Source organism: Impatiens glandulifera, chromosome 2 (genome assembly GCF_907164915.1).
Source record: "Impatiens glandulifera chromosome 2, dImpGla2.1, whole genome shotgun sequence".
In the NCBI taxonomy this organism is placed as follows: Eukaryota; Viridiplantae; Streptophyta; class Magnoliopsida; order Ericales; family Balsaminaceae; genus Impatiens; species Impatiens glandulifera.
The window spans coordinates 40,005,343-40,077,431 of record NC_061863.1 but is presented as its reverse complement, the minus strand read 5'-3'; the positions used below and the strand labels follow the sequence as shown (position 1 = coordinate 40,077,431).

The window sequence follows — 72,089 nt, the reverse complement described above, 5'->3', positions numbered from 1 at the left end:
TTTGCTGAAGTGAGTGTAAATATAATGTAAAGCACGTCTAACATTATTTTAGATAAGAGAAAAATGTATGACACAACTTTAAGTAAAAGTTTTGGATAAATAGTGTAATTGACTTGATTCTTACTAAAAACAAATTTACAATTCTTTTAATTGTTTTTCAAACTCATAAATTAATTTTTGTTTTTTTAAATATATAATGAATTTTAAAATACATGTTAACATTAAAATTTTGAATTAAACTTAATTTTTACAAATTAAATTAAATTTTAAATTAATTAAATTTAAATTATATTAATTTATTTATTTTGTTTATATTATTAATATGCATGGAATTAATGCTAGTTTGAATAAAGTCTTCTTACGCTTTTTTATTTGATTTTATGTTAATTTTTTAAAGAAAAAAAAAAGGTTATGAAATTACAAAAATTATTAATGAATGAAGTTGATTATATAAGTGAAATTATTAAAACATTTTATTAAATTAAATATATATATATATATATATATATATATAAAAGAAAATATTTTATTTAATAAACAAAGTCAGCTCAATAATAAAATATGAAATGTATTAGAGTTACAGTTTCAATAAGACAAATTCAAAGAGTATCATTTCACTGTAAATCTTTTCTTTTACTAAATTCGGTAACCATATCAAATTATTTATTATTTATTATTATATATTAATACATTTAAATTTTTATCTAAAATATTTATGTCTCCTTGAAATCACCACAAATTATTAGAGGTGGTTTGAAATAAGTTTATTTTAATAACATGAAAGAAAGAAAAAAATATTAATTATTTATAATTTTTAAAAAATAATAATTATTTTTAATAAAAAGATTTAAAGTGTATTAATATATAAATAAAATAAAAAAATAATAATTTAAAATAAAAAATATTTTAATATTTTGATTAATAAATTAAGTGATATAATAATAAAAAATTATTTTGTCAATAATACAAAATTATCTGATTTTATTTTTTTAAATAATTAAAAATTTTCAAAAACAATTATTGGAACAAGGAGGTTAAATAACAAGATGAAACAAACTCCAAACATTATTATTATTATTATTAAATAATTCAATATCAAACAACCTCGATCTTTTGAAATTTGCAGCTTTTCAAAGTCAACAATTTCCCAACATTTCTTTATTTACCATTAGACTTCTTCGATCAATTCCTTTATAAAATAAGAAAAAATTATCATTTTTATTTAATTTTATCAAATAATATCAAATATTAATACTCTTAACTTTTAAAAATTCACATTTTAATTTTTTATAAATAATTTTATAACTTGATCAATTATTTAAATAATTCAATCTAATTAAACATTGAAAACATCGTTCAATTCAATAATATAATTATTCTTTATTTAAAATTATTATTTTTATTTAATTATTATGTTAATATTTTTTAAGTATTTTTTTAAATAAAAAATATTATTCCTCTTCAAAATCATTAAAAAAAATCCTCAATTAACATCTCCTTAAACTCAATTTGAACCATCCTAAATATAGTACAAAATTTCAACAAAAATGATGAAGACCAAAAATTAGGAACATTAAACAAAATTATCATCACAACAATAAAGAAAAATCAGTTGGTTGAATATTGCACTACATTGTCTGTTGTTATTAAAACCAATCCTTATCCACATTTGATTTGACATAAGGCACCTTAAAATTTTTCTTTTTTAAAACAAAAATTTAAGAAAAAAAGTTGTTATTGGTCACTCATTGTCACACAACTCAGAAGATGACTATGAATTTTAAAATAAATTTTGCTTTATTTAAAATATGTTGATGACTTTGATTTTGAGAAGAAATGTAATTTTTAAAAATTATTTAAAATATATTAATATATAAAAATAAAATAATATTATATATATAATATATTTTATTATTTTTATTAATAAATTAAATGATATAATTATAGAAGAAAGACATCTAATAATGTTTTATTACGATTGTACAGAACAAACAAGCTCTAACATAATTATAAAGGCAATATTGCATTCACACACAATTGGGAACATGCGCATATGTAAGTAATTAAAGTATTGCCTATCTTATCTTATAATAAGTAAACCTAGAACATTTGGTTTTTTTTTTTTTTACTTTTATTCAATATTTAAGTATTGGCACATGGTGGTGGGTGCTATAATAATTTTATTTATCTTGGATTTTCCATGGAAAATGCATGATGGAGGTATATCACCCTGCTCAAGTATACAATTTAATTTATTTTTAGAATTATATGATTAAACTAATAATAAAGTCCAACAAAATAAGCTAATATTCAAAATAAATAAACCAAATAAAAAGAAAATTAATTTACATTAGGTGAATTAGTTAAAATTTTCATTCTTTGAAAATTGTTTGGTATAAGTTGAATATAAAATTGTTTTGTTATTTGAATATTATCAATAAAGACAAAAATAAAAATCACTTTTAGATAAGTATTTTTATTGTAAATTTACAACATTTTCGATTCAATTCAAAGTATTTTTTTGATGTTATATTCTTTTAAATATTTTTATAAAGAAGATAATAATTATATTTGCATGAATATATGTACCAATTGGCAATAACAATGCTTTAGTTTTAATCTCTTGTTTGTTCAAATGATGGTGTCAAATAAGATCTGCCAAACAAACTGATATCATTACCTATTCAAATAGATGATATTTTTGTAAATTTTCAAACTCAATATCATGAAGTGACACATGAATACACCTTTTCATTTATTGTTACAAATCACATATTTAAAAAAAAAAAAAAAAAAAAAAAAAACATGAATGAAACACTCGTTCAAAAGAAAAGAAAAAAAAATCAACTATGAACTGTCCACTAATTATAGCAATAAGAGAAATATAAATAGAGTTAAAGAAAGAAACCATCCTCCCACTACCCACGATAAGGATGAAAAAACATATATATATATATATATATATATATATATATATATATATATATATATATATATATATATATATATATATATATATATATATATATATATATATATATATATATATATATATTAGGAATGAGAGGATATATACAAATTAAGAGAGAGACAATTGGAGATGTCATCAATAGACATGTACTTGTAATGAGTATGAGAAAAAAATTGAATTAATATGTTGTTATCTCTACATGATGCATACAAAGAGATGCGTGCACATATATATATATATATTAAATGACTGAATAAAAATTCGAATCCATGATAGTGAGGACAGAGTTCATGTGCCATGAAATTGCATGATAAATTGTAAAATTGTTGTTCATTAATTTCAATAATTCTTTTAAATGAATGCAATTAAATTGCATGTTGGCTAATGCAAACACCTTATTGTTGAAAAGAGGAGTAGTTAGACTTATTTGAGGTGATAGCACATGGTAGGCCACATACAAAGGATATAACATACATATTTATCTAATTTACATTTCAAATAGAGACAGAGTCATGAGTTTAAGTTAGGAAACTTGAACTTAATATAAAATTAAAGTTAAGAAGACTTTAAAAAATATTTAAAAAATTATGCACTTAATAAGAATCAAACCTGGACAGAATATATATAATTTATATTAAAAATGACTATATAACTTTTATAAATACAATTATTATTTTTTAAAATTGAAATGCATAAAAATATGTTAGGTAATAAATTTTTTTTATGGGCTTAACGTTGTGAGTTTAAGCATGGAATAAATTAAAAGTTGTTGGTTTTAATTGTCTTTTATATAATTAAGGCTTATTTAATTATTAATAGGCTTGAGCTTTTATGTATAAGTAATTTAGAGTTTTTAGGCTAATTACTCATTTATAAAGTTATTTGTAAATGTTGATATACAACACTTAAGACTCTGACTTTTCCTATTTAACAAATATTATTGTATTTCCTAGTATTTTTCAGAGTTTTATTTCTTTATAACTGTTTTTAGAAGATCCAAAAATCAGAACCAACATTTGGTATCAGAGCCTACATAAAGAACATGTCGTCTAAATCAATTAGAGATGCAGCGACAATGAAGATTGGAAGAGAAGGGAACGTGACGCTCTCCTATCTGTTACTCACGAAGAGTAACTACTCGGTGTGGACATTGAAGATGCGGGTAAACTTACAAGCACAAGGATTATGGGAAACCGTGATGCTTGACGAGGTCGACGAACGGAAGGGTAGAATGGATCTTGCCTCCATCTATCAAGCGCTCTCCGAGGACATCGTTCTCATGGTGACCAAGAAGGATTCTGCTAAGCTAGCATGGGAGACGTTAAAGAAAATGCATGTTGGAGTGGAGAGAGTCAAGGAGGAAAAAATGTAAACCTTGAAGCCACAATTCGAGGTGATTCGCATGAAGAATGAGGAATCAGTGGATGATTTCACCATGAAATTGACATCCATCGTGACTGGTATCCGCTCGTTGGGAGAGAAGATGGAGGAGATCTCCGTCGTCAAGAAGTTCCTTAGAGCCGTACCACAAACATACATGAAGATCATTACAACGATCGAGCAATTCGATGACCTCAAGAATATGACTGTCGAGGAGATCGTCGATCGTCTCAAAGTTCACGAAGAGAGACTTCGCGACTACAAAGACCAAAAGGAGGAGCACCTATTTCTCACGCATAATGAATGGAATAAAGAAGAATGGAGAATTCAATTTTTCTTCTAGATCGTTGATTCGCAGCGGCAACAATGGAGACGTCATGGTAAAGGGCGAGGTGGAGGGCGAGGTCATGGAGAAAGTTCACCTCGACAAGAAGGCACTAAGCCCCGTAAAGACAGGAGCATAGTGAAGTATTACGCTTGTCAAAAGTATGGGCATTACGTGTCTTAGTGCCCTAACAAAAGGTCTAACGATGAGGCAAACCTCACTAGCTTTTATGACGAGGAGTCAACATTAATGTTTAATGAGGTAGTGACGAATGCTTTGCACGAAGACGATGATGCAAACCTCACTAGCTTCTTTGACAAGGAGACATTATTAATGTTTGTTGAGGGAGTGATAAATACTTTTCATGGAGACAAACTTTGAAGAGTTCGTACAAGAACCGTCCAAGGAGGAACCATATGTGGTGTTTCTCAATAAAGAGAAAGTCATGGAGAAACTCCTCGCAAGTGGCGATGAGTATAATCACACTGATGTATGGTACCTTGACAATGGAGAAAAAAACCATATGACGGGCCATCGAGAGAAGCTTAATGAGCTCGATAAGAATATTACCAAAAATATGAAGTTTGAAGACGGAATCAAGGCACACAAGTTTCTTGATCCAACTTATGAGAAAATATGTGTGAGTAGAAATGCCGTGTTCGAGTAGGAGAAGAAGTGAGAGTGGTGCAACAACAACAATAAGCTCGTACAAAATTCCGTGGAGGTTGGAATCCTACAAGATGTCTATGTAGATGCACCACTAGTAGAGATGGATCGTGATGAATTGTTGTTGCTCACCATCGACGAGTTAACAACATATCACGAGGCAGTAGTCAAAGAGCCATGGTATAAGGCAATGAAGAAAGATCTCGAGTCCATCAGAAAGAACATGACATGGGAGTTCACCGACTTACCACCCAATCACAAGAGCATCGGGTTAAAGTGAGTTTTCAAGTTGAAAAAAGACAGCGAATGCAACATTCTCAAGCACAAATAGAGATTGGTAGCGAAAGTCTATGTGTAGAAGCAATGTATTGATTTTGAGGTGACCTTTGCACCGATGGTGAAACTTGACATAGTCAGGCTAATTCTTGTCATCGCAGCTCACCGTGGATGGGAGATTCACCACTTGGATGTCAAATCAGTATCTATCAATGGTGACATCGAAGAAGAAGTCTATGTCGCTCAACCTAAAGACTTCATCATCAAGAATAAAGAACACAAGGTGTACAAGTTAAACAAGGCTCCTTACGGACTATGTCAAGCACCAAGGGCGTAGAACACTTACCTCAACAAGAGAATGATAAGTCTCGGCTTCGTGAAATGTTCTCAAAAGTAGGCATCTTATGCGAAGAAGGTGTTGAAACATTTTTCAATGGAGGACTGCAACTCGAGCAATTATCTGATGGAAGTAAAGTTGCAGCTCAAAAAGGATGTGGAAGGAAGCATAGTGGATCTGAAGGAGTATAGGCATATCATCGGGTGTCTCAAGTACTTGACGCACACTCGACTTGAGATCTCTTATGCAATTGGCTTAGTGAGTCGATATATGGAGCAGTCTACCACTCTACACCAATAGGCAGTAAAACACATTATTCGTTACGTGAAGGGAACGACGAGCTATGGGATTCAGTTAAGAAGAGGACGAGAAGTTGAAGAACTCGTTGGTTTTACTGATAGTGACTTAGAGGGTGACACTAACGACATAAAAATACCTGAGGGGTGGTATTTTATCTTAACGGGAATCTAATCACCTGACAATCTTCGAAGAATCAAATTGTTGCTTTATCTTCATCTGAGGCGGAGTTTATGACAACTACTGTAGCGTTGTGCCAAGGACTTTGGCTGAGAAAGTTGTTAAGCGAGGTTCTTAGATACGAGTCGAGGCCGATAACCCTCTATGTTGACAACAAGTTCATAATAGCATTAAAGAAGAACCCAGTGTTTCATGGACGCAGGAAACACATCGATACTTGGTTCCATTTTATTCGTGAATGTGTCGAGAACCAATAGATCGTTATAGAGTTTGTAAGTACTAGAGAGTAGCGTGCATACATTCTCACCAAGGAGCCATCAAGAGTAAAATTTGCGGAGATGCGAGAGCTGTTCGACGTGAAGAATCTCGAACCAAATCAAGCTTACGGGGGAGATTGTGAGTTTAAGCATGGATTGTTAGTAAATTAAAAATTGTTGGTCATAATTATATTTTATACAATTAGGACTTATTTAATTATTAATAAGCTTGGGTCTATATGTATAAGTAATTTAGGATTTTTAGACTAATTACTCCTTTATAAAGGTTATTTATAAAGGTTGATATACAACACTTAAGACTCTTAAAACTTTTCCTCTTTAAAAAATATTATTCTTCTTCCCAGTATTTTCTAAAGTTTAATTTATTCATAATTGTTCATAGAAGATCCAATGATGATAACCAACAAATGTCACAGGTAGAAACTCGATCACCAAATAACTCCTCGTCCCGTGTAGCACTAGTCTAAATTACTTCAATACCTACTAGTCAGCATCTTAAAAGATAAAAGAAGAAGGAACACTTTGAGAGATAAAGAGCTTAGAGAATATGAAGTTGTATTGCTTGTGTATTACAAGTGTGAGGTGTTTGGTTTATGACCAATATTTGCTTATATACAAGTGGATGGATTTTTCTAGATCCTCCTTATCATAGGGTTTTTTAGAGACTTCTATTATCTACCTAAACCTAGAAAATCCTATAGAATTCTATAGAGTTTTATCATCTACCTATAATTAGGAACTCTTAGATAATTTTAGAGAGTTCTATCATCTATGCCTAGTTTTAAGAACTCCTAAAGAATTCTAGAGAGTTCCATGTAATCAAAAAGACTAGTAGAATCTAGAACATTCTAGGATGTTCATCAAGGGTCTCTCATCTTTGAGGGTTTTGATCACTAAATTGAATGAGCCATGACATTCTCATCCACCTAAGTCATGTTCGTCCTCGGGTCGACTTTGGACCGATATTCTCCCATTTTCTCCCTGAACTGCCATAAATGATGTTAGATAAAATTAGACCGGTTCACAGAACTTAACACATAAACCTTTCATGCAAGAACAAGGAACCGGACCGGTCAAACAAATGAACCGGCTAAGAAGATTAACCGGTCAAGATAGTAAACCGACCAGGAACATTCGGAACATGACCGCACAAAGAAAGGATCGGCCAGAACTAAAAACCGGAAACACCAGACAACCGATCAGCCACAAGGCAAAGGAATAACCGGAAGCTGTCCGGTTAAACCAATCACACCGGCAGCCATTTGGTTAAGTCAAATGACCGACCAGCATAAGAAGACACTTCGGGTATCTGTTGAGAATGATACCAAAGGAACAGACTGAACATTTCCATATTCATACAAGTCTGAGGACAGTCTGCAGGCTGCAGAAAACCGTCCTACAGGATCTTTCTACTTCGGGATAAATCAGAAAGGAGATCTTCCAAGTACAGACAACTGTCTAACCAACAGTTACCACATTGAGTAAAAGACAAACCTAGCAGGTTTGTCTTACACACCGGAAGAACAGACTGCCAAGTCTGTGAAATTGACCGCCAGGTCTGAACAATTGACCGTCGGGTCTGAATCACTGAACCTCTGCTAAGCCAATCAGATTCAAGGAAGTGAAATATGACCGTTGGCATATTTCACCTATAAAAGGAGCAGCTGAAGAAGAGTAAATGTGGGACACAACGTGGGACAAGTGAGATACAGTGAGACACAAGTGACACAGCGAGCAATTAATTTACAAGTGATAAGATTGTGTTCTATCTCTAGAGAAAGCCTAAGTGCTAAAGTTGAAGTGTGTATTTTACAATTTCGGTGAAAATTGTAAGGGTATTATCGAGCATGAAATAAGTCTCGATCGGATTGTACTTGTATTCCTTAGTGAATATCCTTCTAGCAGTTTCGAGAGGAAGGGGTGACGTAGGAGTTTTATCTCCGAACATCCATAAAATCTGTCTTGTTATTTACTTTCTGTCAGTTCTATTTTCTAACCGACCTGTACTAACTTACCTACACCGCTCTAATCTACTTAACTCTATCCAAACCGAATCACCAGGTTACAAAAACCGACCCATCAATCTTCAAACCTATATCATCCTAAACCGGTTCTGCCTATCTCGTGAGTGTGCTACTTCAACCTGAAACAAACCTCTTCCGCGCTTGAACCTAGTTCAAGGGTTTGTGACAGTTTGTGTAGTATTGAAACCCCGATGTTAATCTCTAACCGGATTAATCACCACCCTTTGAGTGAGACACGCTAACCGGCCCAACCCCGGTCCTCCAGCCGCGATCTAGATCCTAACAATTGGTATCAGAGCCGATTTGGGCATTGCTCAGAAATTTTGGGCTGAGTCTATCAACACTGCATGTTATACACAAAACCGGTCTTTAATTAACAAGTTTTACAACAAAACACCGTATGAGGTTTATTTTAACAGGGTTCCCAACCTTAAATACCTCAAGATTTTCGGTTGTAAATGCTATATACATATAAATGGTAAAACCCATCTCTCTACTTTTGATGCAAAAACCGATACTGGGATCATGTTAGGTTACTCAGCAGTGAGTAAAGCATATAGAGTGTACAACAATAGAACTTTAACCATGGAGGAAACACTTCACGTTGTTTTCGATGAATCGGTTGAAAGTAACACTGCATCATGCTTTGATCTACACAACAGATTGGAAAATAACAATATCCATTCTGACAGTGAAGATGAGAATCCGGTCTTCAGGCGGTTTGTCCATGACCAAATGGGTAATATTGAAACCCAACCGGATCAAGCTGTCCCACGACAGGAAGCTGACACCTCGGTTCAAACCGAGGAAATCGGTCAGTCTGACAATCTTGTTCAGCCTACCGATATGTCTAGCCTTGATCAAGTAAACGGTAATTTGGTAGACATCCCTGAACCGAATTTCAAAAGGAATACTAAACATCCTCCTGAGCAAATTATAGGTGACCCTTCAGAACCTGTTCGAACTAGGCGTCAAATTCTGGAGGAATATTTCAATTCCGCCTTTATATCCCAGATTGAACCGAAAAGAATAGATGAAGCATTGTCAGATCCGGATTGGATCTTGGGAATGCAAGAAGAGCTAAACCATTTTGAGAGTAATAAAGTCTGGTACCTAGTCCCTAGACCGAAAGATCAACCGATCATAGGAACAAGATGGGTATTTAGAAACAAACTCAATGAAGACGGTTTGGTCACGAGGAACAAAACCAGATTAGTGGCGTAAGGTTACAAACAGGAAGAAGGCATTGATTTTGAAGAATCATTTGCCCCTGTAGCTAGGATTGAAGCTATTAGAATTTTTCTAGCTTTTGCTGCATTCAAAAACTTTAAGGTTTTCCAAATGCATGTTAAAAGTGCATTTTTTAATGGTGACCTACGTGAAGAGGTGTATGTTGAACAAGCACCCGGTTTCAAAAGTGCTGAGTTTCCAAACCATGTATACCGGTTAAACAAATCTTTATACGGTCTAAAGCAAGCACCTAGAGCCTGGTATGACACACTAACCGCATTCTTGTTAAAACATGACTTCACCATCGGTTCGGTGGATAAAACGTTGTTTAAATTTGAAAAGAAGGAACATATCCTCCTTGTTCAAATCTATGTAGATGATATCATCTTCGGTTCAACCGATCCTAAGTTATGTGATAAATTTTCAACCCTGATGACTAACAAGTTTGAAATGAGTATGATGGGAGAATTAAGTTTCTTCCTAGGCCTTCAGGTTAAACAACTCGAAGAAGGAACGTTCATAAGCCAACCCAAGTACACCAAGGAGCTTCTAAAGAAATTTGGGAAGGACACATGCTCCTCAGCGGCTACTCCAATGAGCTCATCGGTTAAATTGGACAAGGATGATGAGGGTCAATCAGTAGACCAAATCGCTTACCGGGGCATCATCGGTTCTCTCCTATACCTGACAGCAAGTAGACCGGATATTCTTTTTGCAGTCGGTGTATGTGGAAGATTCCAAGCAAATCCAAAACAATCCCACTACACAGCCGCAAAGCGAATACTGAAATACCTAAAGGGAACACCTGATGTCGGCCTGTGGTATCCAAAGGACTCGTCCTTTAACCTAACGAGTTATTCAGATGCAGACTATGCAGGTTGTAAGATTGACAGAAAAAGCACCAGCGGTACATGCCAATTCCTAGGTGACCGACTTGTTTCATGGCATAGCAAGAAACAAACATCGGTGGCCACATCAACCGCAGAAGCTGAATACCTTGCGGCCGGAAGCTGTTGTTCACAACTACTTTGGATCCAACAACAACTGAAGGATTTCGGTGTCACAGCCGAAGAGTCTCCGATCTTCTGTGACAACACAAGTGCCATAGCAATCACCTAAAATCTGGTTCTCCACTCTAGAACCAAGCACATAGACATAAGGCACCACTTCATTCGGGAACATGTCATGCTGAAGCATATCCGGCTGATCAACAAGTATCCGATATCTTCACCAAGCCTCTACAGGAAGCTAAGTTCTCTCAATTCAGACTTACTCTCGGTTTAACCGACATTAGTCAAATCATCCCTAAGGATGCCTAAAGGAATTCGGTTCGGACAGACAAAACCGGTAATTCCTCCTAAACTGTTGAACTTCAAATTTTCAGGGTATCTGTGGAAGAACCGCCCGATTTATCAGATAGAGTAAGCCGACCGGTTACTTGGTGCATGCACCAAATAACCGCATCGGGATGAACAATTGATAACTGACCGGTTCGGAAATAGGTTATCTTAAATCATTTGAAATTCAAACAAAAGTGGAATAACTATCAGTGTTTAAATTTATCTGTTCTGAAACATTGCCTTTTCAAAGTAAAATGGTCGCACCTAAAAAGACGTGAAGATCTGATATCTTTCATGGTCCAGGTCTATGACCAACACCCTAGGCTGCAGACATGCCTATTTCATGCAATACTTTTTATCCTGTAGTTAATAAGAATTATCACATGTTATACCTGGATAATAGGATACTCCCCCAACTAGTATTTAAGTCAAGCAAACATTAACCAAAACAATCACAAGACAAAGATCATTCTCTCACTAAGACAAAATGTCTCAGTTTCCTAACATCTTTCAAGTTGATTTCCAATCTGCCTTGAGCACTGCACACTATGATGTGTACAAAGTGATCAAATCCCTTGAAGACACCGGTCTTCAGTACTTCCTGGATGACAAGCATACTATATACTCTGAATCAGTCTTGGAATTTCTTTATAATGCCAGGGTGTTCAGAGGAACTCCTCACTTCGATACTCATATCCAATCGAAAGTGGGAGGTATAGTCTTTGACTTCACCGAGAATGACTTTGCGAGGTGTTTCAGCCTACCAAAGCAAGGGTTAACGGATCTCAATGTTCCGGCCGACTTAAAGGCCGAGATTTCTCTCACCTTTGCACGGTCTAACCAACCGGTCGATGATCATGGTACTAAATCACTTTTGAGAGCTGAATATCAGCTCCTCAATGACGTGATAGGTCGAAGCATCTTAAGGAGAGATGTGACAAACACCTACTGTACCGCGACATTCAACATGATGGCTGCTATCACCACCGGTACACCGGTTAATTGGTCAAGGGTACTGTTCGATGTCCTAATCTGGATGATTGGCGTGCAAACAGTCGGCCTCGTTCCCCAACTGAGCTGCCTGCTTGTTGAGCTTGGAGTTCCGACCTGTCCAGGCGAAGGTCTGAACCAGGCTCAAGTGCTAACCAAAGAAATAACCGACTCCTTCTATGAGCGGTTTGAAAGGGCTTGGAGGAGGAGGTACTGCCGCAACAACCCCAACGGTGTCGTCAACTCCAACGGACACTAAGTTACTCCTTCCTACACCCGGTCATTTTGCTTCACGCACCGGGTGTATCTTTTTTCAACATCCCTATGATCAGTTCGGTTTTATTTATGCTTTCCTCGGTTTTATCTATGTTTACCTCAGTTTCCTTTGGTTACTTTCCGGTGTGTTGGTGCATTAATCTTTAATGAAAAAGTAATATTTAATTAATGAGGTATCCCCCAACTACATAAGTAATCAATACCCAACTAACTTGGTTACTTTTCAACTAACACCTACCTCGAGCTCCGCAATCAGCCTCTTCCCAATGAACTTTGGAAACATAAAGATTCTCTTCTCCAATGAGACAAAACTGACATTCAATGCTAATACTTTCCCTCCAGAACCGGATCTATATAAAAAGACCTTTCTTAATCAAATTAAAACATCTCAAACTCTCTCTCTCTCTAGTAGCAAAGTTAGAATCATGCCGAGCAGAACTCTAGGAAATTTCTTGAGCATCAAATTCGATTCATGTATGGAACATTGGGACGGAGAAACAAAGGAGATCATGTTTGAATCTCTCATTGACACCGACCTTCGAACCTTTCTCGAAGAATCCGGTCCCATACTTATTGAGGGTGTCAAGACGTTCTTCAGAAGCGCTTGCATCAGAGGTAACTACATCGTCTCTACGGTAAGAGACCACACCTTCTGGCTGGATGAAGCCGAATTTGCCCACATGTTCAACTTGCTCACAGAAGGGTTTTCTAACTTTCCAACCCAGGTGGGAAGTGCGGCAGCCGATCACGCACTGTTCTTCTCTGGAACCGATGTTCCGGTGGAAAACTATGGGTTAAAAACCCGCCTTGCTCATCACATCCAACTCCTTCTTGAGATTGTGACCCGCTCTATCACCTGTCAATCCCCAAACCAGCGTTACTCCAAGAAAACATACGACATGATGACCCATATTATTAGCAACACGACCATCAACTGGTCAACGGTCATTTTTCAGAACCTGAAAAACATGGTGCTAACCAAGAAAGGTCTTAGTACATAAGTTATATCTTTCCATCTTATGTATGTCTATCTACTCTTCGGTTTCTATTCTGTAATGTTTCTTCAATATAATTCTATTTCAGTCTAAATAACCGGGTCATCTTAAAAATCTGAATATCCATCTAAGTAACCGGTTAACACTGTCAAATAACCGCGCTCTTATCCGATCTCAAGGAAAACCGTTTAAACTCAAAAGATTGCAAAAATTCTGCTGATTTAAATAACCGGTTAACTCTCGACAACCAAACTCTCCGGTTAAATCAAGAAAACCGCAGCATCAAACGGTTTCAAAGGAGGGATTACGTCATCAAAGTCAAAATCAAAAATGTTGGAGGGAAATTTCCCGCCCAAAGAGCTTTCGTTCAAAATTACCGCTCATTGATTTGGCGCCCATAGTTTGCCGCCTTTTGGCTTCCCGCCCCTTGATTCACGCCTCTTGATTTACCGCCCTTTGGTTTGCCGCCTCTTAATTTACCGCCTTTTTGGCTTCCCGCCCACGGTTTGCCGCCTCTTTGGCTTGGAGGAAAAACTCCCGCCAAGAGTTGATGGGACGGTTGGGTTTCCAAACCGCGCCTATATAAGGAGTCCTTGGATATTTCATTTCACTCTTACGCGAAACAGCTTTCTCTCTTTAAGCTTTCAAACTCTCTCAGCGGTTATTCTCTAGTTTTCCCAAATCCCCTCAATCATCTAAGATGGGTCGTGGCTCAGCCTTGTTCAAACACATCGTTCAGGTGGATTTCGAGGAAATCCGACAAAAGGGCACGCCTGCGGCAAAGGAAGTTATTAAGCGGATAACCGAAGCCGGACTTGAGTATTTTCTGGGCAGTCCCTTTGTTATATACAGAGAAGCGGTTGAAGAATTCTTCAAAACCGCAACTCTATCTGGTGACAAGATAACCGCAACTGTTAGCGGTACTGAATTCGAGATAACCAAAGAATCGGTTGCGGAGATCCTACGTCTTCCAACAAGTGGCCGCAATGCCTTGTTGGATTTAGAACCAACAACATTCGAGGCGGCCTGCCAAATTCTCTCTGCAAATACGGAACCGGTGAAGGTATCCGGTAAGAAAACAACACTACGACCGGAGTACATACCGCTTTGTGACATCTTCACAAAGTCGGTTCAGGCGAGAGGTGGAAATTACGACAGCCTTACCAAGGCCAAGATCGAGATGCTTGTCGGTTTGCTGGAAGGTACGAAAGTCAACTGGGCGAAGGAAATATTCCACAACCTGAAAGACATGGTGAAACCGGACTCCACACGGTCATGGGGATATGCCATTCCCCTTGGAAAAATCATGCTTCACCACAACATCAACACCGGTCCTGGTGTTATTCTCCCATCGAGAAGGTTAATAAAATCCAAACAATTCCTGGAGAGGAAGCAGCCAGCCCCCGGTTCCACAGGTGGCCAAAAGAAGAAATCCACCAAGAAACCGGCCCCGGCAAAAGAAAAGTCCGGAAGCAAGGGCAAGGAGAAGATAGTATTCTCGGAACCGCCCTCGCAAACAAGAGATGAGGAAGAATCGACTTCCACGTCTGATCAAACCGATTCACAGAAAACCGATGAAGAAGGACCGAATGATGAAGAACATTCGGGTACAAGTCCCAACAATACCGGTGCGGCCGGTAGCCCTGAGAACACTGATGGCGGTGCAGTCGATCAAGAGGAGGAGGAGGAGGCTACTCCTGACAATGACCAAAGGATAGCCGCGACCATTGTCCGAAATATCTTTTAGGAAATCGAACTGCGAGTTCAAGCGGTTGGCGCATTATACCGGGAATGGCACGGGTACCGATACGACAAACTTTTCAAACACATGCTACCGGGCCTAACCGACGAACAATGTTTCAGAAGGCTAAAGGAGATAGAGGAAACCGTTCTAAGCCTCACAAACGCCGAAACTCTTCACGAAGCCATGGACCGATGCGCCATTGTGAGACCGCATGCTCGGCTACAAAAGCTAACCGTACGCATCCGGAAGCTAAAAGAAATGTACGTTGAGGGAACACCGAAGGCTAACTTACAGCTCTTGGTGTTAGAAAAGCTTGAGATAGCAAAAGGAGAATTCGCTGAAAAAATTGATCGGCTTGAAGCGGTGTTCAAACAGCGAGAAAAACCGCACTCTCCAGCTCCTGAGACCAGTAACGGTCAGAACCGAAGTGCAACACCTCCTCTGGCGGATCCGGTGATAAATGAAACCGATGAAAGGACGAGGAATCCTCTCACCGGACAACTTGAGACTGAACAACCTGGGGTTTCCGAACCGGGCGTCACAGAAGAAAGGGTCAAGACCCTTATTCAAGAGTTTGCAGACTCAACGGTTCACCCATTGGAGACGAAAGTCAAGACAGCCATGCGACAGGCACTCCTGTTCGCCGAAAAGACAAGGAATGATCTCGTAAAGGCAGAAGACCGGATCACAGCCATCGAAGCTGACTACCGGGACGAAACGGTTTTACGCAACGATCATCTTCGGCGAACCAAGACCTTGGAAGAAAAGACCTCAGGGATAGTGGATGACTTAGATCGGCTTGAAAGGGAAACCGAGCAACGTTTAACAGAGGTCACTGAGGACCTAGTCGGCTCGACACTTGACAGGGTCTCATATCTGGAAAAGAAGAATGCAAGCCTTGAAGACCGCAACGACAAACTTGAAGCCGATCTTAAGGCGCTAACTGAACATGTTAATGAGCTGATAAAAGCCAAGATCAATGCTGACACAGCGGTTGAGGAAGCAAACGTCCGAGCGGCTAAGGAAGTCCAAGATGCGCTGGATGAAGAAACGCGGAGAGCAAAGGAGGCACCGCGACTATCTGAAGAGGAAATAGCCGAGCGCGAACGAATGACACTAGCTAAGTATCCGGGACTTGCAAAGTCCATAGCCGCTCAAGCACGAGAGGATGCAGAGCGGTTAAATAATGAAAGACAAAGACTTGATGAATTTGCAACCGCTCACAAGAAGAAAAAGGAAGCTTCCTCCTCTTCGGTTCCGGCAAAACGAAAACGGAAACCATCAAAGAAGGCTCAGGTAGCCGGGCTGCTGGAGAGGATCACCGAAACAAATGTCGATACTCCACCAGACCCACCGCAATCCGAGGATGAAGATGAAGAGCATTTGGCGGAGCGCTCTACAAGACAGCGAGTCTCCGATACGGCCGGTCAACCGCAAGCTGGGGGTTCATCCTCAAGACCGGATCAACCGGATAAGGAAAAACCAACCAAGGATATGATGGACGACTTCAGATTCTCTGACTCAGAATAAGGGCTCACTTTTCTTAAACTATGTTTATTTCATTGTCTACTTTCGGTTATTTCTCTCTATATATATAAAGCTATTTTTGAAACCGGCCTATACTTGCATCTCTACATAGTTTTGATAATTTTAAATAAAATAATCAAAAAGGGAGAAATTGATAAGATAAAAGATAATAAATCTTCCAAAAATTTTCTCAAAATTTTTCCAAATTTTTCGAATAATTCTCCCAAGTCAGTTTCAAAAATCCGGTCAAATAAAGAACCGGCCTACGTTTGCAAACTTACATGGTTTTGATAATTTTAAATAAAATAATAAAAAGGGAGAAATTGTTAGATAAAATTAGACCGGTTCACAGAACTTAACACATAAACCTTTCATGCAGGAACAAGGAACCGGACCGGTCAAACAAATGAACCGGCTAAGAAGATTAACCGGTGAAGATAGTAAACCGACCAGGAACATTCGGAACATGACCGCACAAAGAAAGGATCGGCCAGAACTAAAAACCGGAAACACCAGACAACCGATCAGCCACAAGGCAAAGGAATAACCGGAAGCTGTCCGGTTAAACCAATCACACCGGCAGCCATTCGGTTAAGTCAAATGACCGACCAGCATAAGAAGACACTTTGGGTATCTATTGAGAATGATACCAAAGGAACAGACTGAACATTTCCATATTCATACAAGTCTGAGGACAGTCTGCAGGCTGCAGAAAACCGTCTTACAGGATCTTTCTACTTCGGGATAAATCAGAAAGGAGATCTTCCAAGTACAGACAACTGTCTAACCAACAGTTACCACATTGAGTAAAAGACAAACCTAGCAGGTTTGTCTTACACACCGGAAGAACAGACTGCCAAGTCTGTGAAATTGACCGCCAGGTTTGAACAATTGACCGCCAGGCCTGAATCACTGAACCTCTGCTCAGCCAATCAGATTCAAGGAAGTGAAATATGACCGTTGGCATATTTCACCTATAAAAGGAGCAGCTGAAGAAGAGTAAATGCGGGACACAATGTGGGACAAGTGAGATACAGTGAGACACAAGTGACACAGCGAGCAATTAATTTACAAGTGATAAGATTGTGTTCTATCTCTAGAGAAAGCCTAAGTGCTAAAGTTGAAGTGTGTATTGTACAATTTCGGTGAAAATTGTAAGGGTATTATCGAGCAGGAAATAAGTCTCGATCGGATTGTACTTGTATTCCTTAGTGAATATCCTTCTCGCGGTTTCGAGAGGAAGGGGTGACATAGGAGTTTTATCTCTGAACATCCATAAAATCTGTTTTGTTATTTACTTTCTGTCGGTTCTATTTTCTAACCGACCTGTACTAACTTACCTACACCGCTCTAATCTACTTAACTCTATCCAAACCGAATCACCAGGTTACAAAAACCGACCCATCAATCTTCAAACCTATATCATCCAAAACCAGTTCTGCCTATCTCGTGAGTGTGCTGCTTCAACCTGAAACAAACCTCTTCTGCGCTTGAACCTAGTTCAAGGGTTTGTGACAGTTTGTGTAGTATTGAAACCCCAGTGTTAATCTCTAACCGGATTAATCACCACCCTTTGAGTGAGACGCGTTAACCGGCCCAACCCCGGTCCTCCAGCCGTGATCTAGATCCTAACAAATGATCTTTTTTCCCATACTATTCTTGGCATTGGGTAGACTTATGGTGGCCAACTCCAATCGATATGAGACATTTCTCACACGTCTCTCGATTTTAAACGGTCCCTCGTATATGTGCACAATCCCCTTGAGCACAGATCACAGAGACTTAAAGTGTTAAGGGAGTAATTTCCCCCATTACTCTACCCCTCCTTAAACTCGACTACACGCCTCTTCAGATCTTCCCATTTCTTCATCGTCTTGGTGGCTTTGTCCAAAAATGCCCAAGCAAGATCTGCTTCCTCTCCTAATGATTTGGCGAGAGTGAAGGAGGACTGACTTTGACCAACATAACATGTGGTCAAACTTTGTGGAGTTTATGATTGTTTGGTGTCTTTGGTCTTGAGCCCCTCAAAGGCCACCACACACGCTATCTAGACTTCCTTCGGTACTTCCCCTTTTCTCTTGGAATCGTCCCTATCATCCATCATAGCAAAAGTGGTAAATGTCTCTTTACCATGTTTGCAACCTCGGCTGAATCGCATTGATGAGAACATGCTCATTCCCTCTAATTCTCTTCTTTTTGGTATCACATTAGTCTTTCCGTGATCCAAAATAATTATGAAATAAGGAACTATGCAAGTGTGTACATGATCGAACCATCGTAGTCCCAACACTACATCGTAGTCATCCATAAGGACTAACATACACGAGAATGTTTCCTTATAGTCTCCGATCTGTGTTTGCACTCCCTTAGCCTCCCTGGCCACCTACTTGGTCATTGTATTGACAGACTTGACTGTCCCTCTCGTTAAGTTGATACAAAGAACCAATGCCTTATCCACTCCTTTACGCATGAAGTTGTTAGTAGCTCTAGTATTCACTAGTATTTTGACGCACCTTCCCCCGATCAAGGCTTCCACGAACATCAAGCCCTCTTTGTTCCCTTGATCGGATTTATAACACTAGCCTTTACCGCATTGAGTAGTCTTAGGGATCCCACATAAGTCCCTTCCTCTTCCTCGGAAGACTTGATTTCTTTAACCGTTGCAACCTTTTCCCCTTTAAACGGGCACATAAATTTTATGTGATTAGTAACACAACAAATATGACAAACTCTTAGTTTACCCGATTCATCATCTTACCTTATTGAGTTGTTGTTTGGATGCCATTTTTTAGGTGGGAGGTCTTTCCCACCTTTCTCCTCATCATCTTTGTTGAGCTTTGGCCTGTCCACGAACACCTTGAGGTCGACCAGCCTCTTAGTGACCGCAATTGCCTTAAAAATGTTCTACACCTTGGCCCTGTGTAACTCTAAATGTGCCCAAGTTTTTAGGTTGTTCACAAACGCGAACTAAGCCTCTTGTTCTGTTAGACTAGGTAACTCGAACATCAGTTCCTATAACTGCATGACATACTCATTGATGGACTTGTCATGCGCAAGTTGACTTAACTACTTCCGAGCCTCGAAGTCGGCGTTCTTTGAGAAGAATTGGCACTTGAACTCGGTATTGAAGTGTTTCCATGTTTCTATCATCAACGTACCTCGTTCAATATCTACTTCACGCCTTCTCCACCACAATAGCGCCATTTCAATCAAGAAGAACGAGATCGTTTACAACTTAGTGCGATCATCAAGTATGTTTGATGTTCGAAATTACCGTTTCATGCTCCATAGGAAGTCCTCAACTTCCATTACATTCATCGAGCCTTTGAACAGATTTGGTTTGGGAACTTCTATCTAATGAGGTGTCGCACCTCTAAGTTCCCCTCCATTCCACCCAATTCGATCTTCCATCGATTCGAGCCTCCCCATCATCTCCCTCTAGAGGGCGTTGACCATCGCATGGACTTCTCCTCGGATTGTCTCGATCACTTCCTTTTGGACATCATTAACCTCACCTTGAACCGATCTAAGTACTTCGTCAAGAATGCTACGATTCGAATTATTAATGATCCCTATGACATCATTCTCCAACTTTTCACTTGCCTCATCCAAAGTTGTTACCTTATAGGCCACTATGTTAAACACCTCGAGAGCCTCCTAGTGCTCGCACATGCCTTCCTCAAGTCGGGTCACCCCCACTTCTATGTCAGCACACCTCTCAACGGACTTACTCCTCTTGGGCCCCTTGTCCTTCTGTTGGTCGATCGAAACCTTCGTGACTTTGGATCATGAATCCATCTCTTCTTAGCACAATCTTCTCTTGAATGTGGAAGCACAAATGTGGATACAATACCACTTTTGCTTTGATACCACTTATCAGGGCAAAAACTCGATCACCGAATAACTCCTCATCACGTGCGACCCTGTCTAGATTGCCTCAATACTAGCTAGTTAGCCTCTTAAAAGATATAAGAAGAAGGAGCAGATTGAGAGAGAAAGAGCTTGAAGAATATGAAGTTGTATTGCTTATGTATTACAAGTGTGAGGTGCTTGGTTTATGACCAAAACTTGTTTATATACAAGTGGATGGATCTTTCTAGATTCCCCTTGTTCTAGAATTTTTTTAGAGACTTCTATTATCTACATAGACTTAGGAACTACTAGAGAATTCTAGAGAGTTATCATCTATCTATAATTAGCTGTAATATTATTTGCATGAGTGAAGTAAAAATTAAGATGTATTATGGTATGGTTAGAACTCTTTATAATGTTAGACATATACCTACAGTGAAGAAGAATCCGATCTCGTTAAGTACTTTACATAAAAATGTGTATTCTCATAAAACATATAAGGATCGGAAAACCATTAGAATTCGTAAATGTGCATTGATTATTATGAAAAAAAGTGAACCAAAGAGAATATCTACACATTGTTGGGGAGTACAATTGTAGGTGGAGTCCATTCTGTTGAGTCAAGTGATGATACCACAAAATTATGACATATGCGTCTTGGGCATATGAGCGAGTGTGGAATGGTTGAATTACATAAAAAAGATCTATTAAATGATGTTAAGAGATGTAAGTTAGACTTTTGTAAATTCCTTATTCTTAGAAAACAAACTAAAGTTAGTTTTGCGACTAGTAAGCACGATAAAGAAGGAATTCTTGATTATGCATATTCCGACGTATGAGGTCCTACAAGAGAATCATCATTGGGTGGAGCTTTGTACTACGTGATTTTTATTGATGATTATCCTAAAAAGGTATGGATTATATATTGAAATAGAAATTAGAAGTTTTTACCAAATTCAAGCTATGGAAAGCAGAGGTAGAGAACCAGACATGTAGAAAAATCAAGTATATGAGGTATGATAATGGTAAAGAGTATAGAAATATGCAGTTCAATAAATTTTGTGATGAGCATAATATTTAGAGGTATTTTACATTACGTAAGACACCGTAATAAAATAGTGTGGCGAAAATGATGAACATATCAATTGTTGAGAAAACAAGGTGCTTGAGATTGAATATGAGGCTTCTTAAAAGTTTTTGAATATAAGTTATGAATATGACGGGTTATCTCATCAATAGATCACCATGGGCATCTTTGAGATATAAAGTTGTTAAAGAAGGTGTGGACAAGTAATGTAATTGTTTGGTTGGTGCTACCAATGGAGACTAGGGTCTAACTATTGTCAACAACTTATGATAAACTCTTCAATAATTATCATGTGAGGGATTAGTATCTGTTTCTATTCTACACAAATCCTTCAAACTCTTGAAACGGATTCAAGTGCGGAAGTGTTTGTCGGATTTGAATCTTTGAAATGTAAAAGGTAGAAAGTAAAGAACACAGGGAGTTTTATGGATGATCGGAGATAAAACTCCTACGTCACCCCTTCTTCCACAACCAGAAGATTATCCACTTAATACTTTGAATCGAATACAACTCACTGAGCTAGCTAACTTTCTGTTGAACAGAACAACCTTTGTTCAACTTACAATGTTCTCAAGGCTAGATAGTAATTGAATTTATCTCTTGATCTCGAAGGATGTAAGAAGTTAGTAAGAGCAAGAGCAAGATTGTAAGTAAGGCAGTGCATTAGATGACCGAGAGAGAGAGAGCGCAATTCGTCTGTTGTCCTTGAGAATCTATTTATAGTAGAAGGACACTAACAGTCGAATCTTCTTTATGGACATGTGGCATGTGTCCGTTGGAAGGCCGCCCATAGCACTAGAGTATAGTAAATCTGAGCAATTGGAACGTGGCCATACCGAACTGGTAGTGCGCCGAATATCCTCTGATATTGTCTTGTATTGGACATACAGTTGGAAGGATATTTGTGTACGTGGCGTTTATTCATTTGATACAATTAGTTGGCTTGTCAGATTACACAGAAGTGAGTGGAGCAGGAGTAGTAGACATCTAGTTGATCGTGATTATACGTATACTTTCTTTAGACGGCTGCTAAAACAAAGCATTAGACGTGCTCCTTTAGACCTCTTCTAAAGGAGTTAAACGTCCTCGTCTAACTATGCTTCCCTTTAGACTTCGTCTAAAGGAGTTAGACGTCCTCGTCTAACTACGCATCCCTTTAGACCTCGTCTAAAGGAGTTAGACGACCTCGTCTAACTATGCTTTCCTTTAGACCTCGTCTAAATGAGTTAGACGACCTTGTCTAACTACGCTTTCCTTTAGACCTCGTCTAAAAGAGTTAGACGACTTCGTCTAACTACGTATCCCTTTAGACATCGTCTAAAGAAGTTAGACTACCACGCTTAACTATATTTCTCTTTAGACCTCGTCTAAAGTTAGACTACCATGTATAACTAAATTTCCCTTTAGACCGCGTCTAAAGGAGTTAGACTACCACGTCTAATTACGTTTACCTTTAGACCGCGTTTAAAGGAGTTAGACTACCACGTCTAACTACGTTTCCCTTTAGACCTCGTCTAAAAGAGTTAGACTACCACGTCTAACTACGTTTCCCTTTAGACCTCGTCTAAAGGAGTTAAACTACCACGTCTAAAGTGGCATAGTCTTATATAAACACCTGCACAAAACAAATAGACAACTTAACTTTATTCACAACTAAGTTTTAACAAAGATCATCAATATAAAGTCAATATAAGATAAGCTTATTCTCTAGTTTATTTTAGTCAAAATAATTTGACCCAACAGTAATTGACTTTAATAATTTAAAAATGTTTGGATGTCCATCTTATGTACTTGTATTGGGTGATGAAAGATCAAAACTTAATCCAAAGTCCAAACAATGCATGTTTTTAGGTTACAAGAAATGTGTTAAATTATACAAGTTTTGGGATCCAACTACAAAGAAAACAGTGATAGTAGAGATGCGGTATTTGATGAGAAGTCTATGTTGCATCATAGTAAAAACCACATGGTAAAAAATTGCTCTATCTCAGATACAATATAAATGGATTCAGAAAAACCTTTGATTGCATCCGATAGGGTTGAGATGAATTTAGAACAATCTTCAATGGTATCTGGTAGGGGTGAGAATGAGAAGAATGTCAATTTTATCTACAAAGTTGGAGGAATGTGTCAAATTTATTATTAAAGTCGTAAAATTCTATATATGTATATAAACATGACAAAAAATGTCAAATTTATTCTTCTTAACAGGATTATTTAATGACGTTAAAATTGGTTGACATGGCATTGCCATGTCATATTCACATATTTTTTATATATTTATTTTTTATAATCTAATTTTATCATTTCAAACCAAATCACCAAGTTTTTGATGTATTCTAAAAAAGAAGAGATTGTGCTTAATAAGGAGAAAGTCCAAAATATAACAATTTAACTTAATATTCATTGTCTTCAGGACTAGAATTTGTTGAAGAAGAAAGAATATGAAGAGATAGTAAATTGGTTAGTAGCTATAATGAGGGAGTTGATGAAGGCCCCTAAATCGAAGACCTATACTATCAGGAGTAACTCTACCTGAAAAGTAAATGAGGTATGGAATAAAAATGCAAGAAAGAAAGATGAAGACCATGCCTATAAAGGGAAAATCTTCTCAGAGGATGTTAAAACAAAAGTGGAGGTACTTAATTCTCCTTTTAAATTTAAACTTTCCAATGAATTAGAAGAAAAGTGCATAAAGGAATGGGAAAAGGTGGTGGTAGAGAATTATATTGGAAAAAACAGAGTATCATTCTCAATCACTAAAGAGACTTTAATGAAATAGTGGAAGGAAAATGAGCTGGAGAAGATCTCTGCAAATATTCATGATCTCTATTTTCTTCAATTTAAGAATGGGTCGAATCTGGATGACATTCTGAATAATGGGCATACATATATTGGATCCAACTGTATGAAGTTGGAAAGATGGTCTGAAAATTTGAACCTATTAAGTAAATCTAAAAAAACAACACAAATATGGTTCAAGCATTGGAATATCCCTACACACATGTACAGAGTAGAAGCCATGAGTCATTTGCAGGGTTATTGGGAAAACCATTATACATTGACCCCAATAACAGAAGGAGAAGAACATTTATCCTTTGCTAAAATTAGCATAGATGTGAATCCTCGTAGCACATTGTTGAATAATATGACAATGATCGACAGGAAAGGAAAATCTAATGTCATGGGAATCACTTATGAATGGAGACTGGACAGGTGTGCATTCTGCAATACTTTCCAGCATGCCAGCATAAAATGTGCTCAAGATATGGAAGAGGAGTAGAAGATATTGAAAGGCCAAGAAGAAAAAAATTAGGAAAAATAAACAAGGGAGTTTGAAAGAAAAGAGCAAAATGTGGAGGAAGAGAAAGAATCAGAAACCAAGGAAGACTTTGAAAATGAAGAAAGAAATAAAATTGAAGAAAAGATATTAAGGGGGTTTTGTTGAAGAAGAGAATAAAGGTAGCAATGAAACAGAGAATGAAGAAGATAAAGGAAGTTAATTCTCAAACAAGTCAAGCTGTAATACAGGAAACTATAGAGGAGGATACTCAGAATAATCAAGTTGAAGTAGATGTTACCAAGGCTATTGTAGAGGATACCATAGATGAAGCTGAAGGAAGCAAATACAAGAATCCTGAGACTGATCTAGAAATTTAAGTTGAGAACAACAAGGTGAAGAGCCCGAAAATCCTGGAAAATAAATTTTCTATCAAATTAGAACGGGTTCATATAAAGAAAAAATCAAAATGAGAATATGCAGTATTCATCAAACTCTTCAGTTCACCCTCCTTTCATTGTAAGATGAAGGGGAAGAGGAAGAACTAAGGGAAGAGGAAGACAATATGTTGATACAACAAGTTGATATGGAAATAAAAATTCTAATTGGGATAATTAGGATTTGATACAGTTTATAATATTTGTTTGTATGTTTGATTGCTACTAATCATTTTCTTTAGGATCGTTTGATTGTCATCCTTAAATAATAGCTAAGGTTTGTCTAGCTTTGATCCTTGACCCTCCCATTTTTGGGATTTTAATGAAATGGTTTTAACCATTCCCCCCCCCCCCCCCCTCCTCCCCCAAAAAAAAGATTCACTAATGTGAAACCTTCTAGTAGATTTAGTTATGAAACAAGGTCTCATTCACACTACTTATTAATGTTGATGATCTGATAAGCTTTTAGGAAGCTATTACGAGTCAGGTGAAAGATAAATGGATAGATGCGATGATTAAGAAGATTAAGTCTTTGTAGAAGACTTAGACATGGGAGATAATTGAGCTTCTTGAGGGTAAGAAGGCGACTGAGTGAAAATTGGTATATAAGAAGAAACCAACAGTATCAGAAAAAGGGGAAAAGTTCAAGTCTCGACTTGTTGCAAAAGGGTTTTTCGCAGTAGAAAGGGATAAATTATGATTAAAAAAATCTTTGGTGGTTAGACATACTTCAATCAGGACATGTTTGCATTAGTATCCAGTTATGATTTGTCTTTAGATCAAATGAATTAAGACTAATTTTTTACATGGTGATTTAGAGGAGTAAATTTACATGACGCAACTAAAAGGTTTTGAACATGAACATCTGGTGCAAGTTAAATAAATCCTTATACATATTAAAACAGTCTTGATGACGAGTCGACAAACGGTGGTAAAAATGGTTTGACTACTACATGATTAAATTGGTTATAAGCAATGCGAGTATGATTGTTTGTTTATAAAAAGTCTTGATGGCAGGTCTTTTACTTTTCTGCCACTTTATGTGGATGATATCTTGATTGTTGCGCAACATATGCACGATATTGTTAATTTGAAAGCCTTATTGGACCATGATTTTGATATGAAAGACTTAGGTGTTGCAAAGCAAATTCTTGTAATGGAAATTCACAGGAATAGAAGCTCAAGAAAACTATGGTTATCGCAACGGGACTATTTTGAGAAAGTACTAGACATATTTGGGATGAGAAATTAGAAGTTAGTGTCCACTCCTTTTGCAAATCATTTTAAGTTTTTTCTGAACGATGTCCAAAGACGGACAAGGATATTGAAGAAATGAAAAATGTTCCATATGCAAGTGTAGTTGGTTATTTGAAGTATGCGATGATTTATACACGACCATATTTAGCTCAAGTTGTGATTCAAGTTAGTAAGTTTATGGAAAAACTAGGTTAGCAACATTATGAAGCAATCAAATGGATTTTCATGTATCTAAAGGGAACTTCAAGTTATGGTATTATTTTTTGGTGGTCAACAAGTTGATCATGTAGTTGTTGGATATGTGGATTCAAACTATGTTGGTGATATGAATGATATAATGTCTATAAGGGTTTGTGTTTACTCTTTGTGGAGGACCTATATGTTGGAAATCAATATTTCAGTTTACTTTGGCACTATCAACAACTGAAACAAAATATATGGCAGTAGTTGAAGATGCTAAAGAAGTGTTGTTGCTTAATGAACTAGTAAACAAACTAAGTATTGAGCTAGGTGGAGTTTAATTACTTTGCGATAGTCATAGCGCCATTTATTTGGAAAAGATGGTGTACCATTCTAGAATGAAGAATATTGATATGAGATTTCACAAGATCAGAGAGTTAATTGCATCTAGTGAGATACTATTACAGAAGGTTCATACTAGTGAAAATGCAGTTGATATGTTGACAAAGCTAGTTAATATCGACAAGTTCATACATTTTTTGGGCTTGTTGAATGTCTCAAGTTGCTAAAGAAGGATGGTAGGTCAGTCCACTTGGAGTGTCTGAAACTCTATACTATTATCTTCTAAGAATGCTTGAATTTTGAAGGTAGAGGGATGTGTTATATCTTGTGTTCTTTCTTTTACTTTCTTTATTTTTATTAATTTACCTGGTTACGCAAATGATTTTAAAGAGTGTGTTATCTTCCCCAAGTTATATGTTACCTCTAAAGCGAAATTTAAGCTTCTACCTAGTTGAACTCTTAAAGATAAGATACTAGACACAATTTTGAAATCAATCCTAGCACAATGTTGGAGATGTCAGAAAACTTGAACCAAATGCTTAAAATCCAGATGATAGTTTAAATTAATATTTGAACAAAATTTGTTGTGATGATTTTAGTATAAAATAACCCATTGATTACATTATATCCTTTAAAAATTGATAAGCCTTTTTGAAAAATAATATCAAACAAAATACTAATAATTGATTTTACTATCAAGCCAATATCTATATCTCAATATGATAAAACAATGTTATCAATTCAAATCAAAATCCACCCACAATTTTGATGCTATATAACTATATTGTAAACAAACATCAAATGGACGATCACACACTACATCATTGCATAATTTCAAACATTCTTAATTTCAAATAAATTAAAGATATATATTTAACATGTACTTTCTTTATGTTCACACTAGTGGATGTACCACACACTTTCTCCCTACCATGATGACAATATATCAATTGCTGGTTGTTAAGTTGCCAAAGATTCATTCCAAGATAGTTTACTCAAAGGATTCACCTTTTAGTATTTATTATTTATATATCCTTAATTTAGTGCACATGATTCCATCTTGAAGCTTGTTTGATCTTGGTTATTATTTTTTTAAGATATAGATGAAAAAATAGTTATTTGAGTTTTTTAATTGGTTTAATTACTAAAATATTTTTTGTATTTAAAATTAAAATTTAATAAATATAAAGTAAAGATATTTTATTTGATGAAATGAGTATATAGTGATGTAATATAAAAATAAGTTATAAAAAATGTTATAAAGAAAACAGATCAAACAAAATCTTAGATGAGCTGATATTAGAAGAGAGGTAATGTTTTAAGTATACAAATCAATACTTTTAAGAAAATACAATTGGGAGATAGTTTGATTGTTAATTGGTTACTCTAATTATTTATATAGGTAGAATGTGCATGATAAATTAATTTAAACTTTCAAAATAGAATGAGGTCAAATATTATTATACCTTAAATTAACATATTCAAATAAAACCCAAAATGTAACCTATTGAGAATCATGTTAATTCATCTCCCTATTTCATCATCATTTTGAATTCACTCTTCTAAAAACATTACCTCAATATGAACAAATTACAAAGAGCACCCACAAGTAAAAAATAAGGCACTTTTATCTTGGCAAAGTATATCTATTGTGGATAAATAATTACCATTGTAATTAGGAATTAGGGAACCTCAAAATGAGCATGGCAAATAGGTAATGCTCATATTCATCGTTACCGATAGTCATGTTCAACGATTGATAATACTTAGAGAACGTCGATAAGTGTTTTCTTTAAATAAAAAATAAAACCAGTTGTATTTTTTTTTTTTTGCCTTTTGTACAAAAGTTACATTAAATGATATTATTATTATTATTTAGTTGAAATTAGCATGACATATATTACACTAAAGATATTATCAAATTTAAATTTTATATAAAATGATTAATTATTACAAAATCTACTATTTTGTACTTAAATACCAAACAACAAATTCTACCAATCTTATTATAAAAAAAACTTCAAAACATTATAAATATGTTTGACTTTGAAATAAAACTACAAACTAAAACAAATCAACATAACCAATTGTTTTATCGCAAAGTAATATTAAAAACAACCAACCAAACAATAAAATCGACAAACTTATAAATAATGTACATTTCTTAATACCAGCTAATTTTTAACACAAAAGTAATAACCAAATACCAACCTACCAAAAACAACTATTAATAATAACAGCAAAACTAAACATACATTTTAATACCAACTTTGATATACAAAATAATATCAAGAAAACTGTGCAACTAACTAATATTAAAGACAAAACAAAACATACATATTAAACATACATTTTCTCTCTTTAACTTAGAGCTGGGTTTGATCTATGTTTTGTTTTATAAAATAAATAAATAAAACTCATAATAATTTAATTCAAAAATCAAAATATCTTTATTTTATTTTTATAAAATTTAAATCTTAAATACAAAATAACATATAATAATTTAACTAATTTAAGACTCAAATAACTCTTTTTTATCCAACAAGATCTTTTTTTTTAAACCCAACTTTAAATAAGCTCTAATAGTAAAAATAAAACTTGTAATACTGATTTTTTAAACTTTTTCAGCTCATAGATGAAACGGACAGGATTCAACTGCCGCATAGAAACCAAAATCTAGAGAATTTCCAAAATCCTAGTCCAACTTAATTGGGTCAACATGTGGACAAAAGAAAACACATAAAGTGTAGGGTTCAAAAGTGGATGTGCTTACAAACAAGTAAAGCATCATTATATATATAATCCACTTTATTGATACTTTATGTCTAAATCCTAATACATGTATTATAAGTTTATGTTAAAATTTTAAATTATAATATAGTCAAGTTGACAACTACTAATTATTGCAATTTTAGCCTAGTAAATATCGAATGACTTATTATTATTTAAATTTTAATACTATATCATTTGTTTTTTTCCTTTTGTCCCATTAGTTCTTTGGGAATTTCCTTTTATTTTGATATTGCATTTTTTTATAGGATCATTTTATTTAAAATTAATGTACTTTGTCATTTTGTTTTGGGTTCAAACAATCCACTATTTATCTTAATAATTGTTAAAAATTATTTTTATAATTTATTATTTATTTATAGTTTGAAAAGTTAGTACAACTCACCTCAATTTAAAGTGTTCTAAGTATGTATATATCAACATTTGATCTCCAAAACACTGATTTTTATCACTTAAGTTACTCTTATGGATTTTATAATTTGTTAAATTTTAAAAACAATTATATATATTTTTGTTAGAATATAAAATAATATATCGGTAAGATATTATCCTAATATTATAAATTGTGTTAATATTAATATTATATTAGTTTCCTTTATAATGTCTATATAATAGACATAACCTATGTAACAATTAATAACAATTCAAAATAATTTTTCTCTCTTTATTTTAACATGATATCAAAGCTTTATCATTCTTGAGTCAATCAAGTGTTAGTCTTCCGCTGCCTCTATCAATGGTTACCTTAGCCATTAATAAAGGACTCTAATAATTTATTATTAATATTATTTTTTGTCGGTGGTCTTAAACAACTTATCTTAGGTTTTGAATATCATTTGAGTGGATTTATTTTCGTCAAGTTGGATTGAGGATTTTGGTAGCTTAATGGAAATGAGTTTGGTTGTTTTTGTTCTTAATTAAGTGAGTTGGGTAATTTGAACGAATTGAAAGTTAATTTAGTTGAATTAGCGGGTTTAGAATAATGCTGATTTTTTTTTAATTAGATGGTTTAGAAGAATGTTGATTTTATTATTAGTTTTGGAGGAGAAGAAATCAGAAGTGAGTTTTTGAAGCTTGATTTGATTGGTTTTGGTTGTTGTTGTTGAGAATATGGAGTTGAGGTTTGGTTTTTCCCTATGTTTGTGAAACTTCGTTTGACTGGTCTTGATCTTGGTTGTTGTTTAGAATAGAGAGTTAAATTTGCTTTGGTTTTCCCTATGTTTGTGAAGTTTGTTTAATTGGTTTTGGTTTGGTTGTTGTGGGACGTAGTTGAATTTGATTTGGTTTTTGAGAAGTTTGTGAAACTTGGTTTAATTTGTTTGATTTTTGTGGATTGTTAATTTTGGTTGTTCTAAATTGAAGAAGAGTTGCTTTTTGGGTGGATGGTTAATAGATTTGGTAGAAGAGAAGGAAGAGAAGAAGATTAAGAATGATGAGTATCTTCTTGTTGTTCGCGCTTTCGTTTTTTGACTAAGAAACTCTCAATGATTATTATTGTTACATCGTGAGTTTGAGAGGTGATGTTAGAATATAAAATAATATATTTGTAAGATATTATCATAATATTATAAATTATGATAATATCAATATTATATTATTATATTATATTAGTTTTATTATTTGTTAATTATAATGTCTATATAATAGACCTAACCTATGTAACAATGAATAACGATTCAATGTAATATTTTTCTCTTAATTCTAACATATTTATACTAGCATATGGGTCAAATTGTAATTCAAAATTACAAAATAGAATAGAAATAGAAACTACAAACGAGAAAACATTTAAATTATTGTAATATTCCCCGAATAACATGTATTATAACCCCGTGAGCTCTTGAAAAAATAATGAGAATTATCATTTACAATGACAGAAAAATTAATCATCGAGAGACAAAATTTGTCCGACCAATCTATTTCACCTCATTCCCTTTCTGTTAACATTAAACAAAAGCTCCTAATTGACTTGATCATAATAAGTCTTTTTGTTTTTTAACTCGATAAAAACACATTTGTCGTCTCTTAAATTAGTTGAGTCAATGCACATTCATTGTTTATTAAAACCACATTATATAGTTGACGACATTTGATGAATATCATCTAATTATTAGAGATGACCGTCTCCGACACCTTTCACAAATTGTTAGCCAAACATTTTGAGACGACCTTATCCAAATTTCTCCAACATCCTAGCTAGACTTTCCCTCTGTTTTATGAGGTTTCACTAATACGTAGATTTCACAAGATGCTAACAAAAGTAACTACTCAAACTGAGTTGACATTGATATCAGCCTAGCTCACCCATGTCTAAAAGTTACTAGAAAATGACACAATGAAAGGATTGAGATATCTAGGTCAACACCTCCAACTAAAATCCAAAGATTTATATTAATAGTCCTGCAGGTCTAGCCCACAATACAATGGTAAGTTCACTACCCCTTAAGGGCTGCAACCTTGACATATCAATACTTGCCAGATGTAAACTCTTTGTACTATTCTCAAGATTAATCTTGATATATTGAAATTCCTTAATTTTATACATGATTTACATTCCTATTTGATTCATTCTATTTTGGATATAGATGGTTCAATTTGAGCTTATAATAACCGGAGACATTCCTAAAATTTGAAATAGTTATGCGCGGTTTATCTCCCGCCTATAGTTTGAGTTAGACAAAAAAAAAAAAAAAAAAAACTAGACTCCAAAAGAAATTTTGGATTATGTAAATATGGAACTACATGTGCTGCCATTATACATTACCTCCCTTATTAACACAAAAAAAAAAAAGTTAAATCAATATATATTTAGCCGAAATAAGAATTTTGAAAATAAAAATTTATGAACTCTATAATAAAATATAGAGTACTCTATAATTATGTATCAACAACTCAAAGTCACAATTCCAAATTTGTTTTAGTGTCTTAAAATTCTGTAAACAATGTACGCAATCGTAGTTTTTACAAGATACTAACAAAAACCGTCGCTCAAAAAAATTTGTCACCGTTAATCGTGCCAAATTTGCCCATATTTATAAGAGAGTAGAAAATGACAAATGTAAGCATTGAGATCTCTTAGTCACCAGCTACAACTAAATTCCAAATATAAATTTTCTTGGTCTAGCCCACAAAATAATGGTTCTATATAAGCTCACTACAACATGCTTATAGCAATATATATAAATATATATAATATTTAATAGTTGCAACCTTGATAATTAATACTTGCCATATGTAAACTTTCTATTCTTAAGATTAATCTTGATATTATGATTTACATTCCAATTTGGGATGATTCTAGTTTGTATATAAATGGCTCAATTTGAACCTATCCTTGATAAATTAATACTTGCTAAATCAATGTAAACTTCCTATTCATCTTGATATCATGATTTGCTACATAATTTACATTCTCATTTGGTTCATTTTATTTTAGATATAAATGATACGTCTAAATTTTGAAATACTTATGCGCGGTTTATTTCCCGCCTATAGCTTGAATTAGACACGAAAAGAAATAATTAATAAAGTGTGGAAATATAAGTGTCGTCATTATATATATATATAATATATATAGTTTCTCTTTATAGTAAAAAAAAACATTAAATATATAAATTTGGCTTGTTTGACACATGGTTATTTGTATTAAATAATTAATATAATTTCATTAGATGAAAAATTAAATTAATTATAGAATTAATAATCTTCCAAAAACTACTAAAATTTTCTTATAAATTATAAGTTAAAATATCAAAATAAATTCTTTTTTTGTTATTGATAAAAGTATTAAATTCTAATAATATTTTAATAATTTAACATAAATAAATAAATAAATAAATAAAAACTATTTATTTAATTAAAAAAATTATATCAAACAATCTACATTCTCAATTTAGAAATGAAAAATAGTCTCTAATATATTTTTTTCTGAGTAAAAGGATAAATTTTGCTCGTTTATTACAAGAAACTACTACCGAGATTCACCTATATTGTTGTAATATCATTCGTCAACGCATGCTCGATCATTTAAGTTTCGCAAAATTATGATTTGCAACATTCTATTATACTTTAGTGTCACACACTTTTTCCTTAATAATTCTATTGAGGTGTAACAAAATATCAAAACAAATTTTTCATTGCTTAATCTAGCCAAGTTCATCATCCTTCAAAATACTATGAAAAAAAAACACTCAAAAATTATTACATACAAACATTCAAAACAAACACATAATTCAATTTAATAAAAATTATTAACGCTACATAATTTATATTCCTATTAATTTCATTCTATTTTAGATAATAATCAATTTCCCAATCGAACTTATCTCTAAATTTTTATAATATATATGCGCGGTATATATCCCGCCTATTATTTTTTTGAAAATAGTTTATCCCGCCTAAAATTTAACCTAAAAAAATAATAAATAGATAAAATCATGGCAATACAAATATAGGGCTTGTTTGATATATAATATAGTTTAATCAAAATTATTTGAAAATAATCATTTTATTTGTTATTTGAAAAAAATATATATAAGAATGAATTTAATTGTGCAAATAATCAAAAAGATAAATAAATAAAAAATATTATTATTTTATTCAAACAACCAAACAATCTCTTTCTCTCTCTTATCTTCTTCCGTCGTAAGCACGCCTCCGTGAACGTCTCTTTTACTCCTTCTCCGTTCATTCATTCTCTGTCCCCACTATCTTTCTCTCTCTATATGTATTCATATTCTCTCTCCTAAACTCCTCCATCTTCTCCATTATGTCGACGGAGCTACAGCTACAGTTACCGCAGATCAGAATTCCGCCGATAAGATCAATTGATCATACAATCACTTTCAATGATGACAAAATCAAGTCAGAGAACGAAGAAAACGAGTGCAGAACGCCTACATCACCTGCAAACAGAATTCCAGCGATCTTCGTTTGTCCGCCGGCTCCAAAGAAGAAGAGACCTGCGATTTCGTGTAAGAGAAAGCTAAGCGAGCTAGATTTCTTCGGATTTGTACCGGCGAGAGAAGAGATTGATTGCTTTTTCAGAACGATTTCTATATCTGGAGATCAATTGGATAGTAATATCAAATCTGGTGTGAAAAGAAGATGTCCGTGAATTGAATTCGTCAAATATGATCGATCATCAAATTTTCTGTGAACAGATCGGACGGTTATGTTCATCTCTTATGAACGTCAGGACTTCCATTTCAGGTTCATCATCAATTGGTTATGTTTGTTTTAATTCATTTCAGATCAGTTATATATTCTCATTGGGATTCGGATTTCTGATTTCCGTTATAACTTTCTTTCTTTCATTCTTCACTCGATTACAGTTTTTTTTTTTTATTTATTTATTACTCTAATCAATGTGAATTATTTTCAGTATTTCTTCTTCTTCTTCTACACAAATTGATTATGCAATTAGGATTATGATGAATATCTGTTTGAATATCAATGAAACAGGGGATGATTGATTGTTAGAACAGAAATTAGGGTTTATGTTATTTATATCAATGTATTTGTTCTTGATTATTCGCATTATAACCTAATCTATTGTTAATAAATAATAAGACAAAATTCAGGTAGCTTGTCAAAATCTAAACATTAGGTAGGAATTTGAAAACAAAAGACTAATTATCCTCACCAAAACCGTGTAGATTCAAACCCGTTTTCTAATATATTGTTTTATCGACGTGAATGTTCTATTATTTTGAAACTATTTCTGTATTAACTTAGTGGTAACTACGAATATGTGGTAAGTTTCTAGTGTTTGATTTGATCCTCAATATACATTCTTGAAACTTTCGATTTGTATGTCATGATCATATATTCGTGCTTCGACTTCCTTCATTCCTTCCTTCCTCGAGGCTCTAATCGAAAGAAATTGACAAGATTTTAAAAGATTTGTAAAATTTGTCTTGAAAATTTGGTTTTTTTTTACAAAAGATAAAAAAGGGGTAAAAGTGAATTGGGTTTGATTGAAGAAATGGGTAGACATAGATGTGATTAATTATGGCGTGTAATAGATATTGAGAGGTTGAGCAGTTGCTATCTATCTATTGTGAAGAAAAAGAAAAAGAAAAATAGATTTGTCGTTATTGAGACAAGTTAATAATAATTTTATTAAAATAATTGTGTGGTAGTATATGTATTTGCTGGATGGGAGAGTATTTATTTATTTATTTATTCATTTATATAATTTAAGTAAAAAGAAAAAATCTTTGGCGATCCCAATAAAGAGTTCCCATTTTTTGTATCTTTCCTCAAAATCAACAAACAATCCCATAAATAAAAGAGTGGAACTGGAATTATTTATAATATCTGCTTACCACAACTTCACATGCAATTTTAGACCATGTTCTTTTCCATCACACTACATGTGCCCCCTTTTTTATTTTATATTTTCTATGGAGAGTAGATGTTTTTTTTTTAAATAAAATAATTGAGAAACTTAACATAAATTACATACAATATCTTACCTCATACAGCGTCATGACTGACATCATCATCGGTCGTCTATAGTTGTAAAAAAGTCGTTTGTTAAAGCTAATTAATAATCCACTAAAAAATAATAAGAATAAAAGTCGATTGTTTAGACCAGTCAATTTGACTACCTCCATCCAAACTTCCCAACCATTGAACCCGGTTTGGTTTGGTCCAAAGAGGCTCCATATCTAACTATGGACATTTGCAAGAGGATGTGAGCTTCTCTTTATAACACATACGACATTCACTGGAAAACTCATTTTATAAAGATTACCACATAAATCATCACATAAATCATGATTTAGTTTTCAATATTTTTTTTTGTTATGCATTTTAGAAACTAGTTTGACAAAGATTAAAAAAAATTAGTAGTGGTTTTACTTAGTCTCATATGGATCCTCTTAAATGAATATAGGTGTTTTCAAATAAGTGTTATGCCATGATTAGATGTTGGAATTGATATTTTATCACGAATAACAATTCTATTTTAAATGTCTTAAATAAAAAAAATTTTATTTTATTTGTTTATATAAGATTATTTTTTTAAATATGATCATTATCTAAATTATTATTTTATATATGTATTCAAATTATAGTGCGGGATTTTATTTAATTTTATATAATGATTATTCTATAAATAACGATATAGATTAATTTAACTTTCAAGATGTTTTCTCAAAAAAATAGAAATTAGTGTCTTGTCAATAATATTTTATCAAGAACATATATTTTTTTTTAATTTATAAAATTCAACACTAAATGGTGTAGAAATTTACTAATTGACTTCTAAACTTTAACTTGATACAAAAGATTTATTAAAAGAACTTGATTTTTTTCGAGCTACTTCGTAATTGATCGAACCTAACTGAACCTAACTTAGCGTCTGAATGCAATGGGAGAATTACATGCACCTATTAAAAAAAAAAGGAGAAATTTGATTTTGAGTTTTCATAAGTGTACGTTACACAAAATCATCTAAAATCTATTATGAGAATAAAGTAAAAAAGTAACCAAAGAATAGCATAAGCAACCATTAAAAAGTGGCACGTCAGCTACTTTATATCAATGTGATTTGTGAGAAAAAAATAGCCAACACAATCATGCAAGAATATATGCTTCCACAAAGAAAATCAAAGTCTCTATTGATTATGATCAGTTTTTAATTTTGATATTTCATACATGTATTTTGTATTGTTATTAAAATATACTACTGACTACTTTGAGGGTAATGTCAACTCGGCAACCGAGCGACATAACTTGAACTTGTTTCGTGATAACATTTTTGTCAATATATCTGATCCATTATCATCTGTATGAATCTTTTCAAGTTCTAACATCTTCTCATTAAATGCATCACGAATCCAGTGATAACGAACTTTAATGTGTTTCGACTTTGAATGAAATGAATAATTCTTGGCAAGATGAATTGCACTTTGATTATCACAAAATAAGACGTATCTTTCTTGTTTCAACTCAAGTTCCATTGTGAATTTTTTCAACCACAATAACTCATTTGTTGCCTCAACTGCAACTATAACCTCGTCTTCAGTAGTAAAAAGAACAACACACTTTTGCAATTTAGATTGTCAAGCCACAACTCCCCCGACAAAAGTCACCATATATCCTAAAGTAAATTTTTGATTATCTAAGTTTTCGGCCATATCCGAATCAGTATATCTAATTAACATAGGCTTCTCACATCCCAAAGTTAGTTGAAAATTCATCGTTTCCTGGAGATATCTCATAATCCACTTCACGGCTTCCTAGTGATTTCCTGGATTTGATAAATATTTACTCACCAAACCAACATCGTGCGCTATATCAAGTCTAGTACAAACCATAGCGTACATAAGGCTACCAACTGCTAAAGAATATGTAATGTTTTTCATAAAAAACTTATCATCATTAGAAGGACAACTGATATGACTAAGCTTAAAGTGAGAAGCTACAGGAATATTCACCACTTTAGATTTGTACATATTGAAGCGTCGAAGAACTTTCTTAATGTACATCTCTTGGGACAAATGCAACTTTCTGTTATCCCAATCACGTACAATTTGAATCCTAATAATTTGACGTGCTGGTCCCAAATCTTTCATGACAAAAAACTTACTCAAAGTATCTTTTAACTCACTAACCTTAGAAATTTTTTTCCAACAATCAGCATATCATCTACATATAGTAGAATAATAATAAAACCATCAGTAGAGAATTTTCATACAAAAACGCAATGGTCAATCTTGTTCATCTTGTACCCATGTTCAATCATAACTGAACTAAACTTTCGATACCATTGTCGCGGTGCTTGTTTCAAACCGTAAAGACTCTTACTAACTTGCAAACATAGCCTTCTTTCAATTTGTCTTGAAAACCCTATAGTTGCTCCACATATATCTCTTTTTCTAAATTTCCATGAAGAAATGTTGTTTTCACATCCATTTGTTCAACCTCTAGATTAAGACTAGCGGCCAAACCAAGAACCACACGAATAGATTGCATTTTCACCACATGAGCAAAGATCTCACCAAAGTCAATACCTTTTCTTTGCGAGAAGCCTTTTAGTCTTATATTTATGCTGTGAAGTATGATCATCCTGCTTCAATCAATAAAATCATCGTTTTTTCAAAGCTTAGAAGATTTGTTAGCTCAATAGTGTTATTCACACGAAAAGATTGCATCTCATCCTCCATGGCATCCATCCATTCCTTTTTATTTTCGCTTTCCAAAGCTTCTTAAAAACACTCAGGTTCTTCAACATCAATGAAAAATACATACTCATTTGTTGGGTATTTAACTGAAGGACGTCTCTGCCGAGTAGACCGTCTTAGTTCATTAGAATGTATAAACTCCTCAACATTTTCATTTCTTTGCTCATTTTCATTTCCAACATTAGATTCACTACTAGAATCAACATCAATAAAATTATTAGTATTTAAAGGATTACTAGAATGTAAACCCATACCTTGATTTTCAATTTGATCATTGTTAGTGTTTATCAAGTTAGGAGCAACTGGATTTGAATTCACTCAACCATCTCCTCATTTACTTGAGTGAGAACAACCTCGTATACCTTATCAATATCTTCAATGGTATAATCCTCCATAAATACAGCATCACGACTACGAATAACACATGTACTATTGTACTCAATGCTTCACCCCAAAAATATTTTGGCAACTTTGCTTGTAAAAGAACACATCTCACCCTTTTTACAAGTGTCCTATTCATTCTTTTAGTCAACCCATTTAATTGTGGTATTTTCGGAGGCAATTTTTGGTGACGAATACCCTGTTGTCGGCAATACTCATCAAAAAGTCCAATGTACTCTCCCCGTTATCTGTTCGAATACATTTCACCTTTTTTCAGTTTCCTTCTCAATTGAGGCTTGAAACACTTTGAATGTGTTTAACACTTGATCTTTAGTCTTCAATGTATAGGCTTAAACCTTCCGAGAATAGTCATCAATAAAGGTTACAAAGTAGTATGCACCACTAAGTGATCTTGACTTCATTGGCCCACATACATTAGAATGCAGCAAGTCTAATAATTCTGACTTTCTTTTCAATTCAGATGATGTAAATGACACTTGTCTTTTATTTTCTAGCCAAACAATCTAGACATTTCTTCAAGTGCACATTTAAAACCCCACATAACACATTCATCTTAGCCAACATAGTTAAGCCTTTCTCGCTAACATGAGTCAAACATTTGTGGCACAACTCAGAAGAAGAATCAACTTCACAAGTGTTGATGTAACATTTAGATATTCCAGAACGAACAACATAAAAATTCGAAAGTCTCTTACCTTTAGCAACAACCATTGATCTCTTTTAAGCTTCCATTCACCTCTAGAAAAAGAATTACAGAAGCCTTCATCATCCAATCTTCCAACCGATAAAAAATTGAAGCGAATATCAAGAATATGTTTAACTTGTTTTAGAACAAGAGTAGTGTCATTGGCCATCTCCACACAAACATTATCAATTCCAACCACTTGATCTTGACTAGTATTTCCCATACGAGCAATACCAAAATCACCAGCCTCATATGTTGAGAAAAAATCTCGCTGTGATGTAGCATTAGTAGAAGCACCACTATCTACAATCTAATTCATCTCATCACAAGACATATTAAGATTCTCAACATCCATATAACAAACAGTAAGGAAATTCTCAAGAATAGCAACATCATCATGATTTTTACCTTCTCTATGGTTGGAAGTAGTGAGTGTGTTCTAAGTTTTCTTCTTATTCTCCTTCTTCAATTTAAAACAATTTTTCTTGATCTGGCCGTTTAGGCCACAATGATGACACTCAATATTTTCCCACTTATTAGAAGCCCCATGAGATTTGCTACGATTACTTTCTCACCATTTACTTCTCCCCTGGATTCTGTAATCAAGACCTTTGATTGTAAAAAACAGTCTTGTGTCTTTCGTCTCATCTCTTCATTCAAGACACTACTTTTTACTAAATTCATTGAGAGAACACCATCTAGAGCAAAATTGGACAGAGTTGTTCTAAAAGTCTCCCATTAATTAGGCAGAGTACCAAGTAAACATAAGCATTGTATCTCGTTATCAAAGATGAGTTTCATCGCCTCCAATTGATTAATAATTCCCACAAAAGTATTCAAGTGGTCAGTTATCGGAGAACCAACTTGATACCTTAAGGACATCAATTTCTCAATCAAAAACAGTTTTTTATTACCTGTCTTTCTCTCATATAATTCTTTGAGTTTAGTCCAAAGAGTACAAGCATCAGTAATAGAGATAACATGGTTTAGAACATTGTCATCAACCCATTGACGAATATAACCACATATTTGTCTGTGCAAGAATTTCTAATCATCCACACTTTTTTCTACAAGCTTTACTGAAGAGAACACTAACAAATGAAAACTTTTCACATACAACAAATCTTCCATTTTAGTCTTCCAGATATTATAATTGGAACCATTAAAGCTCACCATTCTGGATGTGTTAGTCTCCATCCTTATACTCAAATAAAACCAAGCTCTGATACCACTTTGATGGGAAAATGTATTCTTCAAAACAGAACTCTTTCCTAATTAACTAAGTATAAGAGATGAGCAAAACATAAAGAAATCAAAACGACAATGCAAGACAAGATTTAGCGTGGAAAACCTCTATTTAAATTGAGAGTAAAAATCATGGGACCAGTCAGGCCACTTAACAATCCACTATCATCAACAAGGTTACAAATAGAGGTTCACTCTATATATAAAATAGAGTCACTAATCAATTGCATCAAGATCACACAACAATCTTGGCAATTAACAACAAAGAGCAGAAATAGTAAAGATCAACCAACCTTATCAATTCTGTAATCAGAAAAAAAAAATCTTCACCGTTTAGAACGTAGCCCCAAAAATAACTAACAAGATGTCAACGTTTAAAGTCGATCAAACGGTGCAAACTCCGACAAACGAAAATCTTCTTCAGCTGCTACCTCAAATCCTTAAATATGTTTTTGCTCTGATCTCTCTTGTTATTCTCAAAACCAGTTAACCTAAAGTGGAATAATAATATTCCTTCACATTATATATTATTAGCCTAAATAAAGTTCACGTCAAGTTGGGTCTCTCCAACTAGGAAGAGAAAATCTTACATATTTTAATGTCTTAAATAAAAATAATTTTATTTTATTTTCTGATATAAGATTATGTTTTAGATATGATCATTATCTAAATTATTATTTTTATATATGTATTCAAATTATAGTGCAATTTTTATTTAATTTTATATAATGATTATTCTATAAATAATGATATAGATATATTTAATATGTTTTCTCAATAAAATAGAAATTAGCGCGTGTCTTGTCAATAATATTTTATCAAAAACATTCTTATTTTTTTTTATTTGTAAAACTCAACACTAATTGGTGTAAAAATTTACAAATTGACTTGATACAAAAGATTCATTACAAGAACATGAAATTTTTCGAGCTACTTCGTAATTGATCGAACCCAATGTAGTGTCTGAATACAATGGGAGAATTACATGCACCTATTAAAAAAAGGAGAAATTTGATTTTGAGTTTTGATAAGTGTACATTACACAAAATCATCTAAAAATCTATGATGAGAATAAAGTAAAAAAGTAACCAAAGAATAGCATAAGCAACCATTAAAAAGTGGCACGTCAGCTACTTTATATCAATGTGATTGTGAGGAAAAAATATCCAACACAATCATGTAAGAATATATGCTTCCACACCACAAAGAAATTAATTTGAGTCTCTATTGATTATGAGTTTTTAATTTTGATATTTCATACATGTATTTTGTATTGTGATTAACTTATACTAATTTATGTCAATATTTTTACTTTTTATTATTATTGTTTTAAATGCGTTTGATCACATAGTATTAAACATCAGTAAAATAATAAAATCAATTCTTCCTTTACAAATAAAAATTCTCAAACAAATTAATTATGTTACTACTAGAATTTATAAATAATTATTTCATAAATAAATGAATAGGAGGAAGACCAAAATGAGGTCAAAAGTATTTGAAGATATATAGTCAAATTTCGACTCTATAAAATGGATCCATTTTAAATATTTACTGAAAACATGACATTATTCTTATTTTAATACTGTTCTAACTTTAAGGTACTTTACAGATAAGGGAGTTGGAAGTTGTTGTTACTGAAAATAAAATAAAATATGATATGATATTTTAATTAAATAATATATTTATTTATATATTAAAAAATATATATATATATATTTAGATATATGATTTACAATAAATTGGGTATAAATTATATAATTTTAAAAATATTTATTAATTCATAATTTAAGAAGTTTAAGAAAAAAAATATATTAATATATTTGAATTATATTAATAATTTATTCAATTTTATTATATTATTATTAATTTAATTTATATGTATTTTTTAATTTGAAATATATAAGATAAAAAAGTTATATATATATATATATATATATATATATATATATATATATATATATATATATATATATATATACTATTATTACATAAAGGTAAATTATAAATTAATAAATATTTTTTTAAAATTATATAATTTAAACATAATTTATTTTAAATTGTATATTTTAAAATCTCAAAAATACATTTAAGTTTGTCATATAATATATTATTTAATTAAAATATTAAGAATGCTAATAATAAAATACTGAAGAGACATTCTTAATTTTCTTTTTCATTTTAGCTGAGCTTTATAAAGGCAATTCATTTTGATTAAACCACATAAAGTAACATATTTATTAAAAACAAATTAGCACAATTCCATAATTATTATCTTTTTAATTTTCAATTAAATTTTTCTTAGTTAGTTGAGTTACCCTAATATATTACATCAAGCAACACTATTAATAAAAAAAAAAACAATATTAACTACCAAAAAAACTGTCCTTAATATCATTAATTTAGTTTTATCAAATTATTAAATTTAAAACAAGTTTTAACGACTGAGTTTTTAGCGTCTAAAATTGGTCTTGCAATAATCTTGAATTTTATTAAGTTAATCTTGTTGGAACTTGAGGTAGCTTGTATAGATTTAATTAGTTGATAAATTTATTTATTGAGAATAATTAAATAGAAGGTCACGTCACATGGAAAAAAGATGTTTATTTTCCATAAAAAAACACTTTATATATGTTAGATCTGAATAGATCATAGTCATGAGAGTCACGTTATGCCTACCTAGTCAAAGAATCAAACAAAGTTAAAACCTTTCTTATACGCCTCAATATATAAATAATATAATATATATATATATATATATATATATTCACTATTAATTTTTTAAATATTAAATGAAACTAATTTTATATAAAATATTGAATATCTCATGTTCAATTTTTAAATATACAACTATTATTATTATTTTTAAGGAGGAAGAAAATAAAAAATAATGCTGCTGAGAAAAAAAAATTATAAATTATTTTTTTTTTATAATTATTCACTAAAAATAAATGATTTATTGAGTTTATCATTTGGGCTTTAGGTAGGCCCTAGTGGTATATGGGTGAGACCAGAGACAGCCCGGCCTAGGGTCACCCTTCCACCGATACTCTATAAAAAATAATTTTAAAACTTAAATTAAGAAGGTTTAAACCTGAAATCATAATAAATATTTATAATAGATCATTTGTATTAATTATAATATAAATTTATTATATTTTTTCATATAATATAAAATATAACCAGTTAATAGTACCATTTTTTTTTTAATACTGGATAAACCTAAAACAGCTGTGTCTAATGTAAATGGTTAAACATGTAATACATTAAATATTTTAATATATTTATGTATTATTTAGTTGGAAATAATAATTGAAAATATGAAAAGGAGATAATGTTATAGACAAAATTGATAATTTACTAAATATTAAATCTAAATCAAAATTTAAGGTTTAATTACTAATTTGGATAAGTAAGTTTTATTAAAATTTTAGAATTATTCATTTGTTTATTGAAATGATTTAATTATATATTTTTTACATGGTTAACATTTATAAATTAATTAATGAAATTATTTGTACGACCCCTCTCAACTAATAAAAGTTCATTTAAACGTATATTTTATTAAAAATTGGTTCATCTAGTCTCGATTAGTAACCATGGTTAATTTTTTTTTAAGATTAAATTTATTAATTTAATATTCATTTTTTCTCTCTTTTTTTATTAATTAATTAATTTATTTATCAACTTTTACTATTTTTTCTTTTGTCTATATTTTTATTAATTAATTAATCAATTTATCTTGTTTTATTTTGTTATTTGATTATTTAATTTTTTTTAATTATTTTATTTTTTAGTATATCAACATAGAGACTAATACTTTAATATTGTAACGTATAAAGTAATTCAATATTTACTATAATATTTAATTAGCTAATTTATATAATAATATATTTATTTGTCCTTCCAGGTGATTTTTATTCAAATTCGCATAAATATGACGAGTACAAAATCTATGTTCAACTTGTAGAATAACAGTTTACATCGCAAATAAAATTTCTTAAAACAAGATAATACAAATAATTATTTAATAAAAATACTTAAGCAAAATATGAAAACATTATAGTATCAAAATTGAACTACTTTATACATTACAATATTCAAGTATTAGTTCTTAAAAGAGACTAATTAATTTTAAAATAATCTATGTTAATATAGAAATAAACAAAATAATAGAAAAAAATAAAAAGAAATAATCAAATAAAAAAAACAGTAAAAAGAGATAATCTAATTAATAAAAAAAAGAGAAAAAATGAATATTTAATTAATAAATATTTAATTTTAAAAAATAATTAATCATGATTATTAATAGAGTTAAATGAGTAATTTTTAATAGTAGGTACGTTTAAATAAACTTTTATTAGTTAATAAGTTGAACTAATTGTATAAATACATACATTTAAATGAAATTTTTTTCAACTTTTGTAGAAAAAAATGAATATTTGAAAATGTTTAATTATGAGTGAAAAAACAATATATATATATATATATATATATTATATTATTATGTTATGTATGATAAATGATTCATAGAATTAATGAATATGAAAAAATTTAATGGATGGATGAACTCGGAGATTAAAGATTTGACGGGTGTTAAATGCGATGATTGTGAGATGAAAGGTTGGAAATGTAATCAAATAATGATCTACATAAAAGAATCGTCGGATACAGAAAGATAGCCTAAATTGCGACAAATATCAATCATACAAGAAATACCTTTCGATCAGAGGGGAAATGTTGAAATGCAATGAGTAAGTAATGTAAAAATCATGGAATGAGATGTGATATAAATTGAAGTAATTGTTTTGACTCAAAATCTTAGGTGTGCAACTCTGAGTTTTTTTAACACTAATCTTAACTGAGAATCATGCTTAGAAGACAAGTTAAATTATTTTTAACATGTAAATGAGCTTGTATTCAAGTTGCCGTTCGCAATTGTCGAGGCCCAATGAGGTTTAGGATTTGTTGGGGTTTGTTCTAGGATTGGAGAATCACAGACACCGACCCTACAAATTTTCAGTTTGTTTTAGATCCACAACATCTTTTATCGGGACACTCAAGGTGAACTCATTCGATACTCAACAACCGAACTTATGAGTTAAAAGAGTTTTTGTTGTTTGCAACGGCGCTTAAAATTTTCTAGGTACTCATAGAAAACACAAATTTGCTAATAACATTTTTTCATCAAAGCAGTAAAGGAAACTGTTAGACGTTTAAGAGAAGAGAATAATTGTGTGTTTTTTATTCAATATAGCAAATGTATTTATACTTGAGTTACATTAGTAATATAAGAAAACTATAATATAATATAATATATTATAGAATATAATATAATATATTATATTATATAATATAATAATATATCAATATAATATATTATTATATTATATACACTAACACCTTCCCTCAAGCTAAAGGTGGAAGAAAATTGAACATCTTGAGATTGGAGACTAAATCTTGAAAACATTGAGAATGAGATTTGGTAAAAATGTCAGCAATCTTAACTTGCGAAGAAATGGGAATCAATTGTATGGTATCATTAACGACATGATGGCGTGTCAGATGACAATCTATTTCTATATGTTTGGTACGTTCGTGAAATACATCATTATGAGCAATCTGCATTGCACTATTATTATCACAGAAAAGTGGAATAACAGCGGATGAAGAAACACCCATATCTTGAAGTAACCATTGTAGTCAGAGAAGCTCAGAGGTAGTATCTGCAAGAGCACGATATTCAGATTCTGTACTAGAACGAGAAACAACAGTTTGTTTCTTACTTCTCCATGAAATGAGAGATGTGCCAAGAAAGAAACAATAACCAGTAGTGGATCGACGATCAGTTGGATCACCTGCCCAATCAACATTAGAGTATGCTCGTAACTCTAGAGGAGAAGAGTGAGAAAAATGCAGTCCATGAAATAAAGTTCCTCTAATGTATCGTAATATACGAAGAACGACAGAGAAATGAGTTGTACGAGGAGATGACATAAATTGACTCACGATATGGACAACATATGCAATATCTGTCCGAGTGACAGTAAGATATATAAGACCACCAACTAGTTGTCGATAAAGTGTTTCATCACTTAGTGGAGTACCATCAGTAAAAGCCAAATGTTCTGTGGAGTCAAAGGGTATGCTAACAACTTTTGTGTCAGTAATACCAGCCCGAGATATGAGATCAGTTGTGTACTTAGCTTGTGATAAATAGTAACCGGATTTGTCAGAAGCTATTTCAAGTCCCAAGAAATAACTTAATTGTCCAAAATCTTTCATTTCAAATTGTTGGTGTAGAAAATTCTTGAGATCACGGATTCCATTTGTGTCGTCACCAATAATTATCATGTCATCCACATAAAGTAAAAGTAAGGTACAACCTTGATATATTTTGCGCAAAAACAATGCATGATCATAAGAGTTGAATTTGAAACTAAGATTACCAATGGTGTAGCTAAATTTGGCGAACCACTCCCTAGGAGCTTGATTGAGATCATAAAGAGCTTTGCGGAGTCTACAAACTTTATTTGGAGGACGATCATACCCAGGTGGAGGTTGCATATACACTTCTTCTGTTAGTTCACCATTAAGAAATGCATTTTTATATCCATTTGAAATAGTTTCCATCTTTTGCTAGAAACTACTGCAATGAGGCTACGAACTGAGGTCAATCGAGCGACAGGAGCAAACATTTCCTCATAATCAATACCATTATTCTTAAGTATATCCCTTAGCAACAAGGCGAGCTTTATATCGTTCAACTGAACCATCTTCTTGTGTCTTAATTTTAAAAACTCATTTACAACCAACGACCGACTTATGTGAAGGTAAATCAACAAAGTCCCAAGTTTTTGTCTTGATAAGTGCTTGCAATTCTTCTATCATTGCTTGCTGCCATAAATGGTTAGAGTTGGCCTTGCGAAAAGTATGAGGTTCATAGAGAGAGACAATAGCTGAGTACACATGAAAGTTGCGAAGACAAACAGAAGGTTGACTTACATGATTGATACGACGAGGAGGTGGTGGTTGTGGAGGTGATGGTGATGGTGATGGTGGTGGTAGAAAATAAGAAGATTCTTGAATGATATGATCAGATGAGGTATGTGCCGGATTTTGAGATGGAGAAGATGTCGATGTAGGAAATACAGATTGAGTTAAGTCGCATGAATTGTTAAATGGTCATACACAAGAAATGTCAAGAAACAAAGGTACTGTAGGATCACGAAAAAATTGAGTAGGAGGTTCATTGACTCTAAATTTAGATATAGCTGAAAACATCTTATGTTCCCAAAATGATACATGACGAGAGATACGAAGACGTTGAGACAATGGATCCCAACACCTGTATCCTTTGTGTTCGATTCCATAACCTAAGAAACAAAATAATCGAATTCGAGATTCTAATTTACTGTATTCATGAGGTTGTAATAAAACAAAACAAACACATCCAAAAACTTTGAGAGTTTGATAATTCGGAGCTCGATTAAAAAGACGTTCAAAAGGAGAGATGTTACCTATGACAGGAGAAGGAATGCAATTGATAGTATAAACAACTGTGAAAGCTGCTTCTCCCCAAAAGTTATTGGGACAAGAAGACGAGATGAGAAGGGCTCGAACAACATTAAGAATGTGTCTATGTTTTCGCTCTGCCCGACCATTTTGTTGAGAAGTTCCAGGACAAGATCTTTGAATAATTGTACCCTCTTGTGCTAAAAACTCTATGAATTTTGTTTCTTTGTATTCCATGGCATTATCAGTGCGCAAGATTTTAATTTTTGAGGAAAATTGAGTCTGGATCATATTAGCAAACCGAATATAAATTGAGGACGATTCAGACCTATTACGCATCAAATAGATCCATGTATAACGAGAAAAATCGTCAATAAATATCACATAATATTTTAAACTACCCATAGTATTATGTGGTGTAGGACCCCAAATATTAGAGTGAATCATATCAAAAGGTGCTAAGGAATTAGAATTATTAGGAAAAAAATGTAAAGTGTGTTCTTTAAAAAGCTCACAAGAAACACAATCAAAAGTTTCAGTCTTAATAGGGCCTAAAGAACCACTAGAAATTAAAGAACTCAAACGATCATTAGAAGGGTGACCTAATCGAGAGTGCCAAATTTGAGAAGTGATAGCTCCAACAAAATATTGTGATGGAAGAGATAGAGAAGTGAGTTCAAACAATTGTCCAACCTTACGTCCCGTTCCAATGATTTTATTTGTTTGAGGATTTTGAACAACACAACCATTACTCGAAAAAGTTATGTTAAAATTGAGATCACATAGTTGTCCAACATAAATAAGATTTAACGAAAATTTTGGAAAAAAAATGTTTCAAATAAGGACAATATAGAAGTTTGAACGGTACTAATAGTTTGAACATTCAAAGTAGTATTATCAGCAGTATGAACAATATACAAAATAATAGGCTTTCTAGTGGATGTGAGAAAAAATGATTTAGAAGTCATATGATTACAACATCTTGAATCAAAAAATCATGAGGTAGAAGTACCTGGTGTGGCAGATAACACTGAAGAAGATGGCAATGGAGAAGATGTAGTACCATGATTTGATTGAAGTTTTTGTAAGAGTGATTGAATATCTGTAAGAGAAAATTTGGGAAAAGTGTTCTCTAATAAAGTACTTGTGACAACACAGCAACGGTAGAGAATGCAAACTTGGAAGACTTCTTCATTAAAATTGAATTAACGTGAACATCAATATTCAAAAATAAATACACAAACCTTAAATGAGCATAAACCTTAGAGCCTAAGCTCTGATACCATGTTAGACGTTTAAGAGAAATAGAATAATTGTGTGACTCTTTATTCAATATAGTAAAGGTATTTATACTTGAGTTACATTAGCAATATAAGGAAACTATAATATAATATATTATATAATATAATAATATATCAATATAATATATTATTATATTATATATACATTAACAGAAACAAACATACAATAGGATTCAGAAATATTCAATACATTAAGGGTAGCTCCTTTGAACGGGTTACAAATATACTAAAATAAGGAAGTTTCATGAACATATTCTAGAATGGAAAATTTAAACCAATTTCATGATATTGGATCCACTTCTGTAAAAATTATATTATTCATTTATAAGATCTCAAGCCATTTAAATTTGAGGACATTGTTGGGTTTTGCAACCATAAAACTATGGATCTTCTTAGAAATTAAACTTGTGACAAATCAGTTCTGAAATCGTCTATAACGAACAACAGATTTACTAAAACTGAAATAGCACACAAAGCAATAACAATGCAATATATGTGGTTCAGTCAAAATTGACCTACGTTCACGGGAGAGATAAGTTTCACTAAATCAAAGAAATGTCAATAGTACAAACTTACATGTCCTGCTCTCAAATGAAAGAAGTGATTATACTATGAATGATTGAAATAATTCACAATCAAAAGCTCCCCCAACCTCTTTATCTGGATCAACCAAAGAACAAGAAGGAAGTAGAAAAATCATATATCTGTTCACTCTCTCTCAATCTTACTATGTTATGAGAAAAATACCCATAAAAAATATTTATGCTCTAACCCATTTTCATAACAGAAAACTCTGACCCCTTTACCCGGAATTTAAAACCCGCCCTCAATAACAAGGAACAATTTAACAGATATAACACTATATATAATTGCAATGAAATGAGACTATATATATATTTGGGTGATCTTAAATGTGTTACCTCTTAACAATTACTCTTTATTTTCATTCTAAGCATGACTTTGTTATTTACATTATTAAGAATTATCACTTGTTCAATAAATAAAAAACGAGTTTCAAACTTGGCAATTATTGTCTTTGGGTGATATGCAAAGTCTATTTAGAAAGATAATGTCTCATATTATCTATTTTATGACTAGGGATATTTTAAATTAAAATATAACAGCTTAGGTTTGTAATCTTGGACTTTATTAATCATAATTAAAATACAACATTGCATATACATAGTGATAAACACAAGATAAAATAAGTATTTATCAAGATACTTAACTAAAATGTAAAATATCCTATATATTATGATGTACTATTAAGGTCATTCTCATCTTTAATGTTCTTATGTTCTATGGTTAATAATGTGAAATGACAGGTATCAAACACATATGCTTTTCTTCGGTATATAATTCAAAAACATCGTATCAATCTCATTTTCCTCCCTTACATCATTCAATACATTACAAAAAAAAAAATATTAAAATACTTTCTATTTTAAATTATTATTTTTTATTTTATCATTATATATTAATATTTTTTAAGTTTTTTTTCCCAAAATAGATCCACCTCAAATCATCATGAATCATTTAAATAACCAGGATATTTAAATAACGCGAATCCCAACAAAGTCATAATATGGAGTTATGAGAATGCGGATATTTTATTTTTGGTAAAAAGATTTAAAATGTATGAATATATAATGAAAAATAAATAAAACACATTTTAGTATTTTAGTTAATGAATTAAGTGATATTTTAGGTGAAGGGAGAAAATAAATAATATTTTGATTATATTAAAATTATTTAAATAATTCCAACTGAACAAAAACTCAAAAATTATATTTAAGAGGTTTTTTTCTTAACATAATAAGTTAGCACAATCTCATATAGTAATGTCATCTACTTCAATTTAAAACGTTTTAAGAGAGAATCGAATATGTAATTTTGATATCTCTGACATCGATTCTTATCACTTGAACTATCTTATTGGATTATGAGGGAAATAATTAAAAAAAACTTTTCTTTACTTTTTTTTTTTAATTTTTTTTATTTTTAGCTTTTCCTTATTTTAGTATATTTGTAACAAATTATATAGGCTCACTAGAAAAACATTACTCATTGAGTGAAAGGAATTCAATAACTTAATATTTTTTGAATTAAAAGTAAATGTTCCATGTGATGTTTGGTGAGATGTATCATGTATAGACAATGGAGTCAACAAAGTAACTATTTGTGAAATGAAGGATTTTGTCGATTATGAGGTGGACTTGGGCCACCATAACCCCATGTAGCATTAAATATTTTGAAATTATGTAGTAGCAATATTTGTTGTTTTAACAATATGGTTTAGTTTTGATTCCATAATTGAATTTGATAATATAATTTATTTATATCACTACTCTTATATATTGAGTGAAATTTATACGTTCAAATTGTTTTAACTAATTAATGTTTTTAACACTTTTATTTAAACCGTTTTGAGTAAAAATTAAATTGGTGACATTTAATCAACAATTGCATTAATGTATTTATTAAGTATTAAATACCAAAATATTTAATTTTAAAATAAATGATGGGTCAAATCTCTAACATGTTTAGATCACAAACAATTTGGTCAGTTTTTCAATTTGGGCGGTTGAGCCTCTTTTAGCAGCATTTATTTTCTATAATAGACACATATATATATATATATATATATATATATATATATATATATATATATATATATATATATATATATATTCAAATAAATTAATATCTAATTAAAGCACGTTTATTTTATTTTATTTTATTTTTTATAACATTAAAAAAATATTAAATACTCATTTTAACCGCAATAACTAAAATGAATAACTTTTTTTTAATTAAACAATTTTGTTGGTTTGCAAAGAAAAGAATAGTTCTCCAATTTTATGCAACATTATCAATACTTAAGCCCATTAAAGAATATTTAACATTTAAAAATGTCAACCAGAGATGAAAAATAACAGTGTTTATTGTGTTTACCAAACAAGACCTTAAATGGCGATTAAGACAGCCGCCAAAGCATGTGAAGAATTTAATAATGTGGCACACCCCTAAAAGCCTAAGGTAATATAAATATGTTTCATTTTTTTAAAAAAAAAAAAAGAATTTTGCAACACAAAAATAAATAAAATATTATTTCATCTTTATTACCGAAAGGAACAAAAATGAAGACAAAATGACACTCAGGACCGACCAAGCTTTGATTGATTCAAAAGCGTTGTGAAAAGTGTTTATAGATCGATTGATGTGATTTTTTTAATTTATAATTTATATCACATTTTTTTTTATTTCAACTGTTACAATCAATATTTATCCATCAAAATATTAAATTATATATCTATTTTATTTTTCTAAAATTTAAATTTAATACAAATAACTTACTTTTTAATTAGAATAATATTTTTATTTCAAAAACCCAACAAAAATTCTAAATAATCCAACATCATACAAACTTGTAAGGCTTGATCACGGGTTATTTTTAAAAAAATTATTGGTTTATATAAAGATAAATTACTAAAAAATTATATATTTAAAATTTAGTCTAATAAAAAAAATTAACTGTTTAATATTAACACATAAATAGATGAATTGTTATCCTTCTTACAAATATATATATATATATATATATATATATATATAATTAAATATAAATATAATTAAATATAAACGGTAAGTCTTGTTGGGATTGAGGTTATTTAAAAAACTTAGATGGAGAAAAAAATAATGATGGTCGATGATTTCGAGGAGATAATGAATATTTTTTATAAAAAGACTTAAGTGATATTGATATATATAAATAAAATAAAAAATAATAATTTAAAATAAAAGAGTATTTTAGTATTTTGGTTAATGAGTTGAGTGATTTGATGAATAAGAGCAGAGTAAAATGATTTTTGATTTTGTTTGGGTTATTTAAAAACTCAAACCGAATCAAGGCCTTAATATATTTATAGTACGCGCAAAGTATATATCAAATGATTGTACAAACAAGAGGCCCATAAATTACAATATGCTATCAAATATGACTACCCGAGAATTAGGTGGCGCACTTGTCTAGGATCTTCGACTCCATGTTGATTTTAGTTCGTTTGAGAATCTTGACTTATTTTAGGAATCATGAAGTACTTTATGCATTTTTCTTTGAATTGTATTTAATTCATTTCTCATGTATTTAAATTTGTTGAAATGTTAAGCCTAGTTCTGAATTATTCCTGTTATAATGTAAAAAGTTTTATCATTTACAATAAATATATATAAGTTTGTTTATTATATGTTTAACCATAGTTCTGAAAACCTTTGGAGAAGCTTATAAGAAAGTGTAACAATTGCATTAGATTTACATTAACTCTTATGTAGGACTAAGGTCTGACAAAAAAAAAATATTTACAAGAAGTATTTGGATCTAAAGTATAAGCCCAACATTTGCTGGCCTTGAAATTAAAATTAGAAATGAAAGGAAAATTTATAAGCATTCATCTACAAATATTTAATCAAGGCAAGAAAACACCACAAATTATAAACTAAAACATACACTTAATTAGATCTAACTAATGTTCTTGTGCTTGCGAGGGCTTCAATGGAGAATGTATACGTGGCAGTGATATATTACGGGGATGGAAAATTGTTGAAAGCGTCCAAAGGTGTCGATGGGCCGATGTCCACGATTGAAGGTTTCATTGCTAAGGGTCGAGGAGCCGTCTTGGTCTGGTCTTAGAGACTCAAACAATGGGCATGGAAAAATGCATGAAAGGTCTAAGGGATTGACTTGGTGGCTTGAATTAACGACTGCTTAGCAAGAGTAATAATTTGAAGTTCACCTTGAATTCAACTCTTGAATTCGTAACATAAAACACTAAATTTTCCATTATCTAATCTTCAGAATCTAATTATAGTTTTAATCTCATTTTATAATAATGCAAAAGAGATTTATTTGCAAGTAAACCAATGATTTCCAAATTATGTTCATATTTAGTTAACACTTGATAGTTTAATGAAACACTAAAATATGCAAAACCTTGTGTATAAACAATGGATGAAACTTGATATAAAATGGTGTCAACATATTAAATTAAATTGAATTTATAGTTAGTTTTTATTGAATACATATAAGTGTGTTATTCAAACAGTTACAAATTAATATAAACGGATTAGATTTTGAAACTCTACAAAATAAATCATCTGGTTTTGTGATGATTGTTCTTAAGTCTTGCCAGTTCCTTTGACTGTTAATTTATATGTTTGCCAAAAATTATATAATTAATTCACTTATATATAAATTGTAACTAATTAAGCCAGGTCCAATCTTTACTCAGCAACGTTAAGGAAAACTTACCCCACTATTATGATTGCTTCTTTCTCAACTGTTACAGATCCGACATGACATCTCGATTCAGCTGTCACTAATCACGTCACATCAAACCTTGATAATCTCCAATTTCATTCACCATATACATATAAAGAAAATATAACATGGTAATGGTACACCTTTAAATATTTCTAAATATTTCTAATGTTGGAACATCTATTCTATCTAGTTATGATAGGTCACTATACTTGAAAAATGTCTTACATGTACTCGAGATCACGACAAATCTACTAAGTGTTGCTCGTTTCTTTAATTACAATAACGTTTCTTTTAATTTCATCTTGATTATTGTGTTGTAAAAGATCGGGGGATACGAGAGTGTAAGGACAACAAATCTATGTCCCAATTTATAAAATTACTATATTTATTTTGATTTATTTTTGAATAAATAAAGTCAAAATAATTAATCCATTAACCAAAAACCAATTAAAACAATTAATTTGGCTAATTATTTTGATAATTACAACTTAATTAATTATGAAAAATGATCAAAATAATAAAAATAAATTATGTAAGATAAATGTTGTACTCAATTATCTAAAAATTATTTTAGAAAAATCAAGGGAAAAAAATAATTAATTTAAAATGAATTGTTGTACCCGTTTCATCTAAACAATTATTTGTTAGTGTCACACCCACAAATTCACTTTCGACCGAGTATCTTCGGTCCTGGCCAAAACCAAGGACCCATGAAAAAAATTATGTGTCAAGACCGAGGAAAATAGGTGTCAAGACCGAGGAAAATATGTGTCAAGACCGAGGGGTCGGATATTCTTGCCTTATTCATAATTCATCCAACCCATACTTATGCCACGTCATTCTTATGCAAACCCATACTTCAGTCACCCATACTTCTGTCACCTCATGCCTATGTCACCCCATGTCATTACAAGCCCTTTATATTAAAATATACAACCCATGTTATAACCAGCTGATGACAAACCCTTTATATTAAAATATACAACCCATGCTATGACTAGCTGATGACAAGCCCTTTATATTAAAATATACAACCCATGCTATGACCAGTTGATGACAAGCCCTTTATATTAAAATATACAACACATGCTATGACCAGCTGATGACAAGCCTTTTCATTAAACAATTATTTAACCCATGCTATGACAAAGCCATGACAAACCCTTTTCATTAGCAACTTGTCCAACTCATGCCTATGACAAAGCCATGACAGACCCTTTTAATTATCAACTTGTCCAACCCATGCCTATGACATGGCCATGACCAACTTTTTTCATTACACAATTGCTTAACCCATGTTATGACCAACCAATGACCATCCCTTTTTAAGTCCTATATATACTGCTCATATTCATTCATTTTATCATATCTTCCTCTCACTAAGAAACAAGAAGGCATACTTTAGAAGAATCCATTGAAGAACTTTCTTCACTTTAGCAAGATCATCTAAGGCAAGCTCTTTTTCTCAACCCATCTTTAGAAACCCACACCAGCTTTATATAATTTGTTTTACAAAATATGATATGTTCTTCAAGGTATGATCTGTTCTTCAAAGTATAATCTATTCTTCAAAGTATAATTTGTTCTTCAAAGTATAATCTGTTCTTCAAAGTATAATATGTTTTTCCAAGGTATAATATGTTTCTCCAAGATATAATCTATTTTCCAAGGTATAATCTGTTTTCCAAAGTATGATATGTTTTTATGGAAACCATAGTGAATAATGATGTTTGGTTTTGATGGATATGGGATGAAGGCTAGCCAACATGAGCTCTGGTAGTCCGATTCTAAAATTATGGCTGCTTATTATGGGACTGATTTCTGAACATGAGCTATCAGAAGATCTACCCACACAGAATGTGTCTAACCAGGTTGTGGACTTTAGGGATATACTCCGAAGAATGCCCTCCAAATATGTGCTCAAAACGGATACCTCACCTTGAGGATCAACTCTCAAGCTCAAGGGTCCAAATACGTGCTTGAGATGTTATTATTCCATCACTATGAGAAATGATTTTATAAACCAACATATCAATACCAAAATTTTTGTAAATGTCTTTCTATAACTTTTTAAATTATTATTGGGTCTTTAGACTCACTATGCTTGTGTGGTGTAGGTACACAATAATAAATTTTATTGTCCATGATGAAGGGAGGCTTGGAGTGGGGCAAGGTGCAGGGATTATGTGTGAAGGGAGGGACAAAGAATGAAGACCGAGTACTTTTAGGGTCTAACACTTAAAGACCGTAGTTTTTGTAACAATGGACCATATCTTAAATGTTTTTTATGTAAAGGACTATGTCTGGTTTTAAAAGACCGAATATTTGTAGCACCACTTATATAAATATACAACTTTTCCGCATATGTTTCTGTTTTACGTTTATGTATTTTAACGTTTTAAAACATCCCTCACTCGGTCCAAGTAATGTAGGAGTTAGGGGTGTTACAAAGCCATGACAAACCCTTTTAATTATTAACTTTTCCAACCCATGCCTATGATATGGCCATGACCAACCTTTTTCAATAAACAATTGTTTAATGAAAAGGGCTTGTCATCAGCTAGTCATAACATGGGTTGTATATTTTAATATAAAGGACTTGTCATCAGATGGTCATAGCATAGCATGGGTTGTATATTTTAATATAAAAGGTTTGTCATCAATTGGTCATAACATGGGTTGTATATTTTAATATAAAGGGCTTGTCATCAACTAGTTATAGCACAGGTTGTATATTTTAATATAAAGGGATTGTCATGACATGGGGGTGACATAGGCATGAGTTGGCAGAAGTATGGGTGGCTGAAGTATGTTTTTGAAGAAGTATGGGTTTGCATAAGAATGACGTGGCATAAGTATGGGTTGGGGGAATTTTGAATAAGGCAATAATATCCTCGGTCGGACCCCTCGGTCTTGACACATATTTTCCTCGGTCTTGACACATATTTTTTTATGGGTCCTTGGTTTTGGCTAGGACCGAAGATACTCGGTCGAAAATGAATTTTTGGGTGTGACATCTTTACCCTATTTAATTTCGACCTCAAAATTAAAACGTACCGAATAAATCGAGATACTTCTTTTGCATGTCTTCCTCTACTTCCCAAGTTACTTCTTCTGCGGAATGGTTGCTCCAGAGAACCTTCACCATGTTAATTTCTTTATTTCTCAGCATTCTCATCTGCCTAGAAATTATTTCGGTTGGAACCTCTTGATAAGCCAAGTATGGTGTCCACTGCATTACATCATTATGGATGATATGGGTCAGATTTGGAATATACTTCCTCGGGTTAGAAACATAAAAAACGTTGTGAACTGTATCAAGATTTGGGGTAGGGCAAGCCTATAAGCAACTTCACCTATTTCTTCCAGAATTTCAAAGGGTCCAATGTACTTATGGTTCAACTTGCCCTTCTTCCCGAATCTGATGATACCTTTGTAAGGGGAAACCTTTAAGAAAACGTGGTTGCCCCTGCTGAAAGTTAGATCTCGACGTTTCTTGTCAACATAGCTTTTCTGTCTTCTTTGAGCTGCTAGCAACCTCTCTCTGATCTTTCCCACTAGTGCCACAATGTTGGTTACGATTTCTGGCCCAATAACAATTATCTCGCCTACTTCGTCCCAGTGTAGAGGTGTCATGCACTTCTTCCCGTACAAGGCTTCAAAGGGCGCCATTCCAATAGAAGTCTAAAGTTATTATTGTATGTGAATTCAATCAAAGACAGCCTTGGTTCCCAATTGCCTCCGAAGTCAATAAGACAAGCCCGCAGTAGGTCTTCAAGAGTTTGGATCATACGTTTGGATTGGCCGTCGGTTTGAGGATGAAATGCAGTATTGAAGGACAGCTTCGTGCTTAGACCCTTGTGAAGACTTTCCAAAAAATGTGAAGTAAAACGTGGGTCTCTATCTGATACTATCCTTGCTGGTATGCCATACAGTTGAACTATCTCTTTCAGGTACAACTCCGCATATTGTGTCATTAAAAAGGTTGTTCGAATTGGTAGGAAATGAGCAGACTTGGTGAGGCGGTCCACTATGACCCATATGTCATTCATCTTTCGCAGGGTCTGGGAAAAACCGATTACAAAGTCTATAGCGATGTCTTCCCATTTCCAAACTAGAATTGGCAAAGGGCATAGCAGCCCAGAAGGCCTTTGGTCCTCAACCTTGACTTGCTGGCAAGTTAAGCATTCACTTACGAACTTTATGATTTCCTTCTTCATTCCTGGCCACAATATAGCATTTGCAGATCTCCGTTCATCCAGGTAGCACCAAGATGTTCAAAGAGTTGCCTCACCAAAATTGAGATAAGGAACCGAAATAGAACTTAGCAATAGTTAAACATACTTTTGGCTCTTTTTTAGAGTTGCCACTTAGTTTGCTCTGAGAGAAATCAAGAAAGAAATTCTTTAGAAATTCTTTTGGGTTCGGTGCTTGTTATGTGTGGAAAAGGATAGGTGGCATTATGTCCCACACTTCCGTCCAAATAGACAGTCTCTACTACGCTTGTAGGAGACAATCTAAAATTTTCAGTCGAAGTTTAAATTTATGCAAATTTGGATTAGGATGATTTGTTCAATTCTAAATCATTAGATAGTCCTAAATCATTCCTAGATTATGTTAGAGAAAACGAGAACATAAACGATATAGAATTGGAGCAGATAAGAACTCGGGTATATAAAATTGAAATTCAATTTGTAACTTGAATTATAGTTAGGATTGTGTCTTACAGACGACGTAGACAGTTTCCTAGAAATTTGTGATTCTTTCTATCAACCTAGACCGAATCTCTAAGTTGTCTTGTGGAGATTCGTGATTTTTCAACGAACTTTTATGTTAGATTAAAGTGGTTAATTAACTTAGGATAATTAGCCAACGATTATAAAATTACCAGGTTTTGAATATTTAGTTTAAATAATAAAAAAGGGAGAAATTGTTAAGTTAAAGTATTTTATCAATTCTTAGTGTATAAATAAAAATTGAGTTGTGTTAAATTAACTTTGTGCAGATTGAAGAAAACCGAAAGGAAAGTTGTCCAGTAGTTGATCAAATCCAACATTTGATCAAACTTCGGTTTCTGCAAAGAGGCGCTTCAGATTTTTATCTCCAATTCGGTATTTCTCCAAATTGGTATTATATGAGATCGGTACTATGTCAGGAAGAGTTTCCTGCTTTATATAAGTTCAGTATTATGTAAAGGAGCGCGTCCAATTTTATACGAGATCGGTTATTATATGAGATCGGTACTCTATTAATGCTCGTCCGGTATTATATGAGATTGGCTTTATATAGATGCGCTTCCGGTTTTATATGACCTCGGTATTTTATCAATACGTGTCCGGTAGTTTATCCAAATCTGTTTTTGGATAAACGCCTTCGGTTTTATATCCACTTCAGTTTTATATAAAAGGTGCGTCCGGTAGTTTGTAAGTTTTCAGTTTTTATATCAAATCGGTATTTTAAAGATGCGTCTGGTAGTTTATTCAAATCGGTTTCTGGATAAGCACTCCCAGTTTTATCTCACCCACGGTTCTATACCCAAGCCTTTCGGTATTTTACTAGTTATGTATTATATCATAACGCATACGGTATTTTACCATTTTGGTACTATACAAGCATTCCCGGTTTTTGATCAAGTGTGGTATCTGATCAAGCATTCTTTATGGATAGTCTGACACAACAGCAGAACCAGACCTAAAAGAATGTCATGTACTAAGACAAGTCAAAACCTCTGAATTATACGTTCCTCGTATACCACATTCACTACTCTCTCAACCTATCAAAGTCCTAAAATCTTACAAGTTCTCTAGAGTGCTAAAAGTTGTATTACATACTGTTCATTTTGTGTGAGTTTTCAGTATTGTAAGTTGAGAAAATTTGTTTCTGGTCAACAGAGTGTGTGCTAGAAGTTTAGAAACAGACAGTGTCTAAGTCATGGTTGTCCGACTGGGTTTGTACAAGTGTTGTATTCAAACCAAATCTTCTAGTGAATATCCTTCTCAAGGTTGAGAAGAAGGGGTGATGTAGGAGCTTTTACTCCGAACATCCATAAAATCTCTTATCTCTTGTGTTCATTTCTTTTCAATCACATTCTCCTGCTGCTTCAAGTCTAAACAAAGAGTTCTACACTTAAACCTCATTCAAGAGTTTGTGACGACTTGTGAAGAATAAAAATGAATATTAACTTCTAAATGAGTTAATATCAAACGAAGTGTGTGAGCGTTCAACATAGTCAGACCCCGTCTTTATTGTTGTACCCGATCCTAACATTTTAGATCTTCATTTTTCTCTCTTCTCTCTCTAACTCTGGATCTTTTTCTATTCTAAATGACCTAGGTTTTGTATTTAAATAAATCATAGCTTCTAATTCGAAGTAATCACCATCCAATGTGATTTCCCCATTTTGACCTCCATTTGTTGTAACTTAAAATCCGCGAGACTTAGGTGTCAAGATTGGATTCGGGTAGTGCAATTGATGTCTCCTTCAGATCCCGGTCAGTCTAAACTTGAACTCTTATCGAATGATGGCCTATAGAGGAAGTCACGATTTTGGCTGACAGGGTTTTAATCGTGTTCTTCGGGGAAACAACCATCGAACTATAACGGAATATTCACGTATATCACTGAACTAATTTTTGTTCGTTCATACCACTGTAGTTGAGTTTAATGTTCATTTATGTCACTGCTGGACAAAAACATCCAAATCCGTTAAGTTTTCCGTTAAATGATGACATGTGTGATTTACATGTCATTTTTTTAAAATTAATATATATTATATTTTTATTTTTATTCAATATTTTAAATAATAAAACTTAATTTACATTTTCAAAGGTATTAATCAAATAAATTATATATTTTGAGAAGCATTTACGATAATTCACTTTATTTTAATTAATATATTTTTAACATTTATTTTTATTAACATTTCTAAATAATGACGCTAATAAAAAAATAAATGTTAAAAATATATTAATTTAAAAAAAAGTAAATTATTGTTAGTGTCTCTCAAAATGCCTATATTGTTTGGTTAAAACCTTTAAAAATATAAAAGTTTTATTATTTAGAAATTATGAATAAAAAAACTAAAAATATAATACATATTATTTTTTTTTAAAATAATATGTCAATCACATATGTCATCATCTAACAGAAAACTTAACGGAATTGGATGTTTTTGTCCAGCAGTGACATAAATGAACATTAAACTCAACTTCAGTGGTATAAACGAACAAAAATTAGTTCAGTGATATACGTGAATATTCCGTTATAATTCAATGGTAAAATTGACATTCTTCCCCCTTTATTTTATTATATATTTGCCACATTAACTTATTTATTTTATTTACTTGCCACATTTATTTAATTTTTTGGGTGTAAAAAATTAGTGTCTACAATACTTATTAATTGTCTACCTCATTATACTCTTCTAAAATCTTTTGGGTATGCTTGTTATCTACTAATGAGACCTTATAATAAACATAAGCTTGAATTTAGAACCACCATGTGTTGCTTCATTGGGTATAGTAACTCTCATAAAAGATATTGTTGCCTCCACATTCCATTTTGACGCATCTATATTTCTTGTCACGACAATTTTTATAAATACTGATTCTCATTCTCAGAAGTTGAGACGCTCTCTCCAAATATCTTGACTATTCACACTAGTAAAAAAAAAGGACTTTTACCGACGGTTTTTCCCGAAGGTTTTATAAAACTCTCCTAAATACTCCCGAGAGGAACAAATCATTCGGTATTAAAAATAGATTCCGAGGGGGGTGTATTACCTTCGGGTTTACTGATTATTTCCGAAAGTTCTACAAAGAACTTTCGGTTTTAACCTTCCTAAAAAATCAAAAAAAAATCTAAGTGTTGGATGTGTGTTAAGTTTTTTTACAAAAACCTTCGGTTTTGAAATCCCGGGGATTTTTAATCGTGAAGGTTATTCATAGAACCTTCGGTTTTACCTTTTTTGAAATTCTCTTTTCCGAAAGTTTTACAAAGAACCTTCGGTTTTGCTCAATTAAAAAAAATTCTAAATTTGGTAATGGTTATTTCCGAAGGTTTTTTAATAAACCTTCGGTTTTGACTAATATCAAAACCGAAAGTTATATTAAAACCTTCGGCATCTACCTCTATAAATACAAACCCTAACCCTTCTCTTTTTCATTCCGCCATCTCTCTTTTCTCTCTCTCCCGCGCCGCAGCCGCCTACCCTCCTCCACGCCGGTTCCTCTCTTCTCTCGTTCAGGTTTGTTTCATTTGGTTTTTTTTTTATTATGAGATTTAGATTTCTTAAGTTTATATATATATTATCTAGATATTTATGCCAGTTTACGTTATTTTGTTTGATTAATATATATACATATATCTGAAATGCATTTAGGATATGGGTGATTCATCATGGAAGAGACTTCGGTGTACACCGGAGAAACTACATCCGTGTTACCAGAATCTGATAGCACAATCAGAAATTGCGGCACGTGAGGAGGAGGTGAGACAGATGACGCTAGAAATGGAACAAATCCGATTAAGGGATGCGGAAAGAGGCCGTTTGCTTAGTGAAATTAAAGCGGACAGGGCCGAAATGGCCCAGAGATTAGAGAATCTCGAACAGGAACTTGTAGTGTTGAGGAGTCGACTGAATCAACCACCCCCTCCTCCCACCCCATCTAATAATTTCTAGATTTATTATGTGTTTATTAGTTTTTCCGTACGAACTATGACAATATATATATTTATGTGTTTTGTTTAATATTCATGAATTATTATTATGTTTGGTTTGGTTATAATAGGTCGTTAATGAATTATATTTTACTATTGTTTACTTTTCATCGCATTTTTTAAAAAAAATAGCATGGCCAAAACCGAAGGTTCATTTGAAAACCTTCGGTTTTGACCCTCGTTTAAAAAATCTAAAAATTTCTAAGGGTAAAAACCGAAGGTTTTCAAATGAACCTTCGGTTTTGGCCCTACTTTAATAAAATCTAAAATTTTTCTAAGTATGTGGAAGGGTAAAAATCCGAAGGTTTTCAAATAAACCTTCGGTTTTGACCCCTATTTATAAAAATCTAAAATTTTTCTAAATATGGGGAAGGGTAAAACCGAAGGTTTTCAAATAAACCTTCGGTTTTGACCCCCTGTTCAAAAAAATCTAAAAAATTTCTAAGTATGGGGAAGGGTAAAAACCGAAGGTTTTCAAATAAACCTTCGGTTTTGACCCCTGTTCAAAAAAATCTAAAAAATTTCTAAGTATGGGGAAGGGTAAAAACCGAAGGTTTTCAAATAAACCTTCGGTTTTGACCCATGTTCAAAAAAATCTAAAAAATTTATAAGTATTGGGAAGGGTAAAAACCGAAGGTTTTCAAATAAACCTTCGGTTTTGACCCCTGTTCAAAAAAATCTAAAAAATTTTTAAGTATGGGGAAGGGTAAAAACCGAAGGTTTTCAAATAAACCTTCGGTTTTGACCCCTGTTCAAAAAAATCTAAAAAATTTCTGGGTAAAAACCGAAGGTTTTCAAATAAACCTTCGGTTTTGACCTCTGTTCAAAAAAATCTAAAAAATTTCTAAGTATGGGGAAGGGTAAAAACCGAAGGTTTTCAAATAAACCTTCGGTTTTGACCCATGTTCAAAAAAATCTAAAAAATTTCTAAGTATGGGGAAGGGTAAAAACCGAAGGTTTTCAAATAAACCTTCGGTTTTGACCCCTGTTCAAAAAAATCTAAAAAATTTCTAAGTATGGGGAAGGGTAAAACCGAAGGTTTTCAAATAAACCTTCGGTTTTGACCCTAGTTTAAACCGAGAGGTTTCCTTAAAACTTTCGGTGAAACGCAAAAAACCGAAAGTTTTACTATTAACTTTCGGTGTTACCAAATCATAATTTGGAAAATTATTTGTTTGATACACTCCAATCTAGAATCTTAATTAATCTAATAAAGTGTGTGTTGTTTTTAAAAAATTAAGATTATGTTTAATGTTAAAATGTTTATGATTGTGTTTGATTATATAAAGAAGTGTATTTATATGTTTGTGTTTATATATGATGACATGAATGTGTATAAACTTTGATCATATGGCTTATGTGATGTGTTAAGGTATTAAATGTGTTAAATTATTAATGTTCAAAGTCATTAGAAGATTAGGAACCAATTAATTTAACAATTTGTGACATGGTAATTCCGAGAGTTTTGAGTAAAACTTTCGGAAATACCCATAAAAACCGAGAGTTTTATGATTAACTCTCGGAATTAATATGTCCCAAATTGTTAAATTAATTGGTTTTTTTGGTTATAATCTAGACTCCTAACTAATATTATCAAGTGTGTGTTTTATTTTAAAATTTTAGATTGTGTTTAATGTTAGAATGTTCAAGAATGTGTTAGATCATAAAGAGAAGTGTATATGAATGTTTATGTAGGATTATTCTATGTATTTGTGTAATTTTTGATCATATGGATTGAGAAATGTTTTAAGGATATCAAATGTGTTAAATTCATGTTGTTCAACGTTATTAGAAAGTGAGAATCCAAATAATTTAACAATTTGACATGTTCTAAAACCGAAAGTTAAATAAATAACTTTCGGAAATATGCATAAAATACGACAGATTTACTAAAACCTCTCGGTTTTGTGCATTTAATTTTAATATTAAAAATGTAAACAAATAATCAAAACCGAGAGTTTTATGAAAACTCTCGGAATTTAAATATCCAAAAACCGAGAGTTTTCTTATAACTCTCGGTTTTTGATTATTTTCATAAAACCGAGAGTTATATGAAAACTCTCGGTTTTTGGATATTTAAATTCCGAGAGTTTTCATAAAACTCTCGGGAATCAACTATTTAATTAAAAAAAACCCTTCTTTTTTTCTTCCCCGTTTTTTCTTCTTCGATCCTACTCTCTCTCCCGCCGCTTCTCTTCGCCAGCGCCGCTCTCAACCGACACCCTCCGCCAAGACGACACCTTTCGATCCTGAAGAAGACGATGCCGCCTTGAAGCCGCCAAGACGCCTCCATCTTGAAGCCGCCACCGGTCGAAGATCTACCGCGGACCCGATTGAAGTTTTGCCGCCGCGCCTCCGCCGCTCTCAGCCGCGCCTCAGCCAGCCTCCGCCGACGATTGAAGGTCAGTTCTTGGATTTCAGGTTTATTTATATATATTAGTGTTATATATGTTAGGATTTCAGGTTTATTTATATGTATTAGTGTTATATATGTTAGATTTTAGGGTTAGTTTTTAGGATTTGTTAGAATTAGGAATTATTAATCTTATTATTGAATCTGATTGAATCTGTTTGAATGACTGATGTTATATATGTGAGATTTGGTTTGGATTTGTTGGATTTAGGTTGATTTATGTTACATTTTGTTTAATTTAGGATTATGGTTTGATTTTTGTTTGACTTAGTTTAGATTGGTTTGATTTTGGTTGGAATGAGGTTTGATTTTTGTTTGATTTAGTTAAGATTGGTTTGATTTTGGTTTGATTGAGGTTTGATTTTGGTTTGATTTATGTTTGATTTTGGTTTGATTGAGGTTTCATTTTGGTTTGATTAATGTTAACAATAGGTTTATATTGGGTTTGATTGATGTATGGTTAATTGGTTTGACTAATGGTTATTGATTTTGATTTAGGTTTGGTTATTAGGTTTGATTAATGTTAAAAATTTGTTTATATTGAGTTTGGTTTAGGTTTGGTTATTTGGTTTGATTGATAGTTATTGAGATTATGTTAGAATTGAATTGTTTGGATTAGATTTGATTTTGGTTATTAGATTTGGTGTGAAATTGTTTGATTAATGTTGGATTCATGTCGAATTTAAGTTACATTACATGGTTTGATTTTGTTTGATTAATGGTTTGATTTTGTCTGATTTTGGATTAGGACCGTCCGTCTCTTGAAGATCGCCGAGGTTATTCCACATTCAGCTGCCTCCTCCACCGTCGCCGGCACAACTTTTAAAAAAGGTAAGTTTTTAAGGATTTTTATGTTGTTAGGATTATATTGGATTTTAGGTATGAATTGAATTGTTTGAATTAGAGTTAATTATGTTAGATTTGGTTTATGTATGAATAAATTAGATTTTAGGTTAGAATTGCATTGTTTGTATTATATTGGATTTTAGGTATGAATTAAATTATTTGAATTATGTATGATTGAAATAGTGTTTGACTAGGTTTGATTAGTTTAAAAAATTGGTTAGATTAATGATGATTGGTTATTTGAATTAGGCCAGATTGAAGACTGCCGTGCTGTATTGGTTAGATATTGTTGAAATGTATATGAATGAAATAATGTGAAATTATGTTTGAAATTTATATGAATGAAATAATGTTTGTTTATGTGGAATTTTGGTTGTATAATGTTAGATTAAATTGAACTTTGGTTGAATAATGATAGAATAGGTAGAAATTATGTTAGCATTATGTAAGCCTAATTAATTTAGACAAATTTAAGTTAATAATAATGCGGGTTGTTTTCCATTTTATTAGAAATATGGAAGTACTCGATAAAAGATGGATGACCTTACGTCGAGATCATCCAGATTACGAGGAAGGTGTTGACAAATTCCTCGAGTATGCTGTTAGGAGTACATCCCGACAAACCGTGAAATGTCCCTGCGTGAAATGCTTGAACACGCCGTTTATGGAAATAGACGAAGTGAAGACTCACCTCATCGTTTATGGAATAAATGTGCATTATGAGTATTGGTATTTTCATGGAGAAAAAAGACGTAGTACTCAAGTGGTGAATGACGATGTCGATGAAGATGCCGATGACTTCGATGATGATGATGATGACGATGATCAGTCGGAGGATGCCGTGCCGGAATTCAATGATGCGAGACCGGAGATGAATAATACAGTTAATGAAGAGTTCAACGAAGAACGTTATATGCACGAATTTATAAACGATATGTTCCCCAACGTTAATGACGTCCCGGATAACGATGAACCAGTCGAAGATGCACATAGATTTTATAAATTGCTTGATGATTGCAAACGGCCATTGTATGAAGGTGCTCGAATAACGAAATCATCGGCACTACTGAAACTACTTCACATAAAAAAATGTATGTCAATGGACGAATTCTTCGTTCGATATGTTGCTGCGTCTGCTTAAAGACTACATATTACCGATTGACGCTCAATTGCCAAACTCATACTACGAAAGTAAAAAATTCATTACTGATATCGGGCTAAAATATGACAAGATAGACGCATGTAAGAACAACTGTATGCTATTTTGGAAGGACGACATAAATGAAGATTCTTGCAGAGTTTGCGGTCTTTCAAGATGGAAAGTCGACCAAACAAGTGGGACAGTTCGGGAGAAGCAAAACGGGAAATTCATTCCAAAAAAGGTGTTGAGATATTTCCCTTTAATACCAAGACTACAAAGACTATACATGTCCTCAAAAACGGCTCCAATGATGAGATGGCATAAAGAAGGAAGAGTTGATAGTGATACGTTGAGACATCCCGCTGATTCCTTAACTTGGAAGACGTTTGATGAAAATTATACAAATTTTGCTTCAGAATCTCGAAACGTAAGACTGGGTTTATCAAGCGATGGGTTTCAGCCATTTGCAAATGGGAAAAAATCATACAGTGTTTGGCCGGTTATTCTCGTTCCTTATAATGTGTCACCCACGACTTGCATGGATTCTAGCGATTTCATCTTATCTATGTTAATTCCGGGTCCAAAGAGTCCGGGAGATACAATTGACATATTTCTCCAGCCATTGATCGAAGAGTTGCATGAACTGTGGCAAACAGGTGTGAAAACGTTAGATGCACACACCTCGCAATACTTTAACATGCGAGCGACGTTGTTTTGGACCATTAACGACTTTCCCGCATACGCGAATTTATCAAGCTGAGTACGAAAGGTAAATTCGCTTGTCCTTGTTGTAACAACGACGCGGTATCCCTTCGATTGGTTCATGGTTCCAAACAATGTTACTCGGGTCATAGACGTTTCCTTCCACCGAAGCACAAATACAGAAGGGATAAAGAGTCGTTTGATGGTCGAACTGATTATAGAGATCCCCCTAGATTGTTAACGGGGCAAAAATGTTACGAGCAAGCACGAGACCTAGAAGACATAATTCTTAGTGCGGATCTGAGTAAGAGAACCAAGATATACCATGAAACGCGGGGAGACAATTGGAACAAACTTAGCATTTTCTTCCGTCTGCCTTATTGGAAATCACTATTATTGAGACATAATTTGGATGTGATGCATATTGAGAAAAATATTTGTGATAGCGTGTTGGGAACAATAATGAATGTGAAAGAGAAGACTAAGGATGGTCTTAAAGCCCGTAAAGACTTAGAACTCTTAGGCATAAAATCATGGTTACATCCTATAAATGATGAAGGAGTTGTTCATTATCCAGAAGCGCCTTTCACTTTGACATCCGAAAATAAAAAAACGGCTTTGTAACTTCTTGAAAGATCTCAAGTTGCCCGATGGCTTTTGCTCAAATATCGGCGGTTGTATAAATTTGGAAGAGAAAAAGATTTCGGGATTAAAGAGTCATGATTGTCACATTTTATTGGAATATCTTATTCCTTTAGCAACTCGTGGATTACTTCCAGATAATGTGTATGATGCGTTAGTAAATTTGTCTCGTTTCTTTCGGTTGTTGTGCTTCAAAGAGTTGATTCAAGAGGACCTCGAACAATTGTACATGGATATTACATTGACACTTTGCAAATTCGAAATGACTTTTCCGCCGTCAATCTTCGACATCATGATGCATCTCCTGGTTCACTTGTCCTTTGAGGCTTTGCTTGGAGGACCTGTTCAGTATCGATGGATGTATCCGTTCGAACATTACATGGGTATAATGAAAAGATATTTGAGGAATAATAACCACCCCGAAGCCTCTATAAGCGAGAGCTATCTTGTTAATGAGAGTATTAGTTTATGTGCCAGGTATATGGAGGAACAAGAGCAAGAAAATGCACAACCTGAAATCTCGAGCATTTCAATATTTGCATCGTTGGAAGACCTATCTAACAGAAAAGTATACAACTTGGATTATATCGATCGAGTGACAGCTCATTCTTACATTTTGAAAAATTGTCCCGAAGCAGAACCTGTTTACATGTAAGATTCGATGTTGCTGTTACTAATTAGCATTAAAGAGTATGCTATTTAATATTCGATCTATTTGCAGAGATTATAACAACGAGTCCAGTGGAGAAACGTTTGCCGCATATTTCAAGCATCGAGTGAGTAATTTATAAACCATATATCCTAACTCTTTTTATTCATATTAACAACTTCATTTCAGATACATATATAGGTCGCCCATTTAGCAGAAATTAACGACATATCAAGAGACCTCAAGATCTTAGGAGAAGGTCCAAGTATGTACTCGTCTATGTATGTTTGGTGTAAAGTAAACGGATTCAAATTCTGTACAGAAAAACACGACGAAGGTTTGATAACTCAAAATAGTGGGGTGGTTGTTGAGGGGTACAACGGATCTGAAACTATGTCATACTACAAAGTTTTGACGGATATAATCGAAGTACAATACTATTCTCACAAACGAGTTGTTTTATTCAAGTGTAAGTGGTTTGATACACACTCGGGGGAACAAGGAGTGAAAGTGGATAAATATGGCTTCGTAAGTGTAAATGTAAACCGAATTTTGAAAACCCAGAGTCAAGACCCGTATATATTGGCAAGTCAAGCAAAACAAGTATTCTACGCCCCTGATATGTCAGCCCAACCGGGTTGGAAGATTGTGACGAAAATAAAACCGCGGTTTACAAACATATAGTTCAGATTAATTAATTAGGTAGATTTATGTTTTTAACTTTATATTCATTCTTATTACTACTTTATTTCAATTATTCACTCAATTTTATTAATTGTGTGAATTGAGAATGTCTGAAGGTCCTAAAACAACTTGGAAGAGTATGAGAAAGACACCCAAGAAATTGGATAAAAGCTACCAAAACCTACTTGCCCAATCCGAGTCCTTAAAGCTCCGAGGATCGTCTTCTAGAGACCAACCACCTATTGCTGTGGTCCCGATAGCTACTGCGCCTCCCCGAACAGACGAGGCTGAAGACGATGATGAGCTCCAAGAGTTTATAGAGAGCACATTTGTTGATATGGTGGATAGCGATGAAGCAGTAGACGAGGGTCTCGAGGAGCATATCGGGGAGCAGGATGGCGAGGAGGAGCACGGGACCACTCCCTACCCATCATCGACAGGTAACTCGTTTACAAATTAGTTAGTGTTTAAATTGATTGACATATCTAATTATGATTTTGATAATTTTGAAGAATCTTCTGCCCGCAAGAGACGGGGGAAGAACAAGAATATTGCGTTGTCTAAGAGGTTA

The 72,089-nt window shown here is 32.8% G+C and overlaps 2 protein-coding genes and 1 pseudogene across 2 annotated transcripts; 2 read left to right on the top strand and 1 right to left on the bottom strand.

Moving 5' to 3' along the window:
* Positions 1 to 15,393: 15,393 nt before the first annotated feature.
* LOC124924661 (eisosome protein 1-like) lies at positions 15,394 to 16,839 on the top strand. The gene has a single exon (XM_047464667.1). The coding sequence runs from the start codon at positions 15,394 to 15,396 to the stop codon at positions 16,837 to 16,839; it is 1,446 nt and encodes a 481-aa protein (XP_047320623.1).
* Positions 16,840 to 34,745: 17,906 nt separating this feature from the next.
* LOC124927278 (cyclin-dependent protein kinase inhibitor SMR3-like) lies at positions 34,746 to 35,446 on the top strand. Its single transcript, XM_047467669.1, has one exon. The coding sequence runs from the start codon at positions 34,830 to 34,832 to the stop codon at positions 35,175 to 35,177; it is 348 nt and encodes a 115-aa protein (XP_047323625.1). The 5' UTR covers positions 34,746 to 34,829; the 3' UTR covers positions 35,178 to 35,446.
* Positions 35,447 to 46,996: 11,550 nt separating this feature from the next.
* On the bottom strand, positions 46,997 to 48,220 carry LOC124924660 (annotated as a pseudogene).
* Positions 48,221 to 72,089: the final 23,869 nt, after the last annotated feature.

Excerpts from the sequence above, each read along its gene's own strand:
- LOC124924661 (XM_047464667.1), top strand. The coding sequence starts at position 15,394 with ATGCTACCGGGCCTAACCGACGAACAATGTTTCAGAAGGCTAAAGGAG.
- LOC124927278 (XM_047467669.1), top strand. The coding sequence starts at position 34,830 with ATGTCGACGGAGCTACAGCTACAGTTACCGCAGATCAGAATTCCGCCG.